Here is a 72089-nt window from a genome sequence, read left to right on the forward strand (position 1 = left end):
TCTTTGCCTGAGAAGAAATCCCTTCTGACAAGATATTCGCTTTAGTCAAGTTGGGGTCGCCTAGGTCACCAGAAGGGTCCTTGGGTGGATTGACTATTTCGAAAACACCAAATTCGTCCTCCGACGGACCCAAATCAGCAACTTCCTCCTCTCTCTCTGCACTTTCTCCCTCAACCTCCGCAGCCTGATGGGATGAAGAAGGGCCTAACAACAGAACACCCTATGGGACAGGGGATCTTTCGGGGAACTAGAACTCATGTTCAGTTACGGTGATCTTGTGGAGCCAAGGATCTTTGGCTCTGATCACGTATTTCAGAGCAGAAAATGATTTCTGTAGGGGATTGTACCTTAGAATCTTGTGGGCTGCTCTGACCTGGTTGTCCGCCTTGTTCACGAAGACCTCCACCCTGAGAACGGCTTGCAAATCCTCCCAGTTGACCAAATGGAAGTGTCGTTCAAAGGCGTGTGGATCTGCCAAAAGAAAGCACATTAATATTAATGATCGGACAATGCAAATTGTGAAAGCATAACAGATTAACCCTCATCTACTCCGAGTACCCCACCTGGCTCCCATCTACTGTCGGGCAAGGGAGGCCGTCGTGCCACTTCCTGGACACGATGAGAAAATCCTTATTTAACCCCTTGCTGGACTCAGGGAGGTACTAAATAAGCCGAACCTTATTGTTCCTTGTCTTCATGTAGTAAGACTTGCCCTTTAAGTGTTGGAGGTTATAGCACCAATTTACGTCGTGATGGGTTAACCTCAATCCCATCTTCTTGTTTAAGGCATCCACGCAACCCAAGATCCTGAATATGTTAGTGGCGTACTGGGTAGTAGCTAATCGGAAGTGCCTAAGGTAGTCCCTCATCACTGGCCCCATAGGGATTCTTATACCGCCTTCAAGGAAAGCGATTATGAGAATCACTACCTCACCCACCTCCCTCTTGATATACCAATCCCCCTCTTCATAGTGCCTTAGACCCACGTTACTAGGTATCCTATAATCGACGATGAATTTCTCCATCGCCTCCTCAGATTCAACCAATTTATTAAAGCTACCCATCCTAAAGAGTGGCTAAGAGACTCAGGAAAGAGCGAAAGAAAGAGAGGAATAAGGGGAAAAGAAAACTAGAAAGGGAAAGAAACACGAGATAGAGTAAGAAGAAAACTTACGGAAATGAGGAAAGGCGCTCAGGACAGGCTTTTTAGACTATGAAGAGACGCGAGTTGGGTTGGAGACTTGACCGAATTCGGGTGTGTGCGTAAGAACTCTTGAATGCAAAAGTAAAGAGGCAAATCGGTTCAAATGGGTATTTATACCCTCAATCAAAAAAAATTATGCGGGGTTTCCCACCCATAAAGGCAAAAAGAAATCCTCACCGTTAGATTACCATTACACCGTCGAACGTAGGGAGTATAGAGCCGCTAGAATTTAATATGGGTGCATGCCGTATATCGAAGTGCTAGAAACGAGCATTAGACAGGTAAAAAGACTCTAGCACTGACGTAGGATAAGACTAGACAAGCCACGACAAAGGCCTGAGGACATTAAAATCCTCCTCCCTGTTTGAGGATTCGGACAGCAGGATTTTGAGGGGCTATTGTGGGGCTCAAGAATTTGACGATCCTAGCCCACTTCATATTAAGCCCAAGGCCCACGCCAAGGATGAAGAATCGTCCAAGGATGAGCATAGAAAGCCCAAGTGGCCAAGAGATATTGCTGAGGATGATCCTGTTCTTGGACATTCGAGACCACAGAAAGGAAGGGCAGCACGCCACTAAAGGCGGCCTCCCTAAGCACTCTAGGAAAAAGACAAGTATGAGGGGTCATCCATGGAAGCATGGTGAAGGAGCAATTCAAGGAGGAACTGTCATCTCCACATTAAATGCGCACAACTAATGTTCTGGTCGCATTAATGGAGAAATAACCCCTAAACAGTGCTGCTTTGGTTGCAACAACTCACAGGAGGTTTGGTAAGGTGGCTGATGGGACGAGTAGTCAGAGAGAGGCATGGATGATCAACAAGTTGAAGAAAGAGATCGTTGGAGGAGGACTATATAATAGGGAAAAACAGATTAAAAGGGGGGGGGGGGATTCATGTGCTCATTCAATAATTACTACAAAGCTCCTCGGATTGAGTCGAGGACAGACTTTCTAAGATAATCTCAGTTCGTCTATGTTTGATGGTGGTGAACATCATATTGACCATTGTCCATGCGCTAAGGCCTAGTTCTTTAACCCATTCTCTACAAATTCATTGTATTGGGCTAGTTGGGTCTGAGTCCACTCGTCCCTCAGTAGAAGTGCTTAGACCCAGTCCCTACATATATTATTATTATTATTATTATTATTAAATTGTTGTGTTCACACTGCTTTTTAATTAATTTTTTATATTATTTCAATAAAAAAAAAAATCTATTGATGTTGACTATATTGAAAAGTGAGAAGGTAAAATAGAAAAACTTTTTATGTTTACTTGAAAAGGTGAGCAAAACTTTTTATGTTTTGTGAGACAACTAAGCTAAGTATAGGAAAAAAGTTTTGATTTAATTTCTAATTTAGATGTTTTAACACCATAAATTTTATTTATATACTAATTTCTTTCATATAAAATGAATAAGTCACATGTTTTCAAGTAGTTGAAAGATCTATAAGTTATATATATATATATATATATAAACGAACTTAAATTGAGCATTTACGTTGTATTTGTAATATATTTTTAGTTTTATTCATGCATTATGAGATACTTGTTGCTTTAGTGAAACTTTTAAAATTGTAAACATTTGAATTTTTACTTTAAAAAAATAATATTACTTATTACTCATAATACTAACAAATTTGTGGAATACACTAGATGCTTAGCATATATAACAATTATTTGACCTATAAATAACAAAGCAATACATCAATCAAGAATCATTTTAGGAAACTATCATTCCAACCAATTTCTCAAACAACTTGATTTTCTTTACAATTGACGTCTTGTGTAACTTTACACTCTTTCTTATTCCGAAGATCAAAAAATTAATTACTAAAAAAAAGGGAAAAAAAAGTTGAAGAAAAAAAGAAACTTAAGTACTCAAGAAAAATAATAATATCAAATAATTAAGCATATTAAATAGCCCAAAAAGTGAATGATTGGAACTAGATGAACAAAACTTAAACCTCTTATAGACAATATTTTATTACTCATACCTAATTGGTGTTTTATTTTAGATTTGATAATGAACAGTTATGTATTATTTTCATAAAAATAATGAATTTGAGTGGGATTTTTTATACCACTTGTATAAGTTATTTACAATTTTGTTATTTTGATGAGATACTATAATTTTGTCGCCTTTCTTAAGTTCCATAAAATATTAGTGTTTTTTTAGGAGGACCCAATTCATAATTTTTAGGAGATAAAACTATTAAAAATTTTAATTCTTTAACCAAAGAAACATAATGAGCTCTGTCTGTGTGTGTGCGTGAACATAGATGCTTTTATTAACTAATGTTCAGTGATCACTCACAATGTGAAGAATACCCACACGTGATTGGAATTCAAGGTCCAGTTTCAACTTTCAAGTATGAATTTATAACATTATAATTACATTTTATAAATCACAATGGTCTAGATTCTAGAATTTGTGCACATTGGTGGTTTGGGCGAAGTGGTTATGCGGGGAAAAACTGTTAACAAAGTTTAATTAAGGCACTAACTTATCCTTAAATAAATAAATTTGACTGGATTATCAAAATAAATAAATTTGACTGATCCTATCAAAATAAAATAAATTTGAGTTAAAAAATCTTAGAAGGCATTCTTGAACACGGCACTCAACTTATTTATTAAACATGTGAATCATTAATTGGTAGTAAGGTTTATTTCTTTATTTATTTTTTAGGGGCTGTACTTTTTTTTTTTGCTGAGAAGGGGATTGTAATTTATAGATAGTAGATAACATCCTTGTGGTATATTTTTAAAATATGAAGCTATAGTATGTTTTATTTCCATGACACTTACCTCCTTGTGATTAGCTTTATGAAGTATTTAATCATAGGCATAGCCAAATAGCAATGGCGCGGTATTTACCAACATCACTTATTGTGAAATAATTGAACGGAAAGACCGTTCTATTTTAAAGTTTATGTTGTTTGAATAGATATAAATCCAGATAAGGATTGAAAAAAAAAACGGCTTTTTTAAGTGATAATGACATTTGCACATCATCAGATTCCTTTAAAGTTAATAGATGTGTCTCACGAAATTAACCAAAAGATAGACAATTAATGTCCCAAAGAAAACTCAAAATAGTTCTGTAGCTTTTATTATTATTTTTGATTGAATAGTTCTTTAGTTTAAGAGTATAGTATATACATGGATTGTATGTGTAGTTTCACACCTTCTTCTTTTTTCGGCTTTTGATTACATAAACCTGAAAAGGTCTAGGATGGACCACGACTATAAGATCGTGGATCTCGTGTTAAAATCGGGTTAGGCACATAGTCATTGCCTACTCAATTTCTTTAATTGTTCAGACTTTGCCTTTGACTAAATGGCTTAAACCTCTCTTAAGTCTTGAATTTAGTTTTAAAAAAACTAATACTGTGTTTCCTCCTTTATGACTATTATGAGTGTTAGCTAAAAGTTGTGAGAATTTTGTAGGAATATGAACATATTATGGCAATTACTCTGAACGTCCTCTCTTTTTAACTTTTTAGAGAAGGATCATTCATGTAATAATAATTATAACAAATATTTTTTTTTCTTTTTACAAAAAAGAAAAAAAAAGAAAAAAAAAATCCCCAGAAAGATCAATAGCTTAAAATTCCTGATTTAAGTCATATTTCCAAAAAAAAAAAAAAAAACCAACAACAACAACAACTTAAGAACTTGATATCAAAATTCCTGATTTATTAAGCCATACTTAAATTTTTTTTTAAAAAAATTTACTACTATAGTGTTAAGGTCCTTATAGCCCGATGCTCAAAGTTATCAAATTCAGTGTTTTACCTAGTAACCAAATCCACCAAGATGTATATTGCCATATTGTGCATTGCATGAGAAGGTATCTCTTGTATCCATTGTATGTAGTGGATCTCTTATAATATGTGCGACTCATTAGTGTGTGGAGTCCACATGTTGTGAGAGGGCCAGCTGCATATATATATATATATATATATATAAATTAAAAAAAAAAAAATCTATCATGTATTGGAAATATATATCCACCATTTCACATGGGGTGGATCCCACATTTGTGAGAAAATAGATACATTTAATATCACATCGCATATACTAGGAACAAAATAGAAAATCCTTTTTGGATCTATATTACCGTTTTTGCTAGTTCATCAATTAGGAAAATGAACATACAGAATACCTTCTTACATGGCACTTTATTGAAAAAAGAAATTTCATGACAGAGAATTAAGAATACAAGAAAAATTATTTAATAAAACGGTCTTATAATTATAAGACAGTCCTCTCACAACCTATATGAGTTTTATGTATGTGTGCCTTACATGCTATGAAAGAGAGATCTCATAAGATATCTTCCATTTTTTTTTTCAAATCAAGTTCCATGAGCTTGGTTTTCAAGATTGAGCAACAAGTTAGTGGCACTTGGTTTCAATGGGCATTGTTTGAATACCTCTCTTCGTATTTACAAAAATGAACTATTCATGATGTACATTTTGATATATGTCATTATATATGTATATCTTCTTCTTCTTCTTCTTTTTCTTTTTTATCTTTTTTTTTTGGGTAATAAAATTTATTAACATATTTGACTCTCTTCCTCTATGAAGTTTATTGTAGTCTAGATCCTCTTAATTTGAATGCTTATTATATTAGCATGACGATTTAACAGAAACCAATTTGATTAGTTGGATTAATCTTATGAAGGTGTTAGGAGCAGTGAAAACAACATCCCAACAAGAACTAGGCTAGCTCACCCATAAAATCAGAAATTACACAATAGTTGACATGTTGAATTAGAGAGTATATGGTCCTTCATTTTGACTTTGATTTGTTCTTTGTTTTTTTTTTAAAACAGACTTTGATTTGTTCTTAAAACGTGACTATTACACATTTGAGTGTGACAACCTTGTGTGTGTGATGGACTAAGCTACCTTTGCCGTGAAGACAAATCCAAGAATGAGACTTGATGAAAGACACGTGTGTCTAAACTCAACAAACCCTATTTGTCTTTGCTCAACATTTTTTGCAAAGGCAATTAGGAAAGAAGACCAATTTAGCTAGAGATTCCCTATCTTGTCTTTGGGGATAAACAATAGGAGAAAATGAGTGCAACAACTCTTGGAAGAAAACATCATTTTCCTTTGACCATTAGAGGATTTTAATTACACAAAATAATTAAAAGACACGATAAAATAGAATTTCTCATGTCTTTTTCTTACTAAACTTTGTGTTAACTTTTGTTAGGTACTTTTGCCATGTTTTATTATGGTGCTATTTGTATTATTCTGAACCCTATAAGTTAACTCATATATGAACAAATAAGATATGTGATATTGACTAGTTCGTTTTGATTCACAATGATATTTTGGGGCCATTGGTGTGTACTTGCATAAATATTGATGGATTTCTTTTTTTCTTTTTTTGAGAATCATTTTCACCAATGATCAAGATTTTTTTTACACCTAGCTAATATAAATATGAATTGAGTGTTATTTGCTATACTATTATAGTTTGCTTGAGAGGGGAAAACGAATGAAATGTATTGTAATGAATTGTTTTTAAAGTATATTCCATATATTCCCCTATTTGGAAGATTTTTTGGAAGTTTAATAGTAAGAAATTAAATTACTATGAGGGAAGGTGAGCATTCCTTCAAAAAGTGGAGGAACACTTATTCCTTTTCTAAGAAGGGGAAAAAGGGGTAGAAGTTGAAAGAATGATATAATAGTAAAATTATATATTATTTCCTTTCCATTCCTTTTTGTATAAACTTCCAAACACTCTAGAGAAAATACATCATGTGTTTCACTCCATTCCATTTTTAAGAAAAAGACTCCCAAACACAGTCTTAATTGAGTGATACCAATGTTGTGTTCTTTTTTATTTTTCTAACTCTATAAATAATATTAATGTGAGTGCATGCGTACGTGATGATAAAAAAGAAACCCTAAAAATCTACTTAATTGGTTTGATACAAAACCCTCCTAGCTAGGAGAAACATCTGTTATATATATATATATATATATCCCCAATAGAGTATTGGGGAAGTTGCGACCGAGGATCAGGAATGCCACAAGACATGGCAAGTCCTCCGGCGGACTTTTTGAAATCGAGCCCTTAGGCCTGACGCAGACCTTTTGATTTACTTATTGATTTTAATTTGCTCATTGAATTGAGGAGGCTAGTATACGGCGTAGGATGAATTTGTTTGTCTTCTCTTTTACCTCATTTTGTTTCTTGCCTCGTGGCTTTTGTAAGGGAATTGCATACTTTTTGAATTTGAATACATAATACTTCTCTTCCAACTAATGTATTTTCTTTTCTTTTGTTCACTTTACTATTGTACTCTTCTCAATATTCGTACTTTATGCTGGAGTTTGCTCCATGAAACACCTGTTATCCTTCGAATATAAATCTAAATGACGCAGTATGGCTTAATTCTAAGTAACGCTCTAGTTTTATCTAGTACTTATGTTTCTCTATAGATAGGTTTGAGTCTGAGGACCATGCAACACTCTGGCTTCCTAGTAATTTTTTTTCTGAAGTATCTAGTTTCCCATAGGTTTGGGTCCGAGGACCATGCAAACCTTGGCTCTGTCTACCACTTCAATTTTTCTGTAAGTATTAGATATAATCGGTGTGTGTAGTTTTACCATAGGTTTGGGTCCGAGGACCATGCAATACCTTGGCTCTGTCTACCACTTCAATTTTTTCTGTAAGTATTAGATATAATCGGTGTGTGTAGTTTACCATAGGTTTGGGTCCGAGGACCATGCAATACCTTGGCTCTGTCTACCACTTCAATTTTTTCTGTAAGTATTAGATATAATCGGTGTGTGTAGTTTTACCATAGGTTTGGGTCCGAGGACCATGCAATACCTTGGCTCTGTCTACCACTTCAATTTTTCTGTAAGTATTAGATATAATCGGTGTGTGTAGTTTTACCATAGGTTTGGGTCCGAGGACCATGCAATACCTTGGCTCTGTCTACCACTTCAATTTTTTTTGTAAGTATTAGATATAATCGGTGTGTGTAGTTTTACCATAGGTTTGGGTCCGAACCATGCAATACCTTGGCTCTGTCTACCACTTCAATTTTGTAAATATCTAGTTTCACCATAGGTTTGTCCTCAGATCGCTTTACTGGATATGATTATTCTTTGCGTCAGATTACAGTCTTAACACGTGGCATAGATCTCACCTCTAACTTGAGGCCCCATCTTCTTTATTTAAGAAGCGCCCCCTGTCTGTTCTGTTCCGCGCTCAACGCTCCGATGCGCGAAACGCGCCTTTATTAATGCCCTCGTAAATTGACACGAGTCCAACCGTCCTTGGCCTCCTTGGAAATTGGGGACTTCATTACTGATCCCGCTGATAATACCCTTTTCGAATTCTGCATGAATTAATTCTCACCAAACTCCCATCCCCTATATAAAGTAAGTAGATGGTTACTTCATAACCCATGAACCTCTCAACACAAACAGAGCAAAACACCTTCTTCCAACTTCACATGCCCTTTTAACAACCCCGCCGGAATTGTCGCCGGGACTAAAAAAAAACCGGTATGGCCGCAGCCCCCACTGGGCTTTCGGTGCGGCAGAGTCTAGGCGTAACCCTGATGGTACCCTTCGAGGTATCCCAGAGGGACGTTGTTAGAGAACCTCACGTCTTTCCTCGAGCACACCCCCGACGAGGAAGGCGCACGAATTCACCTCATGGGCAGTGCTCGAGTGTTGCCGTCTCCAACGGCAACATTTGAGAGAAATGGAGAGAATCGAGGGAACATCATGGGGGAGGGTCCCCCAAGCCCCTGCGTCTGCTCCTCTCTTTGTTCCAGCTCTGCCCAGCCGAGGAGGGAGTGGTTGGGGGCCTGAGGGCATGATTGTCCTTCACCTCCTCCACCGTGTGTCAAGCTCTCCCATTCTCTTGGTGCCAAATAAAAGCACGAGTTGACACTTCCCTCCGGCTAGTTTTCTCTTGGGCGGCCCCACCTGGGCCTCTGATTGTAGGAGTAGCTAGGAATAGCAGGTGGCTATTAGCTCGTAAATTTACTTGTAAAACAGGCCTACCTGAGCCTCTGATTGTAATATGTAATTTTTCTATGTATGAATTAATAATATCAAGATCTTTCGTTTTTCTCTTTCGTTTTTTTTTTTTTTTTTTTTTTTTGTTTTGTTTTTTTTTTTGTTTTTTTTNCATCTGTTATATATATATATATATATTAAATAACATGACAAAAGTAAATATTCTCACATTATTTCAAACAGGAAAAAAAAAAAAAACATATGGACACTGCACGCTTGAGACTTGTTTTAGACAATGGTACAAATAGGACCATTGAAACTTGCAGAAGAAAAATTTGAAGGAAATTGATAAGAAAAAGGGAAATCAAGAAAAGGAAGCTTCGTCTTTGAATGATGAAACCAAAGATAGGGAATTTATTATTAGTAAATGAAGTTTCGATCACCTGCTGAGTAGGATGTTGTCATTCTAATCTCTCTAATTGGATTAATTATAACATCTTTTGACTTAATTTACCAATTCCCCAAAACCATTCAGTGTCTCCTGGGTTTTATTTTCCCGGAAAAGAAAAAAGAAAATCTTAGATATGACATATGAGCACACGTGCAAGCTCATTTGCTTCATCTAAGATAGGGAGACCCCACTTGATAAAAAATGTTGGGAAAACCTATAAAATATATATATATATATATATATTGGTTTGTTATAAAGTCTTAATCATGAATTTATTTTATTTTTTCATCGCTTTCTTTAAAGCATGCATGTAAGAACAAGGTTTCTATCTAAATTAGTTTGGAGAGAAACTTTCCAAATTACTCCTATTGCTGGATTACGTGTTCTTTATATTTTTAACCGTATGTCAGATTTTGTTTAAATCTGATATTATTTACTATTCAATCAATAAACTTATTTTTTATGCATAATTTTAGATTACAAAAACTTGAAATTTAAATATTTGATTGATGACATAGTTATTGATCTTTGACCTTCTTAAAATTTTGCAAGAATGGAGAATATAATAAAAACATGCAATTTAACGGTTAAATTTTCAATATTCATATTTAATAAAAAAAAAAATATATATATATATATATATAGGAAGACTTTGAAGAGTTTCGAGAAGCATTTTCCTACTTGTAAATGAGGTCCCAACAAATCCTATTAGAGACCTATGTACACCACCATGATGCTTGGATGAGCAAAGAGAAGCTTGTTTCCTTTATTTTGTACTTAATCTATGATTTTTAATTTTGATTGTGGATTTTTTATTATTTTTTTATAATAGATACAATAGAGATCCAACTTATGGCGTCTGCTTACAAATTGCTTTTTTGTATAGGTGGAAATTAAACCATAATTCTCTTATTCAACGACAAGAAACTTTATTAGTTGATCTAATTTAAAATTTTTTTATTGAGTATTGGGATAGCAAACCATCAGCACTTTATATAAATCAGTTACACATGACAAAAGTGTGGTGTTGAATTGTAAAACATTTGTATTTTACTTTTCAAAACTTGGATATACAAATATTCTATTCTAAAATAAAGGGGTAAAAAAAACAGTAAACTTTGATTTTTCACCATTTTAGGGGCTGCAGGAGATTCTGATTATGACAAAATTGGCTTGATCATGAATCCGGAGATGATGTTAATTGCTGGAAATGTGAGTATGACATTATTTTGGGTTTTGCTTTTACAATAATATTGACAGGTTAGCTAAAAGTCCCAATCTAAATTGAGATCACTTTTCAAGCTCTATACCCTTTTTTTACAATAAATACTTAGAACTTAGAACTCTTATCTTATTCAATCTACTGTAAAACAAATACTTAGAATTTGGAACATTATCCTTTTCAATCTACCGTAAAACAAACACTAAGTACTTAGAACACTTACCTGGTGCGCCGGCCAGCACCCTAATCCTTCCCACAGACGGCGCCAATTGTAGGGACCCAATTTGAATTGCGTGTTGGATTTCAGCCCAATAAGCCCAAACAATAAATTTATAGAGAATGGGTTGACAGGCTTAGGTGCTGGCCGTCGATCACCACGCTCAAACTTTTTCTTATAAAAAAGGCTAAGTGTTTCCTTACAAATAGGGGAATGCTCCTCGGCCATAGGTCGAGGAGGCCTTCAGGCTTTTTTTCCCCCCCCCCTCTTTCTGGCTTTACTAGCTCTTCTTTTATAGTTTTCATCTTCCTATCTCCTGCTTCCATCTGTTGATCGTCTATTTGCTTTTCTTCTGGTTGTCCGTCCCATCAGAGGCCTTATCGGCACTCAAATGGCTCACTCTAACCAACGTTATCCTGCCAAGGGGTTACCTCCCCATTAATGCGGCCAGGGGGGTTGGTTGAGTGCATTCAATGCGATAGTGACAGCTTACTTTGGGGTTAACCTCTCCCCAAAATCACCTTTGTCAGGCCGAGGACAAGGTATCCTCGGCGTGGATCCAGGAGAATAAGCTTCCCCCCCTTCTCCTCAGGAATAGCTTGCGATCCTCGGCATGGGCCTTGGGCCTGCTATATGATGGGCCGAGGCTATCAGGCCCACGGACCCCACAGCTGATATAACAAATGGCTGAAATAAAAAATTAGTTTATGACAATACAAAAAACTAATTTTTATATTGGTCATTTATCATGTCACCAATTTCCATCAAAGGGATAAACGACAAAGACTAAATTGACATGATACTGAAATATTAGAAATCAAATTAATATAATTGAAAGGTTATGGACCAAATTGAAATATGGTATAAAAGATAGAGACTAAATATGTTATTTATTTATTTATTTTTTTCCTTATTCTAAGAACAAGGACACGGGTGTCGTTTTAGGCTAATGGGTACTTTTGGCTGCGATATAATTGCAGGGTTTTGTTTGAATATTTAGATATTGCTGTAGAAAACACTGCTAGGATTTTATATATTTGATTTCTTGATTAATTAGATCCGCTCTATGTTTGTTCTTTATTATGGATATTTTATTTAATTAATTTTTTCAATAATTTAGAGTACAGCTCCAAGCGTTGAACTCATATTGGTTTATCTTATCCTTCTTGTGCAATTTTTTTCTTAGTGCTATTTGATTACCATTCTTAGTTGAGAAAAAAGGTTGATGGTCTGATTGTATAAGATTTGAGTTGTATTGCTGGGTGATGCAATGCCCTAAGCTATCGGTTTTTTGGCAAAGTAGTTGCTGTTTTGGTATTCTTATACTGATGCTCTTAGTACTATTGTGGTTTTGTTAACGAATGAAATTCTAATTCTTTCTCTTTTTCAGTGGCTGCAGTTCAGATTTATGTGAGACACTTCAATTGTTGGGCTAAATTTTTCTCAAGATTATATAAGATAGTTTTCATCTTTTCTTAGCATTTATCAAGATATTGTGTCTGTGTAATGGGCATTGATTTTAGTGCGTTTTGTTGAATTTGCAGCATCCTATGTGTTTGATAAAATGTCTTATGGGCTTGCAATTGCATCATGTTTTTTTATGTTCCCAAATGTGAGGCTTTGGAGTGCAATTTGTAGGGACTAAATTTTCTGAATTATTTGATTAGTTGCAATTAATGTCATCTAAGCTTGCCGAACTTTTTGCAGATAAGCTTTGCGTATGCAAAAATTCTTCAATATATGGATGCTTATTTACCTATGTTGATTTAGAGAGGAGGGTGGTGCTAACAAGCTTTTACTTCCTATCTGGTCAGTATCTTTTGTTTTTATCAAGTTTGATCTTTTTAGAATATTTGTACGGATCTTTGTGAAAATGAACAAATTGCTAAAATCTTAAATCTGGGTTACCGATATGTATCTCTCTTTGCTTTTCAGTTTTTGCCTTTTTTTTTTTTTTTTTTTTTTTTTTTTTATTGACAGAAATATCAAGCTTCTCAAGCTTATTCAATCCTGTCAAGTTCAGGTGGCCGTCAAGCATGTTATGTGAGAGATTGAGATGCACAAGGTTTTGGCACCGGTTTAAGTCCTCAGGAATCACTCCACTGAGAGTGTTCCTGGAGAGGTCGAGGAAAGAGAGCTCGGTTAGCAATGAGAAGTTTCCAAATAACTTGCCGGAGATTTCGTTGTCTGAGAGGTTGATGCTAGTGACTCTTGCTATTCTGGTAGTAGTACTGCAATTTATTCCAGGCCATTCACACGGGTTATTGCTCTGCTTGTTCCACTCTCTTGAGTATTTTCTCTGCTGTTTATTTTTTTCTGATTTCCTTCGAAGAATGCTTTCAGATTTAGCAGGACTTCTTTGTCTGTGTCCAGAGAATCTCCAGCAACAAACGTAGCTGCAAAATTTAATGATTTAGAGTAAAGAGCCAAAAGAATCTCTCTCTTTTTTTTTTTAATAATTTTTTTTTATTAAAAAAACACAGTTTGAATTAGTACCTGTGATCAAGATTAAGAAAACATTAACGCAACTGGCCATGAATTAGTTTCCTCATCTGACATGCTAGTTCAAATATGGTCTTCTTCTTCTTCTTCCTCTTGGTCTTTGTCTTGGTTCTCTTTGTAGAATTTTGTAGTTAAAGATTAGCTTCTTAGAATCCCATGAATAAAAATTGAACCAAAATTGAAGTTACGGATTCTCAATATGAGAATGTTATTCCAGTGTTGTTGACACACACCGCCTGCAGATAGACCAAAACAAACTTGCAACTAATAATGCTTTCTAATTTTTTCACTTTTATATTAAATAAAACTAGTCTCTAACTCCTGCAATGGATGAGATAATTAAATAAAATTACAAATATTTATTAGCCCACGGATGGAATTTGGCTTTATTGTTTCAATTCTCTAACCACTAACTACATTGTTTTTTACCATCTTATAACCAAAATGGAAAAACATCAGATTAAAGCAAATTAGAATATTAACATCAAAGATTAAACAGAATTAGAATATCAACATCAAAGACCTACAAATGAATAGGCAAATAACTTTTGAATTTTAATGCCACCATTGAAAAAATGAAGCTCTCAAGTACAACATAAGAATGAAATTCTCGAGTACAAATAATATTTTATGTCAATCTAGACAATGGAGAAACTATGTAATGATAGTATACAACAAGAGAAATGAAATTCTCAAGTACCAAATATATTCTCTAGTAGCATATTTAAATAGAAGATCAAGAAAGGATTGATGTGAACATAGTAATGGAAGGGAAAAATAAAGTAATGGAAACAATTTTAANGCCCTTAAACTGCTTTGAGGAGTCACATTACAAAATTGAGAAACCTTTCTTTGACATAATGAATGATGAATGATTTGTGTACAAGAAGAATTACATCAGTAAAAACTATGTGTATTATATGTGTGAAAACTATCCAACATCCTAAAACTATGGACATCTTTCTCAAAACTTCAAAAAATTATAAAGGAGGAGAGTGGTCATAATTGAACTCCCCTCTGATGCAGGAAATCTTTATTAGCATAGCTAGCACTTCCTTCATGTTTGGTCTAGCTTGTGGTGACTCGGCTGTGCACTTCACCCCAACCCAAAGAAGCTCACTCATTTCCTCTGCCCCCTCAGCCAGCCCAAACCCCAAAAGCACAACCGGTATGACTGATCTGCTCAATCCTTGCCTCCCATTTACCATCACCGGTTTCGCCCATTCCCCCAGACACTCTTCCCCTCCATCCGAAGCTCTCCTCCCAGTTGCTAGGTCCATTGCCAATACCCCAAAACTATACAAATCCCCTTTTGCAGTAGCATGCCATGTTTGCCCATATTCAGGAACAACATAACCAATTGTCCCAGCCACCACTCTACTCACATGACTATCCCCCACATCAACAACTCTAGCAAAACCAAAGTCTGTAACCCGCACTTTCCCATCCTTATCAAGTAAGACATTGCTAGCCTTCACATCACGGTGCACAATGCAAGGGTAGCATTCATGGTGTAGAAACATTAATGCAATTGCCACATCAATTCTTCTCCCCCATGTAAGCATTATTTGGTCTGATTCAAGGTCCTCCAAGCTTCCACCTTCCATGTACTTGTAAAAAAGAATTTTCTCTGAGCCATCCAAGCACCAATCTTGAAGTGTGACAAGGTTTCGATGTGGCAAACCAAAGCCATTGCCACCCAGAACTTACATTTCAGCTTGGAATTCCCTTTCACCCTCTATTCCTTATCGATGAAGCTTCTTTACTGCCACTTCTCTCCCATCAGGCAATACTCCTTGGTACACTGCCAAAATCCCCCCTTTCCAATAATCCTCTCCTCTGAAAACTTACCAGTCGCTTTTAAAATGTCTGCATGTGTGGAAGCTGTTTTGTCCAAAAGAAGACGACCCAGAAATCGCTTGATCACGGTCAACTTGTGAGCCTACTTGGGTATTGATCATAACCTGTAAAAACATTGCACCTTGGCGCTTTGATCCCTTGTTTCACTCTGGCCTAAAAGGGGATTTTAGTAAATAACCGAATATGACACTTGGGTCAAGGTTCAAGTTGGTATCTGACAACCATGGTCATGAACAGCTAGAACTTGATGCAAGATCATGCTGGTACTTTGTATCCTCTAATAGATACCACAGTGATTCTGATGGACTCTTCACTGTCAAGCAGACTATGAGTGACAACAAGAAAAAAGAAAACCCTTACTCCCAAATTTTGGGCCCAGCTATGCAGATTATGAGTGAGAATAACCCAAATGTTAAGAAAGTCCCAGTCAAAACTAGGAGCACCAAGAATACAGAAGAGCTATTAGGCCTTTTTGTCTTCCCATCATGATTGTTACTATGTGGAGACTTATCTGTGGTGTTGTCAATGAAATTTGGAAATTCCAAATGGGGGTCACCCAGATAGGACTTCTCAAACGTTAAAAGTTGCCCGGTTATTGGAATTACACCATATATCAGTGGATTGTATGAGATATTGAACTTGTTTAGCTCACTCAGGTTGTTAAAGCTTGCTGGGACATGCCAGAAAAATTGTTGCAGGACAAGTCCAAATTCTGCAGGCACTTAATGTTACCAATCTTCCAGGAATTTCACCAAGTGTCATATTCGGTTATTTACTAAAATCCCCTTTTAGGCCAGAGTGAAACAAGGGATCAAAGCGCCAAGGTGCAATGTTTTTACAGGTTATGATCAATACCCAAGTAGGCTCACAAGTTGACCGTGATCAAGCGATTTCTGGGTCGTCTTCTTTTGGACAAAACAGCTTCCACACATGCAGACATTTTAAAAGCGACTGGTAAGTTTTCAGAGGAGAGGATTATTGGAAAGGGGGGATTTTGGCAGTGTACCAAGGAGTATTGCCTGATGGGAGAGAAGTGGCAGTAAAGAAGCTTCATCGATAAGGAATAGAGGGTGAAAGGGAATTCCAAGCTGAAATGTAAGTTCTGGGTGGCAATGGCTTTGGTTTGCCACATCGAAACCTTGTCACACTTCAAGATTGGTGCTTGGATGGCTCAGAGAAAATTCTTTTTTACAAGTACATGGAAGGTGGAAGCTTGGAGGACCTTGAATCAGACCAAATAAAGCTTACATGGGGGAGAAGAATTGATGTGGCAATTGCATTAATGTTTCTACACCATGAATGCTACCCTTGCATTGTGCACCGTGATGTGAAGGCTAGCAATGTCTTACTTGATAAGGATGGGAAAGTGCGGGTTACAGACTTTGGTTTTGCTAGAGTTGTTGATGTGGGGGATAGTCATGTGAGTAGAGTGGTGGCTGGGACAATTGGTTATGTTGTTCCTGAATATGGGCAAACATGGCATGCTACTGCAAAAGGGGATTTGTATAGTTTTGGGGTATTGGCAATGGACCTAGCAACTGGGAGGAGAGCTTCGGATGGAGGGGAAGAGTGTCTGGGGGAATGGGCGAAACCGGTGATGGTAAATGGGAGGCAAGGATTGAGCAGATCAGTCATACCGGTTGTGCTTTTGGGGTTTGGGCTGGCTGAGGGGGCAGAGGAAATGAGTGAGCTTCTTTGGGTTGGGGTGAAGTGCACAGCCGAGTCACCACAAGCTAGACCAAACATGAAGGAAGTGCTAGCTATGCTAATAAAGATTTCCTGCATCAGAGGGGAGTTCAATTATGACCACTCTCCTCCTTTATAATTTTTTGAAGTTTTGAGAAAGATGTCCATAGTTTTAGGATGTTGGATAGTTTTCACACATATAATACACATAGTTTTTACTGATGTAATTCTTCTTGTACACAAATCATTCATCATTCATTATGTCAAAGAAAGGTTTCTCAATTTTGTAATGTGACTCCTCAAAGCAGTTTAAGGGCAAATGCTAGTTATAATAATCTTCATTTGAGCATAAGATTATGTTCTACTCCCAAGCAACTTTTCGAGTGACCATAGTGCTCGAGAATGCATTTTCAATTATATTTTTCTGCAACAGATAAACACAAAGGCGTCTAATCCATCTAAGAATGCAGCTGGGGCATGATTTTTCTAGTGGAGTGGCTAACCATTCAAGCATTTATATATTATTATCACTCATTAAAAAATGTAATAATTATTAATGGTTCATGATCGTTTGGTGGACTGCACAGAAACTCCAAGGAGTTATTGGAGGCAATGCGTTCTTTAAAAGAAGCCACAAGTTTTCGACATTTGATTGAATTAGGAATTATGCATAAGGGTATACTTCATATTACAGTAACTTTGTTCCTTTTGTTTTATTGGGAGAACTTGTGTTGATTCGCCACAAAAGGGCCAGTTTTCAACATCATAGAATGGATGCTTTTCCAGCATGAACAATAGGTGCCAATCAATTTTCGGCAGCCCAAGAAATGGCACCACCGCGAATTGTCATTTGTCCATTTGAAAATAACTAATAGTGCAAATCACAATCAAAACATAATGTTCAAGAAACCTACACAGAGTGGAAAGGGAGGCCAATACGATTTTTTTTTTTTTTTTAAACAAAATCTCATAGTTGAAGTATTTATGCTTAGCAAAAAGTTTGCCCTGCTTCTTTTCCTGAATAAATTTGATTTTATTGTCAACAAAAAAACTAGGTCTTGAATTTCTTTGCCCTTCCCAAAACAACCTTTCTAAGAAAATAAGAGAAGCTGAAAGAACTAATTTTGTTTTCAAGAGTTTTGTCACTCAGTGTACTGTGCTTTCCTATATTAGGAGAACTAAAGTCTGAATCTTCCTTTTCTATTATTATAGCTATCGGGAAGGGTTTTTGGGGGGGGTGGGTGGGGGAGAAGAAAATTTTGTTGGACCGAGATGTCTAATTAGTAGACTTTGTAAAATTGGACCCGTTAACTTGCCAAAAAAACACAAAAAAAATAGAATGAGTAATATGGCAATCTGTGGGGGAGAAGAACCAAATTTGTTAGGCCAAGGTGTCTAATTAGGAGACCTTGTAAAATTTGATCCAAAAAAAAAAAAAAAAACTAGTATGAGTAATATGGCAATCTGTTTTACCTGCTTTTGACTTTATCCGGTCTGGTTGAACTCTAAGCAGACATGACATGTTTATCAAGCTTCTATTACAAATTTAAAAGTTTTTCTTTTCTTTTTTATTGATTCATTTTCAATGCACATTTGTAGATTAAAAGTATATCGGTTTTTCTATATTGTAAATGAAAATACTAATGACTCTATTTGTCAACTTGACACGCAATTTTCAAATATAAATATTTTTAGTGTCAAATCTATTACAAACATTGAGTAGTTTTTTTTTATAAGTTCATTATATATATTCTTCCTAATTATATATTTTCTTTTCCTTTATGTAACATGTTATGTTTTATTCTTAAAACTTTATATATTTGTGAGTTTGAATTAATTTTTTTCTTTTAGTTCTTTTAAGGTTATTTTCTTATGTATAACTTTTCGAAGCCTCAACTTTTTTTTTAAGGTACCACTATACTTTTGCCAACTTTAGGCAAATAAACAAATAAGTTTTTAGTAAAACACTAAACCAAATGCTTACTTAGTTACTTTTATAGATAATTCAATTTTATTTCATTTTCTTATATAAAATGTATACTTGATTTGTTTTCTTCTTTTGTGAAACTATTGGCCTAGTAGACTAATAGAATTAATTATTGAAATATAAACTCAAGGATTTATGTATAACTTCCATTTTTAAGTATTTCTTTGTTCTTTTATCTTTATTGGAAGAAATAATAATAATAATAATAATAAGAAGAAGAAGAAGAAGAAGAAGTTAGAAAGAATGTGAAAGGAACTTGAAAAAAAAATCAATTCATGCCAAATTGAACCAACCTATCAAAAAAATCAAGTAAAAGGTAGAGGAATAACAACTTATTTTAGTTATGACAAAACTTATATACAGTACTTTAAGTGCTATCTCTTACATTCTTTATTTTAAGATTCTGTCATGTGACTACTTAACTTAAAAAATACACTTCCATTCATAAGAAAAAAGCCACATGGCAAAATCATAAGAGAAAAATCTAAAAAATAGCACATAAGTACTGTACCTAAATTTTGCTCTTTTAGTTATGTGGGGCCCGTGGGCTTGATAGCCTCGGCCCATCATGTAGCAGGCCCAAGGCCCACGCCGAGGAATACTGACCATTCCAGACTAAATTAGGGAAAGCCTCTTTTCCCAATCCGCGCTGAGGACCTCCTCATCCTCGACATGACAAGGATGATTTTTGGGAAAGACCAGGCCCAAAGTAAGCTGTTACCCTCACATTTAATGCATTCACCTAACCTCTCTAGCCACATTAATGGGGATATAACCCCTTAGCAGGGCAACGTTGATCAGAGTGAACCACTTGAGTACTGATAAGGCCTCTGATGGGACGGACGGCCAGAAGAGAGGCGAATGGATGATCAACAGATGGAAGAAGGAGATAGGAAGATGAAGACTATATAAGAAAAGCAAGTAAAGTAAAAGAGGGGGGGAGGGGAAAAAAGGAGAAGAAAAGGGGCTCCTTGGCCACGGGCCGAGGAGCATCCCCCTAGTTGTAAATAAACTCTAAGTATTTTCTTTTATAAAACAGAGTTCATGCTTGGTGAACGGCGGCCAGCGCCTAAACCTTGAACCCATACTCTAAAATTTATTGTTTGGGCTTGATTGGGCTGAAAACCCATTTGTACTCAGGGTCAAACGCAAATTGAGTCCCTACAATTGGCGCCGTCTGTGGGAAGGATTAGGGTGCTGGCCGGCGCACCAGGCGATTGTTCTAAGTGGTCGTTTTACAGTAGGTTGGCGAAGTAAAAAAAAAAAAAATATATATATATATATAGAAGATTCGACAGCGAAAAGAGAAATCTTGGTAATATTTTTTTTTTTTTGTTGAGAAAATGCAGCTATATTAATGATTGTATAACTTCAATTGTTGGTCCTATCTGTTATTTGGAGAGGTGCAAAACTTTACTGCTCACAATTAGTTATGTGGTAGACTGTTTAAAATAGGTACATGTCAAATTAAGTATAAATTAGAAACTTATTTAACTTGTAGGGACTCAATTTGCGTTTGACCCGAGTACAAATGGTTTTCAGCCAATCAAGCCAAACAATAAATTTTAGAGTATGGGTTCAAGGTTTAGGCGCTGACCNTTGGCACTCAGGCTGAGATGGGTTTAAAAAGACAGCCCCAAACCAATCTTCTTGACCTGCTCGAAGGCGGTTCCAAGAAGGGTGCACTGGAAGAGTCGCAGCCCCAGCCCCCAGCACCTCCGCCCTAGATTTTAACTGTGCAGACCAGGTCATCCTCTGTCCCCACAGTATCAGACCCTCAAACCGAGTCTCATGACCCAAAAAGGAAGAGACCTTCCAAGGGTAAGGAGCCAATGGATGGGAGCAAATCCCAATCCCCGCCCGAGGAAGGTAGATTTCGCAGGCCTCCGAAACAGCTGAAGCTCGGTGGTCAACGGAAAGGTAAGAAGGCCATCCAGCAGTCCGAGGCTCAAGCCTGGCTGCCCGCTGCCATGCTCCATGATCAGCCCCTGCTGGATAACGCGTCAATGCGGGAATCTCAAGGAGCCGAGGGGGCTCTCGTAGCTGAGGCCCTGGAGAAATCTCTTCTTCTTCCCACTGACATGATCGAGCTAAGAAATATGAGTGGGTTAGAGGTTGTCCTTGACCTTAAGAAGTATCTAGGCATGGTGGGTCCTTTGGCACCTATTTACTTTATTCAAATTTTGTCGCTTAGTACCTTTCTTTCTCTTTACGGAGTTACTTGTTTTTATTGGCAGGCTATCCAGGCCCTTTTCAGGTTAGGCGAGGAGGTCGATGGCCAGAGCAATGCCTTAGCGCAAGAGCGTGACAAGTTCTTGGAAGCTGCTAATACCCTCAAGAGATCTGAGGCCGACCTAAAAAAGGCGACTGAGGATTTGGAGGAGATGACGAAGGCCAGGGATACTGCTGTCTTCGACCTAGCCGTGGCCAGGAAGCAAGCTGAGGATCAAACTAATCGCTTGCAAGACGTTAAGGGTCAACTACAGACTGCCAAAGGGGACATTGCCTATATGACGGAAAAGTTGACCGTGGCAATCTATGAGAAAGGCGTTGCCGAGTATGCCAGGGACGAGGCTGTGAGAGCCAAAGACGAGGCGGTATTTGCAAAAATAGACGCTGAGCGCTCTGTAGAACAGGCAGAGAAGGAGGCTTTCGCAGATGGGGTGGCTAAGACTGAAGCCACCCTTCGGGCTCAAGTTCCTGCAGTGTGCAGGCATTACTATTCTCAGACCTGGCATGAAGCCCTCAACCAAGTAGGGGTTGATGCCTCATCTAACCTTAGGAGGGAGGACAGGGTATATTACCCTATTGCCATTCGTGAGGCTGCTGCTCCCGAGGAGGGGTCCTCATTACCAGCGGTTGAGAGTCACGATAAGACCGCCGAGGATATATCTTTAACTGACCAACCACCCAAGGAGGTTGAGCCCCAGAGAACGTTGGGGGGAGTTATAACCGAAGGTCAGGAAATACCATAAGACGTGGCGAGGCCTCCAGCGGACCTTTCGAGATCAAGCCCTTAGGCCCTGGCTAAAGTCTTTTGATTTGCTTATTGAATTAATTTGCCTACTGAGTTGGGGAGACTAGTATACGACGTAGGATAATTTTGTTTATTTTCTCTTTTATCTTCTCTTTTATCTCATTTTGTTTCTTGCCTCATTGGCGTTGTAAGGAAGTTGTATACTTTCCGTTTGAACTGAATGCTTAATACTTTGCTTCCAACTAATGATATTTTCTTTTATTTGCTTTACTAAAATATTCTACTCGATATTTGTATTCTATTCTGGAGTTAGTCTCATGAGACCATCTGTTATCCATTAAATATAAATCTAAAGACCGTATTATAGCTTGACTCTAGGTAACGCTTTGGTTTTTCTCCAGATAGTTATTTTCTCCATGGGTTCGAGTCCGAGGACCATGCAATACCTTGATTCTGTCTGGTATTTCTATTTTTCTATAAGTATATAGCTTTCCATAGGCTTGGATCCGAGGACCATGCAATACCTTGGTTTTGCCTAGTACTTCATAGCTTTCCATAGGCTTGGGTCCGAGGACCATGCAATATCTTGGTTTTGCCTAGTACTTCTATTTTTCTATAAGCATCTAGTTTCCCCATAGGTTTGAGTCCGAGGACCATGCAATACCTTGGTTTTGTCTGGTATTTCTATTTTTCTATAAGTATATAGCTTTCCATAGGCTTGGATCCGAAAACCATGCAATACCTTGGTTTTGCCTAGTACCCAGGTATAATGGTGTGAATAGTTTTACCATAGGCTTGGGTCCGAGGACCATGCAATACCTTGGTTCTGTCTACCATTTCTATTTTCCTGTAAGTATCTAGTTTCCCCATAGGTTTGAGTCGAGGACCAGGCAATACCTTGGTTCTGTCTAGCACTCAGGTATAATGGTGTGAATAGTTTTACCATAGGCTTGGGTCCGAGGACCCTGCAATACCTTGGTTCTGTCTACCACTTTTATTTTCCTGTAAGTATCTAGTTTCCCCATAGGTTTGAGTTCGAGGACCATGCAATACCTTGGTTCTGTCTAGTACCCAGGTATAATGGTGTGAATAGTTTTACCATAGGCTTGGGTCCGAGGACCATGCAATACCTTGGTTCTGTCTACCACTTCTATTTTCCTGTAAGTATCTAGTTTCCCCATAGGTTTGAGTCCGAGGACCATGCAATACATTGGTTCTGTCTAGTACCCAGGTATAATGGTGTGAATAGTTTTACCATAGGCTTGGGTCCGAGGACCATGCAATACCTTGGCTCTGTCTACCACTTCTATTTTCCTGTAAGTATCTAGTTTCCCCATAGGTTTGAGTCCGAGGACCAAGCAATACCTTGGTTCTGTCTAGTACCCAAATATAATGGTGTGAATAGTTTTACCATAGGCTTGGGTCCGAGGACCATACAATACCTTGGTTCTGTCTACCACTTCTATTTTCCTGTAAGTATCTAGTTTCTCCATAGGTTTGAGTCCGAGGACCATGCAATACCTTGGTTCTGTCTAGTATCCAGGTATAATGGTATGAATAGTTTTACCACAGGCTTGGGTCTGAGGACCATGCAATACCTTGGTTCTGTCTACCACTTCTATTTTCCTATAAGTATCTAGTTTCCTCATAGGTTTGAGTCCGAGGACCATGCAATACCTTGGTTCTGTCTAGTACCCAGGTATAATGGTGTGAATAGTTTTACCATAGGCTTGGGTCCGAGGACCATGCAATACCTTGGTTCTGCTACCACTTCTATTTTCCTGTAAGTATCTAGTTTCCCCATAGGTTTGAGTCCGAGGACCATGCAATACCTTGGTTCTGTCTAGGACCTAGGTATAATGGTGTGAATAGTTTTACCATAGGCTTGGGTCCGAGGACCATGCAATACCTTGGTTTTGTCTACCACTTCTATTTTCCTGTAAGTATCTAGTTTCCCCATAGGTTTGAGTCCGAGGACCATGCAATACCTTGGTTCTGTCTAGTACCCAGGTATAATGGTGTGAATAGTTTTACCATAGGCTTGGGTCCGAGGACCATGCAATACCTTGGTTCTGTCTACCATTTCTATTTTCCTGTAAGTATCTAGTTTCCCCATAGGTTTGAGTCCGAGGACCAGGCAATACCTTGGTTCTGTCTAGCACTCAGGTATAATGGTGTGAATAGTTTTACCATAGGCTTGGGTCCGAGGACCCTGCAATACCTTGGTTCTGTCTACCACTTTTATTTTCCTGTAAGTATCTAGTTTCCCCATAGGTTTGAGTTCGAGGACCATGCAATACCTTGGTTCTGTCTAGTACCCAGGTATAATGGTGTGAATAGTTTTACCATAGGCTTGGGTCCGAGGACCATGCAATACCTTGGTTCTGTCTACCACTTCTATTTTCCTGTAAGTATCTAGTTTCCCCATAGGTTTGAGTCCGAGGACCATGCAATACATTGGTTCTATCTAGTACCCAGGTATAATGGTGTGAATAGTTTTACCATAGGCTTGGGTCCGAGGACCATGCAATACCTTGGCTCTGTCTACCACTTCTATTTTCCTGTAAGTATCTAGTTTCCCCATAGGTTTGAGTCCGAGGACCAAGCAATACCTTGGTTCTGTCTAGTACCCAAATATAATGGTGTGAATAGTTTTACCATAGGCTTGGGTCCGAGGACCATACAATACCTTGGTTCTGTCTACCACTTCTATTTTCCTGTAAGTATCTAGTTTCTCCATAGGTTTGAGTCCGAGGACCATGCAATACCTTGGTTCTGTCTAGTATCCAGGTATAATGGTATGAATAGTTTTACCACAGGCTTGGGTCTGAGGACCATGCAATACCTTGGTTCTGTCTACCACTTCTATTTTCCTATAAGTATCTAGTTTCCTCATAGGTTTGAGTCCGAGGACCATGCAATACCTTGGTTCTGTCTAGTACCCAGGTATAATGGTGTGAATAGTTTTACCATAGGCTTGGGTCCGAGGACCATGCAATACCTTGGTTCTGCTACCACTTCTATTTTCCTGTAAGTATCTAGTTTCCCCATAGGTTTGAGTCCGAGGACCATGCAATACCTTGGTTCTGTCTAGGACCTAGGTATAATGGTGTGAATAGTTTTACCATAGGCTTGGGTCCGAGGACCATGCAATACCTTGGTTCTGTCTACCACTTCTATTTTCCTGTAAGTATCTAGTTTCCCCATAGGTTTGAGTCCGAGGACCATGCAATACCTTGGTTCTGTCTAGGACCTAGGTATAATGGTGTGAATAGTTTTACCATAGGCTTGGGTCCGAGGACCATGCAATACCTTGGTTTTGTCTACCACTTCTATTTTCCTGTAAGTATCTAGTTTCCCCATAGGTTTGAGTCCGAGGACCATGCAATACCTTGGTTCTGTCTAGTACCCAGGTATAATGGTGTGAATAGTTTTACCATAGGCTTGGGTCCGAGGACCATGCAATACCTTGGTTCTGTCTACCACTTCTATTTTCCTGTAAGTATCTAGTTTCCCCATAGGTTTGAGTCCGAGAACCATGCAATACCTTGGTTCTGTCTAGTACCCAAGTATAATGGTGTGAATAGTTTTACCATAGACTTAGGTCCAAGGACCATGCAATACCTTGGCTCTGTCTACCACTTCTATTTTCCTGTAAATAGGGGTTTGTTCTCGGATTGCCTTACTGGAGATGATTCCTCATTGGGTCGGATTATTATCTTTACACGTGGCATTGATCTCGCTTCCAGCTCGAGGCCCCATCTTTTTCATTTATGAAGCGCCCGTTGTCTGTTCGTGTTCCGCGCTTGACACTTCGGTGCGCGAAACGCGCCTTCATTAATGTCCTCGTGAATTAACACGAGTCCAACGGTCTACGGCCTCCTTGAAAATTGGTAGCTTCATTATTAGCTCAGCTGATAATTCTCTTTTCGAACTCTGCATGAATTAATTCTCACCAACCCCCATCCCCTATATAAGGTGAGGTGATGGTTTCTCCACAACCCATGAACTTCCCAACACAAACAGAAAAGACACATCCTTTCAGCTTCCCAAGCCTTTTTAACAACCCCGCCGGAATTGTGACTGGAATTGGCAAGTATGAGGCAGCTTTGGGCGGGTGTGAGGACATCCGTGCCAAAAGCTGTTATGGCCGCAGCCCCCACTGGGCTTCCGGTGCGGCAGAATCTAGGCGTAACCCCGATGGCGCCATACAAGGTGGCCCGGATGGATGTTGTTATAGTACCTAACGTCTCTCCTCGGAGCGCACCCCCGACGAAGAAGACGTGCGAATTCATCTCATGGGCGGTGCTCGAGTGTTGCCGTCTCCAACGGCCAACACTCGTGAGGATCGGAGAGAATCAAGGGAACATCATGGGGGAAGGTATCCCGGAGCCCATGCATCTGCTCCTCTCTTTGTTCCAGCTCCGCCGCGCCGAGAAGGGAGTCGTTGGTGGCCTGGAAACATGATGGCCCTCCCCCTTCCCTGCTTTTTGTGTCAAGCTCTCCCATTCTATTTATACCAATAAAAGGACGGCTTGACACTTCCCTCCGGCTAGCTTTTTTAGGGCGGCTCCACCTGGGCCTCTGATTGTAGAAATAGCTGGTAGGATTAGCTTGTAAATTTGTTTGTGAAACACGCCTGCCTGAGCTTCTGATTGTAATTTGTACTGTTTCTATTATGAAATAATAAAAAATATATATATATATATATATATATAGCTGCAATAAATAGTCCAATCCGGCCTTGAGTTGAGACTGGGTCAAAACATTCAAAAAGCTTGACCCAATCAATAAAATTAAATTGCACTTCACAACCAGAAAAACATATCAAATTCTAAAAGAGATCTCCTAAAATCACAAACTAACTCACAATTTTGTTCAATACTCTTGTTGTGCTAGACTGTGTATTGCTTTTATATTCATCCACCATTTTTTTTTTCCCCACTAATTACAATTAAACAAATAAAAAGTTGTAACAAAAATTATACACATTTTTGTTGCAGCAGATTTTATTTTTAATTCTAAAATTCCTCAATCCCTTGTCAGGAGTAAAGGAGTGTACTTTTTTTTTTCCTTTTTTTGGAGCAAATAAAGGAGTGTACTTGGGTATTAAAGAATCACATTATTTTCACCTGAAAAAGGACCTGGACCCAAAGTTTCATTATTTGTACACTTAAGTGACCATAATACCCCTGTTTACTCGTTTCCTAATGACCAATCTCTCCTTAGAATTTCCCAAAATTAGTATCCTGCTAGCTTTTCCCAACCAATATTTGGCCATTGCATTGCATGTACTTTCCCTGCTCTCTCATACCATACTGTCCATACACTCTCTCTCTCTCCTCAGTGACAAATTTCACCCTTTTTTTTTAGCTTCCAACTCTGTGCAACAATGTTATCCAAAACATGAAAGCAAAGTAAGAGAAAAATCTAAGTGGCCCAAAATTGTATCTTGGTGAGTCTAATTTCTCTATCATCCCCAACAGAGTTAGTAACTCCCAACCCCAGATGACATTTCCTTTCTCCTTTCCAGTTTTTTCCCAGGAAATTGTTTTCCAAGCAAATGGGCTTCATTTTTCAACTCTTATCTACGTGTTTGATTTGTGCATTCTAGTGAAACTCTACAAGTTTTGCCTAATGTGTCTTCCAGTTTCTTTTTTCTCCTTTTCCGAATTTATTGGGTATCTGTTTCCAGAAAAAGAAAAAAAAAAAGAAAAAGAAAAAAAAAAGAGAGCTGTCTTTTAACTGTGTAACGTGGTTTTACACACTATCTGGATGAAATAATTGATGGGTTATGTTTCATTTGTGTTCTTTCAATGACTTTTATATAGATTTAGAAGATTAAGATTCAGAATTTGCTTTCCCCTTATATCGGCATTTGTGCAATATTATAGCTATTAAGAGAATAGCAAATCAATTGTTAGTTTTTTATGCCAAAAACAAAAAGAACCCTTCAATAAATAAATAAATATTTATTTATTAATTTATTTATCTCTTCAAGGAGTTTGATTTGAAATTGGGACTTAAAAAAGTGGTCTTGCTTGTTTTTGAAGTGTAATTTGTTAACGAGTATGCTTGGGTTTCACTTCAGATCTGCCATTAGCTCTTCAAGCAATTCTGGTACTGGGGTACACTACTGCTAATGTTAACCTCCAAATTAATATAGAGGCCTTATTTAGGAGCCCATTCGGCTTAAACTTGGACTAATGGAGTTGGAGCCTGTTGGGCTCATCCAACATTGGATTAAAAGTGGCATAAGCGCAGATGTCTCTTCCAGACTTAAATACATGTTTGATTGAAGTAAACCGCATACTTTTGGAAATAATGTAATTAGTTTAAAATTAATTATTAATACTAATCAAGTAATCATATAAAAACAAAATATAAAATTTTGTATAATTCTTGTACCTTACAAAATATACACAAATATTATATTTGATAGTCATGATCAAAATAAAGACATGAAATATATATGGTTGAATCATAGAATATCTAAAAGGCTTTTAGATAAAAGAGAAAAAAATCACTAGAATATTAAGTAATAATTTTTTTATGCCTAACAAAAGCAATGCAATGCAATCCTAAAGTCTATAATTGTCATCCTCGTTATGCATATGACCATTGTCATCACAAGATTTTAAATTCTCATTATTTTCCTCATCTATTTCATGTAAACTAATGGTCTCTTCTCAGTATCTTCCTCATCTATCTCATGTAAATTAAGAAAAGGTATCCTGTGAGATGGGCGCATACATGTGGGACCCGATTTTTCCCTAAATTAATACTCTCTCATGAGAGGAGTGTGTTTTTAACAAGAACTTGAATTTATTGCCCCCTCTAGCGACCTCACTCTTGACTTGTACTTGTACTCAGCTTGACTTGTACCTAACTTAAACCCATTCAATTTGACTGGATCCATTTGCCATGTCAACCACGTAGCTAAGTTGTGAGCAGAAAAGATTGCACCTCTCCAAATAACAGATATGCACCTGATCAATTTGTTTCTTCTTCATTTTTTTTTTTCTTTTTTTTCTTTTTTTCTCAAAGCTTGAGTGGAACTTAAAAGTTTTTCTTTTGTCATGGAGTTGTTATATTTTGTTGTTCTTTTTAATAGAAGTTTGTTTGGAATAAAAAATAAGACAAAAGATTATGGAGATTTAAAGTAAAAGTAAAACTAGGATGGCAATATAAGAATAAGAAATGGTGAAAAAAGAGTTTGAGGAACTTTTGAATCAATCTATAAAAGAAAGTTAAGTTTTTGTTCTTTCATTAGTAATCCTTACAGTTATTATGATTTGTTATTAAGTACTTGGCTGGCGCCCTTCAGCTTTCTTAATGAAATTTTACTTATAAAAATTAAAATTAGCTGTTGGTAATTTTCATTAGAATTATATGATTTTGTTGTTCGTGGAATGTGGGAACATTAAGGATTAATTTAATTTAACTAGAAGGCAACATTTTATCCAAATCCATCAAGGTTTCATTGTCCAATGTTTCCCCATATTTTCTGGCATCATAATTTTAATTCACGTTGTTTTATAATTATTGTCCTGAGTTATGTCTAAAATCATCATATTATATATGAAATTTGTAAATATTTTCTTATGGTGGAAGGTATATCTACAAATGTAGGTTGTCATGTTGCTGAAATTTGAATATTATATATGAAATTTGAATTTAGTTGTTGAATTGCTTATAGGTTGTCATGTTGCTGTTTCTTCAAATAAATAAATATTTTGGAGACACCTATACAAGTTATGCTCAAGCTTGGTGGAAAATATGCATATGTAGATGTGGATGATTCCTTTGTTTCATCTCATAAAAGAAAGGAAAAAATTTTCTCTCCAAACTTAAACTCATCTTATATATTATTATTGGATATAATTTTGAAAATCTAATTGTTGGATTACATGTTTTTATTATATCATTTATGTTTGCAAAATTTTAATAAGATCAAGCATCAATATCTATGTAATCAATTAAATGTTTAAATTTCAAGTTTATTATTATTTATTTTTTGGTTTAAAATTATGCATAAAAAATAAGTTTATTGATCAAATAGTAAATAACATCTTATTTGAATGAAATTTTACATACATGTTAAGAACTTAAAGGATATGTAATTTAACGGTTAGATTTTCAAATTTTACATAAAATAAAAAGATATAGGATGAGTTTGAGTTTAGAGAGAAACCTTATCCATAAAAAAGACACAATATGGTTATTTCTCAAGGTATGTATTTTTTTGTCTTTAAAATATTAACTTTTTAACTACTTTTAGTATTAAGCAAAGTCAAAATATTTAACATTGGCTAACTATGCTTTCTTCATAGGGTTAGCCACTACTTTTTTAATTGTTAGAGCATTTGTATCAGACAATGCAAAATAAAAAATAACTCAATTTTAGATACTCAACCTCTAAAAATTGCATACATTAGTCAAGTTAAAAATATGTAAATTTCAGTCAAAAAAGAATATGTGAATTTGCAAAGTTACTATCGTAACTATGTAAATTTATATTGACATTATTCATTTTGCATTTAGTTTTTATTCTTTTTTTTTACATGAAGAAATAAAATATATGGTGGTTGTTGTATGTGAAAGCAGAAAAACAATATAAAAAATCAAGAAAATTGATATTTTGTTGAAATAGAGTTTAGAATAAATAATTTGGTAAATTGCAAATCACACCCCTAACATTTTGGGTGTTTGAATTTTACAACCTGAAGTATTAGAATTTGAAATTCACCCTCTAAAGTTTGGGAAGCTTGGTTTTTATGCTTTGACGTTTTATACTTTAGATTTTACCCCATAAAATTTTTGGATGTTTGGATTTTACACCTTAAATTTTGAAATTTTAAAGTGTAAAATCCAAATACTTCCGAATTTTATGTAGTAAAATCTAAACACCCCTAAAATTTAAAGTGTAAAATTCAAATTTTGAAACGTTAGAGTGTAAAATTCTAACACCTTTAAATTTTAGGTAGTAAAATCCAAATTTTGAAACTTAAGGTGTAAAATCTAGACATTTTTAAATTTTAGGAGTGTAATTTACCATTTATCCTAATTAATTTATTGTGAGTATTTATAAATTAATAAATAAATAGCTAAGTAAAAAGTAGAAAAAGTCGGATTTTTATTTTTATTTTTATTTTTATTAATCTAAAATAAATATAAATTTTTGCATGATGATTTGAATGTTCAAACTTCAAAGATCAGTTCAACTTCAACGTTCAACCGTGCGCTATACGTGGATGTCTTTCTTGCATGCAACGCAGCCACGCAGGAACTTCATCCTCAATTTCCTTCTCTCAGCGGCGAAGGTGCTCTAATCATGTTTGTCCCATCTTTTCCTCTCTCTCTCAATTTGGTTCACCAGATTGGAGTAGCTTGTTGGACAAGTGCTGAGAAGTCAGCAAAGTGAATTGGCTTTGCTGGAGTAGCTTGACCAAAAGAGAAAAATTGGATTCATCTTTTTTCTCTATAACTAGATGATGTCCTGCGCAATGCATGGACTATTTTACAATTTCATCTAAAATAATTTTTATATATATTAAGACCTACATATAATACTTATTTTGTTGTATAATATTTATGTTTGCCCAAAATATTATTGAATACTTTACAACATGATTTTCTTAATTCATATTTTATTTTAAAAAAATTTGTATAACACTTTAAGACTATAATATATTATAATATTTACTGTTAAAAGTAGATTTTTTTTTTAAACTGATTTAATGATTTTGAAATTTATAAATAAGAATTTAAAGCATAAAATACCTTTATATCCTAAAATTATATAAATTTAAGTAACCTCTCAAACACTTCCTCAATCACATTTGTAGGGACAAGGGGCCCAAATATATTTTTGGGCCTTGGGCCTTGTCCGAGGAAGCTCAGTGGTCCGAGAGTAGATCAGTAGTAAGGAAAACTTAAGATTGTAAGTTTCATGAGCAAGTTATGACTGTAAAGGCTGGGGAAGATGGTCCGAGGAGGAATATCCCCTCGGCTAAACGAAGCAAAGATCAAAATGTGTGTCCTATCATCCAAAATGACATACAAGGTTTTATTGATAAGAATATGCACTATGAATGTACAGGACAGGTGGGAGCTAAGAAATATATAGGAGAAAGCTGCTACTACCACATTGAATGCTCTGTAGCTAATTCTCTAGCTGCATTAATGAGGAAGTGATATCTGAACAGTGTTTTCCAATCTTACAGCTACCCCCAAAGGCTTCAAAAGGGTGTTAATGGGACAAAGATTAATACAAGCAATCTGTTGTCCACATGGAGGGTAGAGACGAAAGGGGAGACATAGTATAAATTAGAAGGGAGGCCCTAAGAGGAAGGGATGGAGAATTAGAAGAAAAAACATAGTAGCAATCAAGAACTGAACTTATAATTAAGCTTGAGAATTAATATATAAGAACTGATCTCCTCGGACTATGCTGAGGACAATTTTTTATAGGTAAAACTAGTCTATCTACATCTTCTTGTCATTTAAATCCACTTTATTTGTTGACTGATTCATTCAAGCTCAGTTTCCCAACCCACTCTCTACAAATTCATTGTATTAGGCTTTTTGGGCCTAAGCTTATTTATCATTTGGGATAGGGACTCAAATTGTGTCCTTACAACATTATTCTCACAATCAAATATAGACCTCAATCGCAAAATTATCTTAATGCAATTAAGGAAATCATTTGTAAGTATCAACAAAAAGAGAACATGAATAAACAAAGAGAAATAGGCTAAAATCATATCCATTTATCAAAATTAAATTGTTTTTAGTTGGGCTTCTATATCTTTTAAAAAAAAAGTAGAAAATACTTTGAAATCATCATTGATTTTTATTTTTATCACAATATGGTCCATACTGCATAAAATAGCATTAAAAAAAAAAAAAAACCTACAAATTATGAGTTTTAGCTCAAAATTTCAAAAAAAAAGAAAAAGAAAAAGCCAACTTCATAAATAATCAATTCTTTAGTTCTAAAACAAAAATATTTATGACTTTTTCAAACCAAAATTCCAAACACTCAAGACTCAAAGCAAATCATGACCTTCACAAAATCCACAACATCTGACTGTAATATCAAAATTATAAGCTACCGTCATTGAATAAAAAATGCAAGTCTTCTTCCTTGGTTATAGCCTACTCATACGGGTTAGGATCAAATGGTACTGCAATATTGGAGTTATGTAGGTATCGTTGAAAAATTGGTGGTAAATGACATTGTTTTTGGTCTGAGTGTATTTGAGATGGGATGACATAAAGGGCTCTAGACATGTATATATAAAGGATTAGAAGTGAAAAGGGTGAATGTAAATGTAAAGAGATTTTTGTGTGTAAGAGAGAGGAAAAGTCTTGAAATATTGAACCAAATGAAACAAATACTAGTGTAAAAACATTGAATAAAAAATATAATAAAAAGTTGTCTTGAAACATTGAACCAAAAGAAATAAAGAGTCTCTATTTTTAAATTTATTCTTATCTCTAATGTGGCTTAAGAGTATTTCAATTCTCTTCATAGAGTGTGCCACATGACAGAACCTTATACTTTTCTGCATGAATTCTCTATTTATATATATATATATATAGATTGATTGATTGATTGATAATTATGTACAAAAGTTCACCACCATTTATAAAGGGATGTACAAAATTCAAGGTTAAGTGGCTTGCAACTTGATGTGAAGAGTGTGGAAGGAAGAAAAGAAGAAAAATGTAAAGAAATAAAAGGAAAGACCACCATGAATTCTCTGCTTTTATGTAGAGATATATGTATATAGTGTAGAAGGAAGAAAAGAAGAAAAAGGTAAAGAAATAAAAGGAAAGACCACCATGAATTCTGTGCTTTTATACATAGATATATGTATATAGTGTGGAAGGAAGAAAAGAAGAAAAAGGTAAAGAAATAAAAGGAAAGACCACCATGAATTCTCTGCTTTTATGACTTGACTTGATGCAAAGGGTGTGGAAGGAAGAAAAGAAGAAAAATGTGAAGAAATAAAAGGAGAGGCCATTTGGCCATTTGGTGCATAAGAAAAAAGAGTGAGAAGTCCCAAAGAAAGTGAGGACTAAGTGCAGTATTGAAGAGAGCAAGCAAAAGAGAAGAGAAAAATATAAAGAGCAAGGGAAAATTGTGAGAGATACACAATGAAAAAGAAAGCAGTGAGTGAAAAGAAAAAGAATTTTTTTTTTTTGCTTAAGTTGTATCTCTAAGGGTTGTAATCTGAAATTATTCGAAGTTTGTCCTATGGTTTTTCCCTTCAAGAAGAAATAATTTTCACATAAATCTTTGTATTCTTGTGTGATTATGCTTCCATTGTACTTACTGAAATTTATTCATAGTTATATAGAATTTTTCCCAAATTTTATAGCTTTCTGATTTCTGGGGATTACAACAATTAGATTCTGACTCAGAGGAAACCATATTATAAATAGGCTAGCGTGAATACAAATTACAGGATCTGCTGCTAAAGTTGCGTGAGGTACTATTTTATATTCAATCCTTTTATTAATTTTAGTCAGCTAAACAAAGAACAAATACTATTGCAAATGCATAATAAACTTTAGGGGTGAAATTTTCTTATCCCCATACCTATTGTCATGTTGTTGTGCATGTCATATTTCTGCCTATACCCATACCTATGCCGGTGCTTCTTAGGTTTTAAAGTTTTTGTTGCTTGCTTAGGTGGTGCTTATTGGGGGTGTATTTTTTTTTGGGTAAATTATGTATTTGGCTCTTATTATTTGCACTATATTTCAATTTGGTTTATAACCTTTCAATTATATTAATTTGACCATTAACCTTTCAGTATTATGTCAATTTAGTTTTTGCCGTTATCTCTTAAATAAAAATTGCTGACATGTCAAACGGCTGAAATAAAAATTAGTTTTTGGCAATAAAAAAAACTAATTTTTTATTTTAGTCATTTGTCACATCATCAATTTCCTTCAAAGGGATAACGACATTGGCTAAATTGACAAGATACTGAAATATTAGGAATCAAATTAATACAATTGAAAGGTTATTGATCAAATTGAAATACGTTATAAAGGATAGAGACTAAATATGTAATTTACTCTTTTTTCTTATTCTAAGAACAAGGACACAGGTGTCATTTTAGGCTAATGGGTACTTTTGGCTGCTATATAATTGCAGGATTTTGTTTGAATATTTAGGCATTGCTGTAGAAAACACTGCTAGGATTTTATTTATTTGATTTCTTAATTAATTAGATCTATGTTTGTTCTTTATTATGTATATTTTATTTAATTAATTTTTTCAATAATTTAGAATACAGATAGCTCCTAGCATTGAATTCATATTGGTTTTATCTTATTCTTCTTGTGCAATTTTTTTCTTAGTGCTATTTGATTACCTTTCTTAGTTGAGAAAAAAAGGTTGATGGTCTGATTGTATAAGATTTGAGTTGTATTGCTGGGTGATGCAATGCCCTAAGCTTTCGGTTTTTTGGCAATGTAGTTGCTGTTTTGATATTCTTATACTGATGCTCTTAGTACTATTGTGGTGTAAAAGAATTTTGATACAGAATGGAATTCTAAATCTTTCTCTTTTTCCGTGGCTGTAGTTCAGATTTATGTGATCCACTTCAATTGTTGGGCCAAATTTTTCTCAAGATTATATAAGATAGTTTTCATCTTTCTTAGCATTTATCAAGATATTGTGTATGTGTAATGGGCAATGGGCATTGATTTTAGTGTGTTTTTGTTGAGTTTGCAGCATCCTACATGTTTGATAAAATGTCTTATGGGCTGGCAGTTGCATCATGTTTTTTAATGTTCCCAAATGTGAGGCTTTGGAGTGCAATTTGTAGGGACTAAATTTTCTGAATTATTTGATTGGTTGCTATTAATGTCATCTGAGCTTGCCGAACTTTTTGCAGATAAGCTTTGCGTATGCAAAAATTCTTCAATATATGGATGCTTATTTACCTATGTTGATTTAGAGCAGAGGGTGGTGCTAACAAGCTTTTACTTCCTATCTGGTCAGTATCTTTTGTTTTTAGTAAGTTTGATCTTTTTAGAATATTTGTACGGATCTTTGTGAAAATGAACAAATTGCTAAAATCTTAAATCTGGGTTTACCGGTATGTATCTCTCTCTTTGCTTTTCAGTTTTTGCCTTTTTTTTTTTTTTTTTTATAAATTTGTTTACATTACTTTATTTTTCCCTTCCAATACCATGTTCACATCAATCCTTTGTTGATCTTCTATTTAAATATGCTACTAGAGAATATATTTGGTACTTGAGAATTTCATTTCTTTTGCTGTATACTATCATTACATAGTTTCTCCATTGTCTAGATTGACATTAAATAATATTTGTACTTGAGAAGTTCATTCTCATGTTGTACTTGTTAGACTTATGATTAAGTGATTAAATTCACCATTTCTTAACAGCTTAAGCTTTTGGAAGAATCGGTAGTTTAACATGGTATCAAAGCAAGAGATCCTGAGTTCAATCTCTAGCTTTACTCTACCTCCCTTTTAAAATGTTAAATTCCCACTTGTTAGGGCCACTACTTATTAAGGGGAAGTTTAGGCTCACAAGTGAGGGGGAGTGTTAAATTTATGGTTAAGTGATTAAATTCACCATTTCCTAACAGCTTGAAATCGGTAATTTAACAGTACTTAAGAGCTTCTCTTTTTCAATGGTGGCATTAAAATTCAAAAGTTATTTGCCTATTCATTTGTAGGTCTTTGATGTTGATATTCTAATTCTCTTTAATCTGATGTTTTTCCATTTTGGTTATAAGATAGTAAAGAACAATGTAGTTAGTGGTTAGAGAATTGAAACAATAAAGCCAAATTCCTACCATGAGCTAATAAATATTTGTAATTTTTATTTTAATATCTCATCTATTGCATGAGTTAGTGACTAGTTTTATTTAATATAAAAGCGTATAAAATTAGAAGGCATTATTAGTTGCAAATTTGTTTTGGTCTATCTGCAGGCGGTGTGTGTCAACAACACTGGAATAACATTCTCATATTGAGAATCCATAACTTCAATTTTAGTTCAATTTTATTCATCGGATTCTAAGAAGCTAATCTTTAACTACAAATTCTATAAAGAGAGCCAAGACAAAGACCAAGAGGAAGAAGAAGAAGAAGGCCATATTTGAACTAGCATGTCAGACGAGGAAACTAATTCATGGCCGGTTGCGTTAATTGTTTTCCTAATCTTGATCATAGGTACTAATTCAAACTGTGTTTTTTTAATAAAAAAATTATTAAAAAAGAAAAAGAAAAAAAAAGAGAGAGACTCTTTTGGTTCATAACTCTGAATTCTGCCTTTTTAACATGAAAGTTTAGCACTTTGCAATACCATACCAAGTTCATCTTTCATGAAATCCTGAATCTCAATACTAGTATGAACTTTATCTGTCTAATGAAATATTCAAACTTACAAAAAAGTTTAACGGGTCTTTCTCTGTTTTTGTTTTTGTTAACATTTAATAATAAAATTCACATTCACTACAGATGTTTCCTGTTTCTTAGAACCAAAACATGTTTTAATTTTTAAAGGACGATTCTGTCTCTCAAATATGTTTTAAGTTATGGGAATCTAATTCATTAAATTTTGCAGGTACGCTTGTTGCTGGAGATTCTCTGGACACAGACAAAGAAGTCCTGCTAAATCTGAAAGCATTCTTTGAAGGAAACAATCAAATAAACAGAGGAAAATACTCAGAGTGGAACAAGCAGAGCAATAACCCATGTGAATGGCCTGGAATAAATTGCAGTAATACTACCAGAACAGCAAGAGTCACTAGCATCAATCTCTCAGACAACAAAATATCCGGCAAGTTATTCGGAAACTTCTCGTTGCTAACTGAGCTCTCTTTCCTCGACCTCTCCAAGAACACTCTCAGTGGAGTGATTCCTGAGGACTTAAACCGGTGCCAAAACCTTGTGCATCTCAATCTCTCACATAACATTCTTGACGGCCACCTGAACTTGACAGGATTGAATAAGCTTGAGAACCTTGATATTTCTGTCAATAGAATATGTGGGGAGGTCCAGTGGAGCCTCCCAACAATTTGTGACAAGTTGGTTGTGTTGAATATATCGGCGAATAACTTCATGGGCATGATCAATGGCGGTTTTGATACATGCCAGAATTTGCAGTTCTTGGATTTGAGCTCAAACAAGTTAAGTGGGGAATTATGGATTGGTTTTGAAAGGCTGCTTGAGTTTTCTGCCTCAGAAAACAATTTCAACAGGCCTATTTTGTCGTCAATGTTTGGTACCAACTGTAACCTGCAAGTTTTAGAACTGTGTGAAAATGGTTTTACTGGTCAGATTCCAGGGAATATATCAAATTGTCGAAATTTGGTTATTTTGAATCTGTTGAGTAATAATTTTACAGGAAAAATACCAACCGAGATGGGATCAATTTCTAGTCTTCAAACTTTGTACTTGGGGAACAACAGCTTTTCCAATGACATTCCTGATTCACTTCTCAGCTTGAATAATTTAACCTTCTTGGATTTGAGTAGGAACAATTTTGGAGGAAATATACAAGAGATTTTTGGGAAATTCACTCAGGTTAAGTTTCTTGTATTGCACAGCAATTTGTATATCGGTGGGATATATACATCGGGAATTCTCAAGCTTCCTAACATTTCTATATTAGACCTGAGCTTCAACAAATTTTCAGGTCCACTTCCAGTTGAAATCTCTGAAATGCCAAGTTTGAAGTTCTTGATCCTTGCTTACAATGAATTTTCTGGAACTATACCATCAGAATATGGAAACCTGTCCCGCCTGCAAGCACTTGACCTCTCTTTTAACAGGCTAAATGGATCAATACCTCCCACCTTTGGAAAATTGAGGTCACTCTTATGGTTGATGCTTGCAAATAATTCCCTATCAGGGGAGATTCCGCCGGATTTGGGAAATTGTACAAGCTTGTTGTGGTTGAACCTTGCCAACAACCAGCTTTCTGGGAAAATCCCACCTCAATTGACTAATATTGGTACAAATCCCTCTGCAACTTTCGAGTCTAATCGCCGGGAAAATGACAGGATTGTTGGTGGCTCAGGGGAGTGTTTGGCGATGCAGAGGTGGATTCCTGCAAACTACCCTCCTCTCAGTTTTGTGTATGACATCCTCACAAGGAAGAGTTGTAGAAGCATGTGGGATTGGATACTTCATGGAAATGGCATTTTCCCAATATGTGCAGCTGGTTCGTCTTTCAGGACCTTTCAAATCCCCGGTTATGTTCAACTAAGTGGGAATCGGCTTTCAGGTGAGGTCCCTCCAGATATTGGTAAGATGCAGAAGTTCAGTATGTTGCATTTGGGCTTCAATGAATTCTATGGGAAGCTCCCTCCTCAAATTGAAGAAATGCCACTTGTAGTCCTAAACATTTCCAATAACAAGTTTTCTGGTGAAATTCCTGGGGAGATTGGTAACATTAAGTGCCTGCAGAATCTGGACTTGTCCTGCAACAATTTTTCTGGCATGTTCCCAGCAAGCTTTAACAACCTGAGTGAGCTAAGCAAGTTCAATATCTCATACAATCCACTGATGTCTGGTGTAATTCCAAAAACCGGGCAATTGTCAACGTTTGAGAAGTCGTCCTATCTCGGTGACCCCCTTTTGGAATTTCCAAAGTTCATTGACAACACCTCAGATAAGTTAGTACGTAGTACCAATCATAATGGGAAGACAAAAAGGCCTAATAGCTTTTCTGCATTCTTGGTGCTCCTAGCTTTGGCAGTGACTTTCTTAACATTTGGGTTATTCTCACTCATAATCGGCATACCTGGCCCCAAAATTTGGGAGTAAGGCTTTTTCTTCTTCTTCTTCTTCTTGTCGCTCATAGTCTGCTTGACAGTGAAGAGTCCATCAGAATCACTGTGGTATCTATTAGAGGATACAAAGTACTAGCATGAAATTGAAAACCTTTGGTTAAAAGAAATGTAGATAAAAGTAAAAGTTAGCTGAAATTGTATAGTGAGACTCATGAATAATACCAAAAAGTGTAGTAAGTCCCATGAATAGTAACAAAAATAAGCTAAATAGTAAAATAAGTTGAATTTTTAATTTGGAGCCAAATGCACTGTAAGAGATGCTGAAAGAACGAATTTTGTTTGCAAGAGTTTTGTCATTCAATGTGGTACAACATGCTTTCCTTTATTAGGAGAACTAAAATTTGAATCTTCCTTTTCTATTATTGTAGCTATCGGGAAGGGTTGGGCGGGAGGGGGAGAAGAAAAAAAATTGTTAGGCCAAGATGTTTAATTAGTAAACCTTGTAAAATTAGATTAAAAAATGGGGGGGGGGGGAGCCAAATTTGTTCGGCCAAGACATCTAATTAGTAGAACTTGTAAATGGCAATCTGTTTTTGTCTAATTTGCTTTTGTAAATAAAAATACTAATGACTTTATTTGTCAACTTGATACGCAATTCTCAAATATAATATTTTCATAGTCAAATCTATTACAAACATTGAGTAGTTTTTTTTATAAGTTCATTATATATATTCTTCCTAATTATATATTTTCTTTTCCTTTACATAACATGTTATATTTTATTCTTAAAACTTTATATATGTGTGAGTTTGAATTAATTTTTTTTTCATTTATATTTTAAGGTTATTTTCTGATGTATAACTTTTTGAAGCCTTTTTTTTTAAAGTTACAACTATATTTTTACCAACTTTAGGCAAATAAACAAATAAGTTTTTAGTAAAACACTAATCCAAATGCATACTTAATTACTTTTATAGATAATTCAACTTTATTTCATTTTCTTATATAAAATGTATACATGATTTGTTTTCTTCTTTTGTGAAACTATTGGCCTAGTAGACTAGTAGAATTAATTATCGAAATATAAACTCAATGATTTATGTATAACTTCCATTTTTAAGTATTTCTTTGTTCTTTTATCTTTATTGATGATAATAATAATAACAATAAGTGTACTTTATTAAGGAATCACGTTATTTTCACCTGAAAAAATGACCTGGACCAAAAGTTTCATTATTTGTTCAACTAAGTGACCATAATACCCCTGTTTACTCATTTCCTAATGACCAATCCCTCCTTAGAATTTCCCAAAATTAGCATCCTGCTAGCTTTTTCCAACCACCATTTGGCCATTGCATTGCATGTACTTTCCCTGCTCTCTCATACCATACTCTCTCTCTCTCTCTCTCACTCTCTCTCTCTCTCCCTAATGGAAAATTTCACCCATTTTTTTTAGCTTCCAACTCTGAGAGCAACAATGTTATCCAAAACATGAAAGCAAAGTAAGAGAAAAATCTTAGTGGCCCAAAATTGTATCTTGGTGAGTCTAATTTCTCTATCATCCTCAACAGAGTTAGTAACTCCCAACCCCAGATGACATTTCCTTACCCCTTTCCAGTTTTTTCCCAGGAAATTGTTTTCCAAGAAAATAGGCTTCATTTTTCAACTCTTATCTAGGTGTTTGATTTGTGCATTCTAGTGAAAACTCTACAAGTTTTGCATAATGTGTCTTCCAGTTTCTTTTTTTCTTTTTCCAAATTTATAAGTATTTGTTTCCTGAAAAAAATGAGCTGTCTTTTAACTGTTGAATGTGATTATACACACTATCTAGATGAAATAATTGATGGGTTATGTTTCATATGTGTTCTTTCAATGACTTTTATATAGATTTTGGTTAGATATAGAAGATTAAGATTCAGAGTTTGCTTTTCCCTTATATTGGCATTTGGGCAGTATTTTATTTTTATATTAATATTTCTCTCTCTCTCTCTCTCTCTCTCTCTCTCTCTTCAAGGAGTTTGATTTGAAATTGTGAGTAATAAAGTGGCCTTGCTTGTTTTGTGGAGTGTAATTTGTTAATGGGTATGCTTGGGTTTCTCATCTATATGATGGATGAGGATCACAAATTCACAATCTTATAGCCCTTGACGGCAATGCAATGGCTTTAGTATCATGATTGTTTACTGTTTCATTGTTTAAGATCTGTCTTACATTTTTCTCATTCATTGCACTAAGAATAATGTCACATGTTTGTTGCTTTCCTCTTTATAGAAATTCTAATAGGCAAATTTTGAGCTACTGCATATCAGAGTTTTCTATGATTACTATGGTGTTAATTATAATGGCTCTTTGGCCAATCTTCTTGATAGGGTATAAGGACTGATTGACTGAGTATATTGATGAATAAATTGTAAGCAATATGTTGCGGAGGACAACTGAATATAAAATGGTAGGGGAGAGAAGGGAGAACATTATGCTTGCGGAGCTAGCAATCCAAAGAGAGCTAGCATATAGGAGGAAGGTAGCTATGTTGCAGTTCACATTAGATGAAGATTTGAAAGATCTTATGCCTTTACAGGTGAGGATTCAAATAGAAGATTGCTTGAATTTGTCTCACTGGCAATGATTTATATCCCTTTGCTTCAACTAAAGTTTTTTTTTATAGCCTTTCTCTGTCTTCAGACGCCTTAAACTTTACCAAGATACTTTTGAGGCTCTGCTGTGAATATCTTTTTTTCCTTATTCAAGTGCAACTTTTGTTCAAAAGCATAAATGACTGGCATATAAATCAAGGCCTGTAGTTGGATTTGAAGATACAGTCCATAGCTAGTTGATGTCAAACCCAACTTACATTTTCTCTTTCCTCTCTCCCACTTGGAAAGTTTAATTAGTCTGCTTTGTCAGAGAATGCATGAGAATTCGAAGGAAGGTTTATTAGGCACTAAAAATTAATATCTCTGTTAATTATAATGTTTCTTATGGCCCAGATTATTAGATGATGTCATATGTTTATTGGTCTTCATTGAAGACTGACCAGATGTGCAATTGTTCTATCTTAGAATGGCACCCATCACATAAGAAGCAGAGATATTTCACAATGAAAATATAAATTATGAAATGCATATAAAATTTTTGTGGTAGATTCTAAATTGAGTTTCGGAATCTAGCTATACAATATGCTTAGTGAAAATTTCATGTGCATACAATTGATCTGGTTATCAGTAATTTCGTTTTCAGCACATTTTGCTATGATATAATGGTGTAAATTACTCGAAGTTGCCTAGTGTCTTCAAAGTTTTTGATTTTTACACAATAGGTTTCTTCAGTAGATGCATCGCTAGGGTATAGTTCTTCAGCTAAGTTGTTTGTAATGGGAACTTCACACCCCCTTCCAACCCCCCCCCCCCCGCCCCCTTTTTTTTCAGGTGCTATCTTCACATTCAAGTCCCATTCACAGCCCAAGACCATTGGAACGGCCAAGTGCAAGTGCAAATCCAAGTCCGGTTCCTAGCACAAATCATTCAGTGCTATCTTCACTTTCAAGTCCCAGCCACAGCCCAAGACCATTGGAAGGGCCAAGTTCAAGTCCAAGTCCAAGTTCAAGTCCGGTTCCAAGCACAAATCTTTCAGGGATAAAGCGAAAAGAGCTGACCAACTGCCTTCAATACCTGCAACCTGAGCGGCCCGGGCTATCTCATGGTAGTGTCATGCTTAAGGATCAAATAGATAACTTATTTTGCAAGATTTGCCAAGTGCAGTGCACAAGTGCCTTTAATCTCAAGCAACACTTTGAAGGAAGAAAACACAAGGCGAAAGTAGAAGAGTTGGAACTTAATACGAAATATGGAGGAGAGAAAGCAAACCAGCTTCAATGTTGTGAATTGTGTAAAGTAACGTGCATGAATGAAACTTTGTTGAAGCTGCATTTACAAGGAAAAAAGCACAAGGAGAAACTACAACAACTGGAATCATTACAACATGGAGAAGAAATCCCAAACCAGCCACAATGGTGTGAATTGTGTAAAGTAACATGCATGAATGTAACTTTGCTGAAGCAGCATTGTCAAGGAAAAAAGCACAAGGACAAACTGCAAGAACTGGAATCATTAAAGCATGGAGAAGAAATCCCAAACCAACCGAAGTGGTGTGGATTGTGTAAAATTTGGTGCATGGGTGATCATAATTTCAAGGAGCACCTTGAAGGTCAAAAGCATATCGTTCAGCTACATGCTTTTCAGAAGGAAAAGAGGGCCAAACAGATAATTGAGATTGGCTAAAGTCATGACAGATAATTTTATTTTTGCCATGAAATCAGTGAAAATCTGTTTGAACTTAGTGCATATGACTCCTAGTCTCTAGAGTTAGTTTCTCCCCTTCCTCATATATAGGCAACTATAAATACAAAGAAAAAAAGCCAAGAGCCTTGTATTTCAACTAATATCTTTTGGCGTGTCCAACAGAGACATGTAGGATTCAAATCCTCCCTCCCTATTGTAAATATCGATTTATCAAAAAAAAAAAAAAAATATTCATTGCGAAAAAAAGTAATTTTGAACCAATATGTATATTTTTGTGATTAAATAGTACTTGTGTTATGCCTAATACATCTTATAGACAAAACTAGCCCTGTTTTCCTAAAACCCCCTATCTATGAGCAAATATTTTGAAACTTGTAGCATTCAGTATTGCAGCAATGCCTACTTGAACTACTCTTTTTCAGAACTTGTTGGGAGAGCTAAGACAATCGCATCTTGCAGTCATCATGGTAATACCCATTTATTCCAAAATACCTTTCAAGCAACTAATAAATCATTTTAAATTAACGCTGGAAATTAAAGTTTTAGAACAGTTTTAGAATAGACCAAGACTTGCTTGTTTCTATGGTTGAGATGGATATAGGCATTACAGAATTCACCCATACTTGTTAAACCCGGTCTCTTAGTCAAGTTAAGGTTTTTTATTTGTAATTAACTAGTCAAATTTGGTGGCTGGATTTGTAAGAAACACAAGGGAATGAAAGAAAGTGAGCGAAGAAATCTTTAATGAATATCAAGAGTGAATTGCTTCATTATCATTACAAAACGAGCTATGTTTCTTTTATAGCAGAGCAGACTCAGCAGAGTAATAGTCTATTGCAACTGCTAGCCGTTGCATAAGTAATTCTACTAATAAACTGCTCTAATTGACTCCACCAACTTATCTTCAAAACACACTGTTTCATTAATAGTATGTTACAGTGCTAAGACCTTGACTTGTAGTACATAGGCTTTTGACAATACAACATGCAATATGTGATCCTAATAGAAAACAACACTTGAGTTGAGCTGCATGCTGTTTTGCATGAGAGCTTGCTTAACAAGCATAAACCTTTCAAACTAGGCTCTGCCACGGGCTTGTTTAAGGTCATAGATTATTTTTGTAATTTGTAGACATGGTGAGGGAATTGAGGATCAACATAAGTTGGAGGTTATGCAATGTAAACATCTTCTCAGACCAATCCATTTAGGAAAGCATTACTAACATACAACTGTTTGATAGGCCAATGAATTAAACTGCCAAGGTAGAATTAGTCGAATTGTTGGGGGTTTAACAATTGGATTGATTGTGTCTTCAAAGTCTATGCCTTCTTGTTCATAGAATCCCTTTGCTATCAAACTGGCCTTGTACCTAGCTATGGATCCATCACTATTATGTTTAAGCTTATAGACCCATTTTTATACCACAATATTTTCTATCAACTAGTGAAAATACAAGAGTTCATGTATGTTGTCTTTGTAAAGCTGAGTATTCATCTGACATGGCTTGGCACCACTGTGGAAACTGCTGATAGGAAATCTTAAATGAAAGTAGCTCCATTAAAGTGTAATCAATGTGAGATATAAGGCATTGCTTTGGCTTAAACATACCACTCTTAGACCTACTTGACATAGCATGAATGTTAGGAGAATATTGTGGCTAAGTTTGAGGTATTATTGGAGTAGGGATTGGTTGAGTAGTAGAGAGGTTGAAATGAGCTGTGGATTAGAAGTAAAAAGTGAAGAGGGTGAAGAACTTAAGAGAAAGAATGAAGGTATAGAAGAGATGGTAAGTAACAGACATATTGCAAAGTTGAGAAATACAAGCTCATTAAACAAGGTATATATGTCTCTAGACAAAGATATGATCAATTTGTAGTTCCAAGCAAAGATGCAAGCTCATTAAGTTAGATAACCTAAGAAGATGCTTTTTCTTTTTTTTTTTGGGTGCTTGTTTCAAGTTTGTGGTGGAGATATTGGGCTTTTGCCCTCATTTTGCAAAAATAACAGCAATATGTCCCTATTTTGAAACTATTTAGGTTTATATCCTTGTTTTTTTAAACTTGATTTTAACAACATCGAGTTTGGTATAAAACTCGATATCCTCAAAATCGAGTTATATATAAATTTTTCATTGAAACTCGACTTTAGCAAAGTCGAATTTCACTTTAATTTTCTAAAAAAATTAAGTGCAAAATATGCATAGAAGTTCCACTTGTAACTTGATTTTTTAAAAATTGAGTACTAAAACAGGGACACGAGCCTAAATGGTTTCAAAATAGAGACATTGTGCTAAATTTTTTTAAAAATAGAGGCAAAAGCCTAGTATCTCCGTTTGTGATTGTTGTATTGTCTAAAGTAAAGGAAAACACTTTAATAAAAACAGTAAAGGAAAGCATTGACAACCAAAGGTTTTGAGTTAAGACAAATTAGGTTTGGGCTGAAAAAGTTTCCACCAAGGTGAAATAAATTGAGTTCAAATGAGAGAAGTCAATTAATCAAAAACACGACAAAATACGCAAGATGTGATCAACATGAAACTCTAGAGCCTAGAGTGACAATTTGACTTGTAAAATCAAAGTTAGGGTAGTCTCAACAAGTCTAGATGTTAATGCATACATTTAGGTAAGTAAGTAAAACCATATAATTTAAGGCTCTTTAGATTTTATATATTGAAGTTTCAGAATTTGAATTTCACCTCTTAGAAGATATATTTCATTTGCATAAGCAGCTCTTCCATTCATAATTTTCATTATAAATGCCACATAAGCTTGTCATAAGTGTTTAACGTTCGTTTGAAAATTGCCTATTTTTAGTAGCTTATCTGCATAATGTAAGATAAAAAAAATAAAAATAAAAATAAAAATAAAAACAAAAAATTTAAAAACTAGCTCATTTTCAAAAGCTGAAAGTTAGATTAATTATTTAAATAAAAAGCTAGTTTATGATTATTCCCAAAACACCCACCTTTTATCTAATAAAACAATTTCATGTCATTTTTATTATACGGCCTCATTTTTGTTTTAAAATTTTTATTCAATAGTTATTTAAAGTCTACTATTTTTGGGACTAAAAAAACAGTCATTTTTGGTTTTTTACTTTGCAGAGAAAGTAGGACACACTATTTCAATGTGCCACTGCACACTCTCTCTTCACTAAGAGTGAGAGATTCCGACTCCTGAACTTCAACCAAATGGTAACAAATGTGACTCTGATGATCACCTCGCTGCTCCAAACAAATTACTAGTCCTACTCCTTCCTCATTTCGCACTCTGCATGTATCATGTATGACCATATTTTTACATTTTCCCACTTTTTATTGGATTTGATTTTTCCTGGAAACTGAGCTTCAATCTAATGCTCTCACTCTCATTTATTGATAGATAAATTCCTGTAAGAGATTATAATCAAGTTGCTTTTTTTTTTTTTTTTTTTTTTTTTTTTTTCTTGGGTGTCTTTTGGCTGTGTTATTGTTAACTTGTGCTTGGTTTTGTATTCTTTCATGGCTACACAACTTTTGGCTATGTGGGTGTTTTGTTTTTTTTGAAAGCCATATATTTTATAATCCAATGCACATTATGGTTAAGGGCTTCATTTTCTGTTTTCCTATATTAGTGCTAGGGAAAATTACATTTTATGTTCTATAATTTAAGAGCGTAACAAATTAAACCCTATAGTTTCAAAAGTTACAAATTAAGTCCTGGGGTTTTCAAAAAGTAACAAATTAAACCCTCAGGTCTAAACCCATATTAAATTCCAAACACTTCGTAATTCAACTCAAATGGGTGGGATTTAATTTGTTACTTTTTGAAACTATAGGGTTAAATTTGTTATACCTACTAAATTATAGGGTTTAAAATGTAATTTACCCATAATGTTATCGTTTATGTACAGTGGTAGTTAGTAATTACTAGTGAACAAGTTCTGCACAAAGAGGATATGATTTTTGACTTGTATGCTTGTTTCTCTCTTAGGTTTAATAATACTTAAGTATGAAGAAAAAAATAGTATACCCTCTGTTTACTAATTTATGAGATGCCCCGATACATATATAAGTCCTCATTTCAAGTTGGATTTATTGTGTGATTTCAATCAACTGTGTTCTGTACCTAGGATTATCTTTTGATTAAGTAACATCATTTTCTGATACAACCTTCAACTCAGTGAATCTTAAAGTATAATCATTTGAAACACTTCCTAGCTTGGTTTTAAATATCAAATTTAGGTAATTTAAATTGCTGTTTTTTTTTTCTTTTTTTCCATATTCAAATTTGGAGCTGTGCTGCTTGGACACCATCCTAAGTTTGAATCTATAATGTGAGTGCGCCAATAGGTAACTTACAGGTCAAATATTGCAGAGGTTGCAACTAAAAAGGAAAATGGGTGATAAGAGGAGGGAAGACATAATGCCAGTGGAGCTAGCGATCAAACGGGAGCTGGCATATCAGAGGAAGACTGGTATCGATCCATTTCTGGTGAGGATATGTCATATTTTCATCGATGCAGTATGTTGTAATTGATGACAACAATGATGGCCTAATGAGTTCTTAGTATCATGTTTCACTAAATTTGGATATTTTTGTGTGAAATTCTGTGTTTTATTCCGTATTCCTTTCAGTTCATAGAATCTTTTTTATAAGTAGTAGTTGCCTGCAAACTTAATTGTGACCCAATATTGTGTTTCAATCTCATAAAACAAATTCAATTAACAAAGTGTGCATGCCTAGTAAACTTTTGTCAAATGGGTGTTGTTAATTGCAGTCTGATGTTTGAGCATTGATGACTAGATTGCATGCAAAACCAAGTGTGTTTTGTTGTCAGACCAATATGTTGACAGCTCCTGTGATTTCTCAAATAGCACTTACTTTTTTTAAGAGGTCTCAAATAACACTTACTTACCTTCACAAGTCTCTGATTTGACTTTCACGTTCCCTTCCCACGAGCTGTTTATGTGATAATTGTGTTTGTCTGACTTTTTGCCTTGGACAAGTTGAAGGCTTGAGGAATGTGTGGCATGCATGTTCATCACAGGTTTTAATCAACTTTTACTGTCAGTGATGCATGACACAACTAAAAGAATAAGAGTAGGGTGGATAAGGTGGAAGTATATTGGGAGTACTATATGACTTTAGAATACCTATTAAGCTAATGGTAAAATTTTGTAGATTACTATAAGACCAGTTATGCTTTATGGTATAGAATTTTGGTTGTTGAAGAAGCAACATGTTCATAAAATTAATGAAGCCAAAATGAGATTGTAAAGTTGGATAAATGAAAATATTAGGAAAAGGAATTTAGTAATCTCCAACATTCTCCCTTTTATATTTTACATCTAACGCTTAATCCCTTGGTGACTTTTTAATGAAAAACTTTCTGGACATGACAAATGAAGTTGAAGTGCAGACACACAAGTTTTAATAAATGCTGTTCTTTTCTCTTGGTTGACATATACGAGGAAAGTTATTTTTGTTAGGAGGATTCCCAGGGTCAGTGATAGTGATAACCAGCCAGATGGTTGATGGAACAGCAAAAAAACTTCGTAGCCAAGTGGAGAGAGTCTTGATACTTCTTCTGGTTTGGTTAATATTGAGAAGGGAGGTTATATGTGTTATAGACTGGAAAGGGGTGAGTATACTGGTAACCAGCCAAAGGCTGAGGTAAGAGAATAGCTTATTTCTTGTTAGGCAGGTAACACAATATAATTGATTATTTATTGTAACTAGAGAAGTATCCAAGTGATTAATAATTAGCTTGGATTTCTTCATTTATATCACTGACCGTCTGACCCCTTGTAGTTTTTGCATCTTGATTTTATTGATTGAATATACTTAATGGTAGTTACATTCACCCTTTAAACTTATCATTCTTGTGATACAACAACAAAGCTTTTATCATTTGGTGTTATGATTATAAATGTCTAAGCTAGGATTATAGTAGTCCTTTTGAGGTGGGCTTGGGATTCATACCATTAAAGCCTTTCAGCCCTTCATACTCAATTGATTAATTAGCAAAAAAATGTAATAAAAAAGGGTTTTTCCCCCTCCTGTCCCCCTCTTGTGTGAACTTTAGTCTCATTTTGTTAAGAAATGAGAAGGATGTTGGCTTCATAAATGCCCACACTACCTTGATGGTTAGAGTAGTCCTTTCGAGTTGGATTTGGGACGCACACACCCATATGGAAAATAGTCTCTGAGCATTTCAGTGTTTTCTCTTCTTTATTTTTTATTCTTTATTTTATTTTTAAATGAGGTTATTGCCATAGCCATTGGAATGCAGCACCCATTCTTTTTTGTATTCAGAATCTTGTATATATTGATGGACCAACCGCTGGTGCTTCATTCACTGGCTCTGTTCTTTATTGGTATCTGCTGACCTATAATATTTCCTCAAACCAGGTACAGGCTTCAAGTTCAAGTTTGAGTCCAAGTACAAGGCTTAATAGAAGTCCAAGTCCTGGTCTAACAGGATTGAAGCAGCTTGAACCAACTAGCAGCAAAGAATTCCTACCACATCAACAGCCACAGCCAATTCCGAGTCAATCAGGATTTAAACGGCTTGCACCAACTTTCAGCAAACAATGCCTGCCACATCAACAGCAGCACCCAATTTACATTAGTCATCCACTTGAAAATCCAACAGATCCCCTTTTTTGCAAGATCTGCCAAGTGCCCTGCTCTAGTGCTGTCACTTATAAATCACACATAAGCAGGGGCGGAGCCACAAACACAAGGGCGATAGTAGGAGAACTGAAATTTGGCAGGAAGGATGGTGCTGAGGTAGCTGAGGTAAGGAGCGAGCGAAAGAAGTGTGAATTTTGTAATGTTTGGTGCATGGATGATGATGCACTCCAGCAACACTTAGAAGGTAAGCAGCACACGTCTAAGCTACAAAAGTTGGAGCTTGCAAGGGAAGGTGGAGGGCAAATTGTAAAGCAAAGAAAGTGGTACAAGGTGTGTAATATTTGGTGCATAGATGAGTCTTCATTTAAGATGCATCTCAAAGGCCAAAAGCATCTCTTAATACTCCATGGTTTTCCTGGGAATAGAGGGCCATAAAGGAAGAGGCCAGGAGGGCTGAGGTGGCAAAGCTTGACTGGCAAGAACAAAAAACTACTATATATTTTTGCACCACATAAACACAGCTAGTGCATGACTTTTCTAGTGGAGTTGCGAATCATTCAAAAAATTGTAAATTTTTATGGGTTCGTGGTCGTTTGGTAGACTGCAATGAAGTTCAATGGCCTTTTGGAGGCAATGCTTTCTTTAAAGGAAGCCACAAGTTTTGGCAATTTGATTTTGGTAGGAAGTAAGCATAAGCACATTCTTCATTTAGAGTACCTGCAGGCCAAGAATGTCACACATGCATTTTTACGTTAAAAAAAAAAAAAAACCTCATGGGTATGGACTCTCTCACATCCACTTTTTTATGAGAATCTTCTCTCATATCCACTTAAGTGTTTTAAATGTGAATATTTGCGCATCAAATATGAATATTGTGTAAAACAGTAAATATATAATGAGTGTGAAACAATATTTTTCCATGACCGATAGTGCCACTCACAATGAAAACCTAATGTGCAGCAAGCCTACAACGATAATAAGGAATCCAATATGAATTTTCAACTACTAAAAAGTGAAAATACTTCCACCATTCAAGTGTTAAAGAACACTTCCATATGGGATGTTATGTAGCACCCTTGCGAAAAAGTAATCTTGTGTATAAAAATGACTGAAGTTCCCATTTACATTTAGAAAAAAATTAGCCATTTTTTCCTTATTAAGGTTGCAATTGGCATGACTTAAAAAGTGAACTTATTTTACCATTTAGTTTATTTTTACTACTATTTATAAGTCTCATGGCACTTTTTAATACTATTCATAAATTTTAATTTATTATTTTAACTAACATTTATCTCTTAGAGTACTTTTAACCAAAAAAAAAAAAAAAAGAATTTTAAGAAAATTAGCTGTATCAATGGGGGGGGCGCCAAGGTCCCCCCAAAATTTTAAAAAATTATTTTATAGTATTTATATTATTTACATTTTAAAAAATGTAGCATGTAAAAATTGAAGTTGGTCCCCTCAAATTTTGAGTCATTTCAATGGTGCTCTAAAAAGAAAGAAAAATTATATTAAAATCATATAATTTAAGAGGTTTAACAAATTAAACCATGTAAAAAATGATAAATTTTTGTACATGTTTAATAGAAGAAATACATTACTTTTGTATACTCATTAAAATTTAGAAGATGATAAATTCTCTTAGTAAATTAATTTATATGTATGTGTAGAGGTTTATCTTAACTAAAATATTAACATCACAACTTGGCCCCCCCAAACCAAAATTTCTAGCTCCGCCCTGCACATAAGAGATTACAAGCATAGGACTATAGTAGGAGAATTGAAATTTGGCAGGAAGGATGGTGCTGAGGTAGCTGAGGTAAGGAGCGAGCGAAAGAAGTGTGAATTTTGTAATGTTTGGTGCATGGATGATGATGCACTCCAGCAACACTTAGAAGGTAAACAGCACACGTCTAAGCTACAAAAGTTGGAGCTTGCAAGGGAAGGTGGAGGGCAAATTGTAAAGCAAAGAAAGTGGTGCAAGGTGTGTAATATTTGGTGCATAGATGAGTCTTCATTTAAGATGCATCTCAAAGGCCAAAAGCATCTCTCAATACTCCATGGTTTTCCTGGGAATAGAGGGCCATAAAGGAAGAGGCCAGGAGGGCTGAGGTGGCAAAGCTTGACTGGCAAGAACAAAAAACTACTATATATTTTTGCACCACATAAACACAGCTAGTGCATGACTTTTCTAGTGGAGTTGCGAATCATTCAAAAAATTGTAAATTTTTATGGGTTCATGGTCGTTTGGTAGACTGCAATGAAGTTCAATGGCCTTTTGGAGACAATGCTTTCTTTAAAGGAAGCCACAAGTTTTGGCAATTTGATTTTGGTAGGAAGTAAGCATAAGCACATTCTTCATTTAGAGTACCTGCAGGCCAAGAATGTCACACATGCATTTTTACATTAAAAAAAAAAAACTCATGGGTATGGACTCTCTCACATCTCTCTCATATCCACTTAAGTGTTTTAAATGTGAATATTTGCGCATCAAATATGAATATTGTGTAAAACAGTAAATATATAATGAGTGTGAAACAATATTTTTCCATAACCGATAGTGCCACTCACAATGAAAACCTAATGTGCAGCAAGCCTACAACAATAATAAGGAATCCAATATGAATTTTCAACTACTAAAAAGTGAAAATACTTCCACCATTCAAGTGTTAAAGAACACTTCCATATGGGATGTTATGTAGCACCCTTGCTAAAAAGTAATCTTGTGTATAAAAATGACTGAAGTTCCCATTTACATTTAGAAAAAAATTAGCCATTTTTTCCTTATTAAGGTTGCGTTTGGCATGACTTTAAAAGTCAACTTATTTTACTATTTAGTTTATTTTTATTACTATTTATGAGTCTTATGACACTTTTGAGTACTATTTATAANAAAGAGCAGACCTGCCTGCGAGGATACCTTGTAATCCATCAAATAAACGAGAAAAGCATATCAAATATCTTCTAGATTTGCAATCCATGATTCGGATCAAAAAGTACAGATTCGGCCAAAAAAATAAAAGATCAGAAAGTACAGAATCATTTATACGGCTCCTTTCTCCAGAGTATATCTAGACACCTGTACATGGACAAAAGAAAATTAAGTCCCATCTATTGTAGGTGGTATATGTAGGGGTGTCAATGTTCGACCTAACTCGTGAACACGACACGAACCCGATACGAGTTTTTTCGAGTTGAGGTTGGATTTTAATGGGTTTGGGTAATAAACGGGTCAACTCGAAAATGACACGATAAGAAATAGGTAATAAATAGGTCAACCCGTGTAACCTGCAATAGACACGTTTGACACGCCAATTTATTTGTGTCAACTCGAAATAACCCACTTAACACAACCCATTTAACTCATATAACAAATAAATATTTATTTTATTTTAGATTTGTCAAACACCTTTTATATCCAACATATATTTTAAATTTAAAAAGAAAAGTGAGTAATTACAAAAATTTACAAGGGATATAATTGAAATTGAAATTTTACAGATCTTAGAACTACTAATACTTTCTTTTTTTGGCATAGAACTTACACAAATGAAATTGGATGAGCTTGTGGAAGATGTTATGAATTTTGACATTAACAAAGAATCTATGGATGATAATCATGGTCATAATCAGGATTAGTCTACTATTTGCTAAAATTCTTTCAATATTGATACTTAGCATTTGGCGAGTTCCAAGAATATTATATTTTTGTTTAACTATATTATTTTTATTTTGTAAAACTTTGTTATTTTGAATTTGGGTTGAAGTGTATGCACTTCTTTTGGAGTGTAAAGAACTTTTTTCTAGATGAATGTTATATTTTTGTTGAATTATATTATTTTGAATGTGGGTTGAAGACTTGAAGTGTATGTACTACTTTTTAGGATGTAAAAATAATTATTTCTAGATAGATGTTATATTTAATATTATGCAGGTTGAAATGAGTTGTGTTTCATTTGTGTTAACTGAACACGACTCGTTTATTAAGCGTGTCAAATGGGTTCGATCAGGTCAACCCGCCTTATTAACAGGTCGGGTTAGGGTTGAAAGATCATGACACGATTATTAAATGGGTTGGGTTAGGGTTGAGCCATTTAGTCGAATACCCCTACCTCAACACGACACAAACCTGACACGCTAACCTGAATTGACACCCCTAGGTATATGTTGTTTGCATACGTGGGTAGGGGAGTGCAGAAAATTCACCAATCCGTCAAATTCGATACGACCCAATCCGACCTATCGGGTTGGGTCAGTTTTTAGGCTTTGGTGGGTTAGGTTGGGTTACAAAAAATTTTTTTATAGCGGGTCAGGTTGGGTTTGGGTCATAAAATTACAAACCCGCTAAACCCGACCCGACCCACTCATATTTAATATATATTTAAAATATATTATATATTTAATATTTTTTTTAAACCAGGGCACTTATATATATTTAAATATATATATATATATTATTATTTAATAATTTAAATTTAAATTTAAAAAAAAAAAAAAAAAAACTAGCTGTAGAGCAATACTTCCTCAGTTCCTCCTACTAATACTAATTATATATATATAATAATATGTATGTATATAATTAATAATTTTTTTAAAATAACCAGCTCTTCCTATCCTATATAAAAGCCAATTAGTTCACACAAACTCTAGTAAATTATTATCGTTGTTTAGTTATTGGTGTTGTTTGCCCTTAAGGAATTACATCGATACTAATCTTTAGGTTTTTTTTAATATATTAATATTTATATTTTTTTTTCTACTCAATTTAATAATAATAAAAAAAAAAATTTCAAACCCATGGGTTCAACCCGACCCATGTGGGTTGGGTTGGATTTATGTGATAGGTTGGGTTGGGTCGAATTTTTTTTGACCCACCATGGTGGGTCAGGTCAAAAAATTTCCTCAACCCGACCCATGCACACCTCTACTTGTGGGGTCTACTCTCATGTGAGAGAGAGGATGCATGTATCGAAAATGCCATATATTTTCTTCATCCATTGTACTTATTAATGTAGTGTACGTTTGGATTGAAATGAAAAATTAAAATTATTTCACCATTCAGCTTATCTATATCTATATTCTATATATTATTAAAAGCTGAAGCGTAGCGTTTAATGTTGCTATGCTCACATTAAGCCACGTCAGTGTCCACGTCATTTCCATTTATTTTCTTATTTGTCCTAAAATTTTAAAATAATTTTTTAAATTTCAGAATAATAAGAAACCTATAAATTTTAGAATAATAATAAATCTACATAATAAATTCTAGCCCTAACTCCATCATAAAGCCCATTTCTTACCTATTTAATTTCACCCTAAAGCCCAAACCCAAAACCTTTTCAACTTAAGGAAAAACAGGAAATTTGAAACGTGAAAAAGGGTTTCAGAAAGGGTTTTGAAGAAACTGTGGGGAACGGGAACAAGAGGAAAGGACAAATTGACGGTTTGAATTTCTCCCACCTCTTTGTTCTACGGTTACGCATTCTTTCAAGGACAAATAGACGGTTTAAAATTTTGCTCTACAGCTTCACATCGTTTCAACCTAAGGAAAACCAAAACGTTTGAAACTGTGAAGGGAAGGAATCTGATACCATTTGAACTCGTGAAAATCTCCCCACCTTCCTGCTCCGCAGTTTCGCAGTAATGGCCGCCAATCTGACTTCTCTCCTTCCTATCTTCCTCTCCTCACAGTATATAAACGGACAGAACCTGGGTGATTCGGTTGAGGTATCTCTAAATCCCACCTCTTTTTGTGCTCTATTCTTTTGCTTAATGTTTTTTGTTTCCCTTTTTACATTTTGTTACTACCTCTTTCATGCTGTGGTATGGATGATTGTTATGCCGAAATTTTGATTGCTAGGGTTTTTAATTGGAGCTCTGTCTTTTGGTTCAATACTGACAGAAGCTGTATATTTTGTTACTGCCTCTTTCGTGCTGTGGTGTGGATGATTGTTTTGATTGCTGGGGTTTTTAATTGAAACTCTGTCTTTTGGTTCAATACTGATAGAAGTTGCAGAAAAACCGCCAATAGATTCTCTTTTGATTTATATGAATTGGTCCAATAGATTATCCTTAATGAATTGCTGTTCAGTTTTGAATTATATGAATTGTGTAGGCTATTCGGTTTTACTATCAAAAGATAATATAAAAGACATTGTCTTATTTCTAATAGATTCAATACTGATTGAAACTAAAGAAAATTACAATGTCATATAAATCAATAATTTCAATACTGACAGAAGCTAAAGAAAAATTCCCAACATAACGTTTATACCTGCCAACTTTCATCCGAAACATTGTGTGTCAACTTTCATCCAAAACATTGTATCTTGCCACAAGCTGTGATGCAGGAAGCGCATCATTACCTTCCATAGTATCCCACATGCTGGATTGTTTGTTCAGTTTATGTAACCAAAAGAATTAAACAAAAGAAATACGACATTGCTCAATGAGTTGCTTTGCTAGCAAATTACATTGTAAGTAAAGCTTGATTGTTTCTTCAATTAGAAATAAAACTAAATTGCTTTGCTGTGGTGTGAATTATTGTTTTGATTGCTAGGGTTTTTAATTGGAGCCCTATCTTTGGGTTCAATATTGACAGAAGCTGAAGAAAATTACAATGTCATATAAATCAATAGATTCAATACTGACAGACGCTATAGAAAAACCACCAACGGATTTATTTATTTATATGAATTGGTAGTAATGAATGTCCTTTAGATTATCTTTTGATTTATATGAATAGGTAGTAATGAGTTGCTTTGCTGGAAAATTACATTATAAATAAAGCTGGATTGTTTCTTCGATTAGAATTAAAAATGAATTGTTTTGCTGGGAAATTCCATTGTAAATAAAGTTGGTTTGTTTCTTCAATTAGAAGTAAATTTTATATCTTTTGGTATGCTAAAATAAATTATCTATAATGAATTTTGCTGGAAAATTACATTGTAAATAAACCTGGATTGTTTCTTCAATTAGAAGTAAAAATGAATTGCTTTGTTGGGAAATTCCATTGTAATAAAGCTGGATTGTTTCTTCAAGATTGCTGACTTTTGTAAGTTGGGTTCATCAAATTAACAAATCTGATTTTTTTTTCCCCGTTAATCCTTCTTTTGTTCCTTAATATAACATTGCAAGTTAGATTTTAGATGTTGTTTGCTCTAAAACTCATAGATGCTATCTCAATGCAAAGGATCTGGACAATTTTCTAAACATATCAGCCAAGTAAATCATAAGTTAGAGTTTCTCAGTTGCAATTAACTATGTGCCTTTTTTTTCCCCTCAATTGTCAAACATTAGGAATATTTTATATACAATTTGGGTTTTTTTATTTATTTTTTATTATTAAATATGAAAATTTCAATTTAAGACCATTAAGTATTTAGGTTCAAAAAAATGAGCCAACAACTATTGCTCATGTTTCTCCTCATCTCAAACTGGACATGGCACTGGNAAATGATAACCATTACAAACTTTAGAAATATATAGTTTAAAAAATGTGTAAACTAATGCCATGTAGAATTGAAATTTTCTAAAAAGAATATATAATTTGAATCTTATAATTGTGATTTTTTTAATTGAACAGCTTATTTTGCTAAATCTGAAAATTATGCAGAAAGTTTGTAGATAAAGGTAAAAGTTAGTTGAAATAGTACAGTAGGACCTATAATAATGCCAAAATTACAGCAAGACCCATAAATTAGTAAAAATAACTGAATAGTAAATATTTTAATTTTTCATTTCAATCCAAACGTACACTACATTAATAAGTACAATGGATAAGAATATAGTGGCATTTTCGATACATGCACTCTCTCTCACATGAGAAGTAGACCCCACAAGTGCAAACATATCACTACAATAGATGGGACTTAATTTCTTCGTCATTTACAGGCGTCTAGATATACTCTGGAGAAAGGAGCCGTATAAATGATTCTGTACTTTTGATCTTTTATTTTTTTGGCTAAATCTGTACTTTTTGATCCGGATCATGGATTGCAAATCTAGAAGATATTTGATATGCTTTTCTCGTTTCTTTGATGGATTACAAGGTACCCTCGCAGGCAGGTCTGCTCTTTCTATTGGTTGCTAGTTAGAGGAGTCGTAACCCAGTCCCTCTAAAGCCAAGTCAAGCAAGGAGCTAGAGTTGATTTCTGTGCTAAGGGAATGATTTTCTTTGACACTTACTGTCCGTTTGATACAGCTAATTTTCTTAAAATTCTTTTTTTTTTTTTTTTGGTAAAAGTACTCTAAGAGATAAATGTTAGTTAAAATAATAATTAAAATTATGAATAGTATTAAAAGTGCCATGAGACTTATAAATAGTAGTAAAATAACTAAATGGTAAATAAGTTCACTTTTTAAGTCATGCCAATTGATATATATATATATATATATATATTTTTTTTTTATGATTTAGAATTTGATTGAATATAGACTCTTCAGTTTTTGCACCCAATAATTCATTTTCCACAAAAATTAAAAAATTATACAGACATATGACGCAAATTTGAACTCTAATTGAAATCTAATTAGATTTGGACTTTTCAATTTTTACACCCAATAATTCACTTGGAAAAAAAATAATAATAAAAAGATGGGACTTGCGGCACAAAATTAAGACTTTGATTAAAATCTAATTGGATTTTCTTTGACTTTTGGCTTTATATATATATATATATATATATGGGATTGTGTTTAAGTTACATCAAGTGTAATTTAAGTAATGTTACACCACTCAATATAGGATTTGATTCAAGTTATACCAAGAGCAACTTTAATTAATGTTACACCACTCAATATTTTTTAATTGAATGCGAATTATAACAAATAAATAATTGGATTATTATCTTTGTGCATTTTTCATGCTTGCAAAATTTTAAAATGATTAAATATCAATAGTCATGTCATCAATCAATTGTTTAAATTCAAGTTTTTGTAGTTCAAAATAATGGAGGGAAGATGAGTTTAAGGATTGAATGGTAAATAATAACTAATTGGCATGAATATTGGTATGCATGTTCAAAACATATAGAACATGCAATCCAAATGTGAAATTTTCAAAATATGAATTTAATAACAAGTTGTTGAATTCATATTTTAATATATATATATATAAACACACACACACACACACACACATGCACATTACTTGCCTTGTCACACGCGCTTGTGATGAGGCTCTTTTTTTATTTTTTATTTTTTATTTTTATTTTGGATTTAGTGTTATAATGTTTAAAAGTGAGACAAAGATACTATCCTAATTTTTAGGATTCTTCTCTACTTGAGAGTATATAAAATTTTGAAATTTTGAATTTAAAATAAAAGGTGGTAATTCAGATTAGAGAAGAGAAAAGAAAAGGCTTAAAACTTAGGAAGTTTTTTAGAAATAGTAAATTACTTTTTTAACCAATTTGTGTTTTTAAATTTAAAATCATTTAACTAAAAAATAGTGGTATTTTAAAGAGTTTAAGAATTTGTGTGAAGATATTTTAGTATGCAAAATTATAAAACCCAAACAGGGAATCCTATTATTAAGATTAAATATTATTGATTTTTAATTTTTTATACCTTTTACTGGTTTTCATTATTCAATATTGCAGCAATGCCTATTTGAATTGTGGTTTTTTGGGATTGGACTGATTGGTTAAGCTTGATAAGAACAAGTGTATTTAATCTAGGGATGCAACAAAATGCTACAATATTGTCACAACATCCTTATTTTTGGGATGGGACTTGATTTAATATTTTATTTTGACCTATGAGAGACTACCATCTCAGCTGTTGTGAAAATATTGTGATGACAACTTGTTGTGATTATAGAATTTCTCTTTTTAGTATTTCATTGTAATCTTGGATGGTATTTTTTTTAACTGGGATTTTATTCTTGTATTGGGTTTTGTGGACTGTCAAAAGGAAAGTTTTGGGTTTTGACATTGACTGCCAAAAGGAAAGTTTGTGAGGTTCAATAATAAGTTAGGTGTTAGCAAACCATGATAGATTGTAAGTTTTGATAAATTGTCATATACATTTTCTAGTCGAAAGTAAAGATCCAAAATCAGCTCAAGGAAAAGGAAGTAGTTTCTGCATTCCTAACATACCACTCAATCAATCGTGGAAACTTATTATATATAAAAAGGCCTATTAATTAAGTTGGCTAATGATGTATTTTATGTGCCTTACTTGCTAGACTATGTAAAGGCTCGCTAAGGTTCACTAAGATAGAGAGAGGGATAGCACTTGGCCATAGATCAAAAGTCCAAAACTCTAATTCTATATTGTTCACCATAATATTGGATTCAAGAAGTAGATATGAAAACGATATTCTTGGAGTTGATGATCAAGGTTGAAGCTACATGGCTATCCCAGTGTTACTGCTATGTAGTTCAAATCTTCAAGAGTTTCTTGGAGTTGACTAGAGGTTCCGGTCATGAAGCGCGAGTGAGTCATATGTGTAACATCTAGATAATTAAAATGTGTTGGATATTGATAACGCCTTAAAATATATATATTTGTTATATATTTATGTGAGCGTTATCTTCTTATTACTATGCTTAATTTGTGTAATTAAGCTTTGATTTGCATTAGTCCATATTATTTATCTTTACATAATTTCTTAAATAAGATATCATTCATTATGTGTAATTTTCTACTTTTGGAAAATCATGTGAAAAAATGAGCTTATAAGAGCTTGTGAGAGAATGGAGGTTGAGAAGTAAAGAGGAGCAAAGGGACCATGATTAAATGTCTAAGGAGGTGCAACTAAAGTGCTTGGGTCATTTACCATGTTTGGAAGTTTCAAATAAGGAAAGAAATCAAAGAAGCATAATCGGAAAATGAAAACTCAAATTTGAGCACTGATCAATATTTTGAGCGTATCTCTCTCCTCAAAAATCCAATTGACTCAATACTAGATGGGCTAGAACCGTGACTTAAATATCTACAACTTTCTAGTTTTGAATTTTTAGAAATTCACAATTTTTGAAAGCTGAAATTAACTCATAAGTTGCTATTAAAAATCTAGACAAAAATTAAATAGTAAAAGTTTTATTTTCTTTGTACACTTTTGACGTTAGGATTTTTGAAGGGAGGCTGTGGATAACGAATTTTGCAGAGAAAAACTTGTATTTTCTTTTCTTTAATGGCAGCCTAAACTCTTAGTTAGGGCTAGAGGTTATGTTTCTTCTATACGGTATTAATATTCAATGTGATTCTTTCTAAGATTTTAAACAACAATATATTTGATTGTTCAATTAGATTTCTTTTGATGTATTAGTTATTCCAAGCTTTCAATAAGTTCAATCAGCTTTTAAAGTGAATGGATTTTTCTGAAAACTATTCTAACTGCATTATTAATTTAAGTTATCATGCGTTCTTGAATTGTCCCAGTTCAATTGAATCATAGGTTTTTCATTGTCTAAGAACAATCAATTATGAAATATATATTTTCTTAGATCACAAAGAATTTCATATCAATATAAGGAAATACCCTAATGCCCTAGTATTTAAAGTATTTATTTAAACTAGTCGTTATTTAATTGTTAACAATCACTAAGAAAAATTATTTTTCATCTTCACCAAAAGTGTTGTTTAATTACATTGTCTTTGAATTTACCCTGCTCCTTGTGGTTTGACCTCGATATTCCGAAAATTATATTACTACGATCTCCTGCACTTGGGAGTGAGCAAGCAGATATATTTCAACAATTTACTTTTGTGATTAAGCAAATATGAATAACATACAGATCTAATTATAAGCAATAATACAAATAGATGTGATAGGCAAAAACAATAAATAGATATTGTATATATAAGAAGAAATCTACAAAATAATTACAAACTCACAGACCAAATGTGTGAAAGATGAATGATACAGATTAAGTTTTGTGTTCATAATCTCCTTAAACAGATTTCGCCCCTTACATAATCTGTGGTACTTAGAGACTCACGAATGTCTATCTCTCGAGATAAAATGATTTACAGTATGGAAAAGCAACGCTACAAGGTCCGTGTTCTACGAACAAAAATGTCTCTTTCTCTCTCTTTGACTCTATGTTTATGCACAAAATATTTTCTCTCTAGAAAAGTTTCTCAAGAAGTGATTTTTATGAATGAGAGGCTATGAATATATACATTAATGAACAAACACATTGTTCAAAAATAACTAGTATATAAAGACTTACTAATTCAAAAAATAAAATAATAAATATTATTTTTGTTTAAACAAAAGGGCCCAATCTACACATGCTCAAAGTTAATTAAGTTGGCTAATGATGTATTTTATGTGCCTTACTTGCTAGACTATGTAAAGGCTCGCTAAGGTTCACTAAGATAGAGAGAGGGATAGCACTTGGCCATAGATCAAAAGTCCAAAACTCTAATTCTATATTGTTCACCATAATATTGGATTCAAGAAGTAGATATGAAAACGATATTCTTGGAGTTGATGATCAAGGTTGAAGCTACATGGCTATCCCAGTGTTACTGCTATGTAGTTCAAATCTTCAAGAGTTTCTTGGAGTTGACTAGAGGTTCCGGTCAAGAAGCGCGAGTGAGTCATATGTGGGACATCCAAATAATTAAAATGTGTTGGATATTGATAACGCCTTAAAATATATATATTTGTTATATATTTATGTGAGCGTTATCTTCTTATTACTATGCTTAATTTGTGTAATTAAGCTATGATTTGCATTAGTCTCTATTATTTATCTTCACATAATTTCTTAAATAAGATGTCATTTATTGTGTGTAATTTTCTACTTTTAGAAAATCATGTGAAAAAATGAGCTTATAAGAGCTTGTGAGAGAATGGAGGTTGAGAAGTAAAGAGGAGCTAAGGGACCATGATTAAATGTCTAAGGAGGTGCAACTAGAGTGTTTGGATCATTTACCATGTTTGGAAGTTTCAAATAAGGAAAGAAATCAAAGAAGCATAATCGGAAAATGAAAAATCAAATTTGAGCACTGATCAATATTTTGAGCGTATCTCTCTCCTCAAAAATCCAATTGACTCAATACTAGATGGGCTAGAACCGTGACTTAAATATCTACAACTTTCCAGTTCTGAGTTTTTCAAAATTCACAATTTTTGAAAGCTGAAATTAAGGGTCCGTTTGGTTCCCGTAAAATATTTTCCGGAAAATATGTATTTTCCGGAAATGCTATTTTCCGGAAAAGGAAAATATTTTTAAGTGTTTGGGTGTTTTATGAAAATTGGTGTGGAAAATATTTTCTTGTGTTTGGTTCAATTAGGAAAATACTATTTTCCGGCAACAAAAACAACAACAGCAGCAGCAACAAATTGATTCCGGCGGCGGCGGCAACAACAACACAACAACAACAACAACAACAACAACAACCAGTTCATCAAAAAAAAAAAACAAACAGCGATGGGTCTGGTTCGTGGATCGGCGATGGGTTGCTCGTGGGTCTGGGTTCGTCGTGCTCGTGGGTCGTCTGGGTCTGGATGAAGGCGATGGGTTGCTCGTGGGTCTGGGTTCGTCGTGCTCGTGGGTCGTCGTGCTCGTGGGTCTGGGTTCGTCGTGCTCGTGGTCGTCGTGCTCGTGGTCGTGGGTCGTCGTGCTCGTGGTCGTCGTGCTCGTGGGTCGTGGGTCGTGGGTGCTCGTGGGTCGTCTGGGTCTGGGTGAAGGCGATGGGTTGCTCGTGGGTCTGGGTTCGTCGTGGGTCTGGGTGAAGGCGAGGTGAAGGCGATGGGTTCGATCGAGCTCGGAGGCGATCTGGTGTCGATTGGTGTCGATCTGGAGCTCGTTGCTTGGAGTCGATGGGTTGCTCGTTGCTTGGGTTCGATCGTTCTCTCTCAACTTCTCTGGCTCTCTCGGTTGTTTCTCTCTTTTGTGCGTGATCTCTCGGCTGTTTCTCTCTTTTGTGCGTGATAAGCGATTTCCGGAAATGATTTGAAGGTAAAATGAGAACGTAAAATCATTTCCGGGTCAAAGGCGTAAAAATGGTCAAACTGAAAGTAATTTTCCGGAAATTAAAATTTTCCTCCTCTACCAAACACTGGGGTCAGGTGGTAAATGATTTCCGGAAATCATTTACCACCGATTCAAACGCAGCCTAACTCATAAGTTGCTATTGAAAATCTAGACAAAAATTAAATAGTAAAAGTTTTATTTTCTTTGTACACTTTTGACGTTAGGATTTTTGAAGGGAGGCTGTGGATAACGAATTTTGCAAAGAAAAACTTGTATTTTCTTTTCTTTAATGGCAGCATAAACTCTTAGTTAGGGCTAGAGGTGATGTTTCTTCTATACGGTATTAATATTCAATGTGATTCTTTTTAAGATTTTAAACAACAACATATTTGATTGTTCAATTAGATTTCTTTTGATGTATTAGTTATTCCAAGCTTTCAATAAGTTCAATCATGTTTTTCTTATTGTTTAGATGAATTTCTAATAGTTTCAAATAGAAATCAGGTTTTAAAGTGAATGGATTTTTCTGAAAACTATTCTAACTGCATTATTAATCTAAGTTATCATACGTTCTTAAATTGTCCCAGTTCAATTGAATCATAGGTTTTTCGTTGTCTAAAAACAATCAATTATGAAATATATATTTTCTTAGATCACAAAGAATTTCATATCAATATAGGGAAATACCCTAATGCCCTAGTATTTAAAGTATTTATTTAAACTAGTCGTTATTTAATTGTTAACAATCACTAAGAAAAATTATTTTTCATCTTCACCAAAAGTGTTGTTTAATTACATTGTCTTTGAAGTTACCCTGCTCCTTGTGGTTTGACCTCGATACTCCAAAAATTATATTACTACGATCTCTTGCACTTAAGAGTGAGCAAGCAGATATATTTCAATAATTTACTTTTGTAATTAAGCAAATATGAATAACATACAAATCTAATTATAAGCAATAATACAAATAGATGTGATAGGCAAAAATAATAAATAGATATTGTATATATAAGAAGAAATCTACAAAATAATTACAAAATCACAGACCACATGTGTGAAAGATGAATGATACAGATCAAGTTTTGTGTTCATAATCTCCTTAAACAGATTTCGCCCCTTACATAATCTGTGATACTTAGAGACTCACGGATGTCTGTCTCTCGAGATAAAATGATCTACAGTATGGAAAAGCAACGCTACAAGGTCCGTGTTCTACGAACAAAAATGTCTCTTTCTCTCTCTTTGACTCTATGTTTATGCACAAAATATTTTCTCTCTAGAAAAGTTTCTCAAGAAGTGATTTTTATGAATGAGAGGCTATGAATATATACATTAATGAACAAACACATTGTTCAAAAATAACTAGTATATAAAGACTTACTAATTCAAAAAATAAAATAATAAATATTATTTTTGTTTAAACAAAAGGGCCCAATCTACACATGCTCAAAGTCTAACCCAATGTCGAACCCATGAGAACATAAACTCATATACTCTATCATTTCTTATGTTGGATTCAAAGATTTTTACTAATTCAATATCATGTTTAAGTTGACACATTAGAAATCAATTTCTTATTCACTCCATAATATTTTTTCTAACAAAATGTTCAAAGGTTTTGAATCAGAAAGTTTTTATAATAAGTTCATCTATGGGGTGGAATTTAGGTAAAGGTTTTTACTCTAAATTGTAAACTTCTATTGATTATAGCGGATTGTTTGTTGGGGAAGGTTTTCCTTGTAATGGATATCTCTTTTCCTTGTGTTTTTCACTAGATCACTATATCCTGTGTTATGTGCTTTGTTGTATGTTGCTTGATATATGGTGACTTGCATGCTTGTGGTAATTAACCTATGATTTATTGAATACATAATTGCTTAATTGACTAATCTCAAATAATCCCTTGCGTATATAACATACAACTGAAGTCTAAACAAACCTTTCATCCTCAAATTTCACTCAAAATTTTAACTTTTTGTTCCTTTCATTGATCTCCTCGGACATTTAAGCACCAAGAAGGAAGAGTAAAAGTTATCCTCCAAAATTTGTTATGTTATGTGTACGTATATGTGCGTAAGAGAGAGAGAGAGAGAGAGAAATATCATACACGTTTTCTCAGAAAAATATATGAAGCATATATGCCTACTGTTTGTTAAACGTGGCAATACACGCTGTGTGTGTCAAGGACATGAGTGCTGTTATATATATGTTTCCTAGCTTGTAGATTTGATCACACTACATATTGTTGCAGATAGTCCACGTTGGAATCGCAAAATTTGGCCATACATTCAGTCATGCTTATCGGATTATGTATGTTTGTCCATTTTTATATCAAATCTATAAGCAAACAAAAGGAAATCTTGCATGGTATTAAATCAACTCTCTCATACTTCTCTAGATTTTATCATTCTTCAAATTGGATGAAGACGAATCCAAATTGCTGAGGAAGAAAAAGCTAGATTCCTCATTCCAGTAAGGGATTGGAGCCTAGCTAGCTAGTAGCTACTACCTATATTCCAACAAAAGAATTTGCGGGTGGGGTTAATCAGTGTTTAGTGATTTCATGTCACAAAATGGAAAGATAGAGACATCTTTTGCATACTTCACATGATCAGTTTGGTGTTCTGATCAGGAAACACTCAAGTGCTTCTCCACTATACCCAACAATGCATTTTAGTTAGGAGATAGAATCATAGTACTTTAAGAAAAGAAAAAAATGGCCAAGAAAAAGAAAGAGCCAATCAAAATCTCTCTCCCTCTCTTTTTCTTCTATAAATTTGGAGTGACTTGGAAATGCATGAGCTCAGGTGAAGCATTTAGAAAAGAATCTATAGGAGAGATGGAGAATACTTACGGCTGTTCATCAAAGACAACAAAGGATGTTTCTCTTCAAGAAATTAGAGATAGGCTTGCTGAGTTTGCTGAAGTAAGAGGATGGGTTCAATATCACAGTCCTAGAAATCTCCTTCTAGCACTAGTAAGCCCTTATTACACACAAACTATTATCACGATTTCAATTACTTTTTGAGGTGTGTGTATAAAACTATGTAAAATAGTTTGTATGCAACAAGTTTAACTCTATTATCATAGTTATTTCACACCTTCAGTGTGTGACGATTTCAAACAATTTTTAGCCTTTTTTCTTGCTTTCATTTTGATGAAATATTTGGATTGGTTTGTGCAGGTGGGAGAGGTGGGAGAGCTATCTGAGATATTCCAATGGAAGGGAGAAGTTGCAAGAGGACTACCCAACTGGAGTTCTGATGATAAGGAGCATCTAGAAGAGGAACTCTCGGATGTTTTGCTCTATCTAGTACAACTTGCTGATATCTGTGGGCTTGATCTTGGAAAAGCGGCTCTGACAAAAATAGTCAAGAATGCTAAGAAGTACCCTGTTATGAATCAGACTTCTACCTAGCTACAACTAGAAGCACCCTCATCAACCAGCTTTACTATGTATTTTCAATTGTTGAGCTGATCGAGCTTATCATCAACAATAAGTCTAGCTTCAAAAAAAAACAGTGCGTCTTCCTCTCTCTCTCTCTCTCTCTCTCTCTCTCTCGTTAATGTTGGAGAGTAGGTCTAGTTTGTTACCAAAAACCATACATGCGACTCTTATCTTTGTATCATGTATGGAGAGCATGCTGTTGTGGTGTTGTAATTTTTTGTTTCTTTTCTTTTTCTGGCTGAATGTATGGAGAGCATGTTAAGCGTAAAGAGTTCGAAGCTAGTGTGCGTTTGGATATGTAACTTTTTTGCTAAGAAATTATTTTCTTATTTGCTAAAAATCAGTTAAAATATAAATGTATCTAAAAAAATGAATCTTGAAAAAGTTCTACATAAATAAATCAACTAAAATGAAAGGAATGTCTTAACCCCATAGTTGATTTTATAGCGAAATTAAGTAACTTTCTAATTAAATTAACCAATTGTGTAATATCAATTAGCATGTGTTAATAATTAATATTAAGGATTAGCGATCACAAGTAATGCTATAGCCAAAACTATTTTACAATATTTTTATAAACTGTTGATGTGACCAATTTCTCATTGGTTTTTATATAAGCCCACCATTAGCATTATTTTTTTTTTATTTACCAATAATCACTCACTACATCAGCAACTTGTAAAATTTGTTGTAAAAAAATTTGTATCTCTAGCATTACTCTAACAATCACATATGTAAAGCAATAATAATAAAGAAACATAAATGAATATATATGTGTGTGTGTGTGTTTGGAGCAAAAGTTGAAAGGATAAATAAGTACAAGGGATATTTTATCAAGACAATCCACTAGAATTAGAGAAGTTTTATAATATAATAAAATATATAACCTTTATACCTAACTTCTAGAATGTCTAAACTCTGGAATAGATGGATGTCTTCGTGAATGACACTCTTGTTCATGACTAAACCCCTTACTGACTCTAAGAATCTCTTAAAGATTTGCTACACCAAAGTGACACAGTGAATCTGTGGAGTCAACTTCTTAATCAAGCAATACGCATTAGGAGCAGTGACGGCTCTACATGCAAGCCAAGGTCGTCACAGGACCATCCTAGTTGCAAAAAAAGAGACCGTATGTATATACCTACCCAAAAAATTATATGCTAAACTAGCATATTATGAGCAGCCTAATAAAAATATTGAACACCCTAACTTGAGAATTACAAAATCTTGGGTTCAACAAAATAAGAGTAATGTTACATTCACAATATTTTTACAATAATTTCACAACAAATCTAACATGGTAAGTTGTTACTAAATTTGAGCCCAATACTGATATTATTATTTTACCTATCAATAATAGCTTTTTGCATAAGATTTATTGTAAAAATACTGTGAACGTAGCATTACTCCAAAATTAATTATGTCCCCAAACATAATCCTTAATGCCTTCAAAAAAATGCTTAAATAACAACAATAAATATTAGCCCAAATAACAACAAACATAAACCAAACAAAACAAGAACAAACAACAAGTGAACAAATTATTCAACAACAAGCCTATTGTAAAATAAAAAGATAAAAATTGTCAATCATTTAAATTTGTAGCTCATTCAACCTATTCAATAAAAATAATCTCTAATTTCATTTTTCCTTAAAAATTTGTATCAAGAAAAATATTTTGGTTGTACGTTTTTCTTGATAGTGACAACAGTTATACTTTTTTTGGCTTTGTAGTCACAATAATTTTGCTCTCCTTAGCTACTTGACTCGAGGTTGTAGCAAATATTTGAATTATCATCTTTTTTTATTAAATTTTGTATAATTTAAATTTCTTAGTAACTACCCTAAAAAAAATTTCTAAAACTGATTAGAAATATAACTTTCAAACTCATGAGTACACAAGATGGGGCTTGGCTTTTCTCTCTGCATAGCCCAAGGTTTCTGCCTCTTAAAGCCTCCCAAAAATTGTGTTTATGAGGACTATATCCTAGACTTATGTAGGGTTTAAAATAAAACACCAAAACCTAATTGGAAAAAGTTTCACATAAAACAGGTTTCCCGAGCGAGTCTTGATCAATCGCGAGTCAATGAGAGTCAATCAAAATTTAGTGCATCTTAGAGTCAACATTCTTGTAGAAGATTACGCCATCTAAAAATTAATTGACCATGGGATGAAATATATATATATATATATATATTGTTGTGTTACTAATGCAGAAGATTACGCCATCTAAAAATTAATTGACCATGGGATGAAAAAAAAAATATATATATTATATATATATATATTGTTGTGTTACTAATGCAGAAGATTACGCCATCTAAAAATTAATTGACCATGGGATGAAAAAAAAAATATATATATATATATATATTGCTGTGTTACTAATGCAGAAGATTACGCCATCTAAAAATTATTAATTGACCATGGGATGAAAAATTTTCTCCAAGAGAGATGTATTTTGAAGTTTGGTCCTACAGGATATGGACCCTGGCTATTTGCAAAAGCAGGTCCCCTAACTGGTTTGAATTCTTTGAAGCTGAAATTCTAGAAGCAGAAAAAGAAGACAAAGTGATGTGAAAGAGAGGCAAGAAAGAACGTGGGTAAAACTAGAAGCAGAAGGATATGTCCTACCATCATGATTTGACCACTTTGGCTTATAGAGGTTGGTTTTGACATAACATCATGATTAATGAGGAAAACGGAAAGAGGCGTGAGGAAGAGTCAAACATGGTAGAAGTTTAGTTTGGAAACCAAAAAACTTGTAAGTAAACATCAACTAAAGTCTTGCTAGGTAGTTTCTTATACAAATGAAAAGTTTTTAAAAGTTTTGTTTTTATTAACCAAGCATCCTTGTTAAACAAGAAACACCCCCATAAACTATTCAGATGTAAACAATGCAAATGAGAAAGAATTGAATCCTAGGCCTTTGCCCATCGCAATCCTGAGTAGTCCATTGGATGACTTTCAAAAATTCATCAGAAAACAAAGAGCCCATCTCTAGACTTAATGTTGTTGAAGACTTTTTAGAAAGAACAGATTGCAAAGAAGATTATGAATAGAAAAGTGCAGTTTCCTCAATTTTTTGAAGTGATTGATGATGAATAGTGAAAGAAAAATAATGATAAGTTGATATAAAAGTAATTGTTTATCAATCATAATATATCACTTTAGTAAACTGTATTAAAAGTTGTGTCAATACAAAGAATCATTTGTTGTTAAGCCCCTTTGGAGTTGTAACATGGACACTAACACTGACGTTTTAATTTCATATTACTAGGAGTGAAAATTTATTATAAAAAAAAAAAAAAAAAAACGTCCATATTAATAGCATCTCAATTCTTAATCTTGCTAATAATTTGAACAGTTGGACCTTACTTGTAACACAAATGGGCCTATCTTCATCTCTTCCAATCTTGGCAAATTAAAAACAGGACATTGTAATTAAACCCAGCCCAGACCAGCCCAGTTGGTTGGAACAGAAATCCAATGACCCAGCGTTGGTTACTTGGTTAGGTAGGCTCAGTTGACACTTCCTTGATATTTCCTTCATTGTTGTCTAATTCAATTACAACATTTTTTTTTTTTTAAGAAACAAACATACAAAAAGGAAAGTGAAATTCTAACACAAATTAGTTAAAATTGTGGTAACTTTTAAGTGAGGTTAAGACAAATTTTACTACAATACAAACAACACACTATCGTAAACAATATTGAACAATTACAACATTTTTAATATTCAAAAATTTGGGGTAGAAAGCTATCTTATGAGAAATGAACCAGCAGCCACAACATTAAATAAAGCTGAATCTGCTATGAAGTGCCTCAAATTGAACCTAAAAACACCACCTGAAGGTGGCAGCACCAA

General features: G+C 34.5%; 5 protein-coding genes across 5 annotated transcripts; 4 read left to right on the forward strand and 1 right to left on the reverse strand.

Annotated features, from left to right (window-relative positions):
* Positions 1 to 12109: 12109 nt before the first annotated feature.
* On the forward strand, positions 12110 to 39966 carry LOC112033456 (probable LRR receptor-like serine/threonine-protein kinase At1g74360). The gene is made up of 3 exons (XM_065760406.1): positions 12110 to 12917; positions 37110 to 37350; positions 37745 to 39966. The coding sequence occupies exons 2-3, from the start codon at positions 37287 to 37289 to the stop codon at positions 39949 to 39951; spliced, it is 2271 nt and encodes a 756-aa protein (XP_065616478.1). The 5' UTR covers positions 12110 to 12917; positions 37110 to 37286; the 3' UTR covers positions 39952 to 39966.
* On the reverse strand, positions 14440 to 15817 carry LOC112033455 (probable LRR receptor-like serine/threonine-protein kinase At1g74360). Its single transcript, XM_065760407.1, has one exon. The coding sequence runs from the start codon at positions 15215 to 15217 to the stop codon at positions 14591 to 14593; it is 627 nt and encodes a 208-aa protein (XP_065616479.1). The 5' UTR covers positions 15218 to 15817; the 3' UTR covers positions 14440 to 14590.
* On the forward strand, positions 16228 to 17508 carry LOC112033464 (probable LRR receptor-like serine/threonine-protein kinase At1g74360). The gene has a single exon (XM_024066233.2). It carries the CDS (start codon positions 16669 to 16671, stop codon positions 17293 to 17295), a length of 627 nt encoding a protein of 208 aa, XP_023922001.1. The 5' UTR covers positions 16228 to 16668; the 3' UTR covers positions 17296 to 17508.
* Positions 39967 to 41294: 1328 nt separating the features above from the next.
* Positions 41295 to 44259, forward strand: LOC112033463 (uncharacterized). The gene is made up of 3 exons (XM_024066232.2): positions 41295 to 41457; positions 42287 to 42495; positions 43343 to 44259. Exons 2-3 carry the CDS (start codon positions 42337 to 42339, stop codon positions 44192 to 44194), a joined length of 1011 nt encoding a protein of 336 aa, XP_023922000.2. The 5' UTR covers positions 41295 to 41457; positions 42287 to 42336; the 3' UTR covers positions 44195 to 44259.
* A 22927-nt stretch (positions 44260 to 67186) lies between these two features.
* Positions 67187 to 68519, forward strand: LOC112011113 (uncharacterized). Its single transcript, XM_024043505.2, has 2 exons — positions 67187 to 67746; positions 67954 to 68519. Exons 1-2 carry the CDS (start codon positions 67486 to 67488, stop codon positions 68185 to 68187), a joined length of 495 nt encoding a protein of 164 aa, XP_023899273.2. The 5' UTR covers positions 67187 to 67485; the 3' UTR covers positions 68188 to 68519.
* The last annotated feature ends 3570 nt before the right edge of the window (positions 68520 to 72089 follow it).

Source organism: Quercus suber, unplaced genomic scaffold (genome assembly GCF_002906115.3).
Source record: "Quercus suber isolate HL8 unplaced genomic scaffold, Cork oak 2.0 scaffold_365, whole genome shotgun sequence".
Taxonomy (NCBI): Eukaryota; Viridiplantae; Streptophyta; class Magnoliopsida; order Fagales; family Fagaceae; genus Quercus; species Quercus suber.

Coding starts and splice junctions, on each gene's coding strand:
- LOC112033456 (XM_065760406.1), top strand. CDS start 37,287: ATGTCAGACGAGGAAACTAATTCATGGCCGGTTGCGTTAATTGTTTTC. Junction 37,351..37,744: donor TTTCCTAATCTTGATCATAG/GTACTAATTCAA, acceptor TAAATTTTGCAG/GTACGCTTGTTGCTGGAGAT.
- LOC112033463 (XM_024066232.2), top strand. CDS start 42,337: ATGTTGCGGAGGACAACTGAATATAAAATGGTAGGGGAGAGAAGGGAG. Junction 42,496..43,342: donor AAGATCTTATGCCTTTACAG/GTGAGGATTCAA, acceptor CTTTTTTTTCAG/GTGCTATCTTCACATTCAAG.
- LOC112033464 (XM_024066233.2), top strand. CDS start 16,669: ATGGAAGGTGGAAGCTTGGAGGACCTTGAATCAGACCAAATAAAGCTT.
- LOC112011113 (XM_024043505.2), top strand. CDS start 67,486: ATGGCCAAGAAAAAGAAAGAGCCAATCAAAATCTCTCTCCCTCTCTTT. Junction 67,747..67,953: donor GAAATCTCCTTCTAGCACTA/GTAAGCCCTTAT, acceptor TGGTTTGTGCAG/GTGGGAGAGGTGGGAGAGCT.
- LOC112033455 (XM_065760407.1), bottom strand. CDS start 15,217: ATGGAAGGTGGAAGCTTGGAGGACCTTGAATCAGACCAAATAATGCTT.